General features: G+C 34.4%; 3 protein-coding genes and 1 pseudogene across 4 annotated transcripts; all 4 read left to right on the top strand.

Annotated features, from left to right (window-relative positions):
* The first annotated feature begins 2,660 nt into the window (after positions 1–2,660).
* LOC142639109 (cytochrome P450 76T24-like) lies at positions 2,661–4,932 on the top strand (annotated as a pseudogene).
* An 11,605-nt stretch (positions 4,933–16,537) lies between these two features.
* LOC142638395 (early nodulin-like protein 18) lies at positions 16,538–17,810 on the top strand. Its single transcript, XM_075812432.1, has 2 exons — positions 16,538–16,900; positions 17,048–17,810. Exons 1-2 carry the CDS (start codon positions 16,678–16,680, stop codon positions 17,488–17,490), a joined length of 666 nt encoding a protein of 221 aa, XP_075668547.1. The 5' UTR covers positions 16,538–16,677; the 3' UTR covers positions 17,491–17,810.
* A 1,679-nt stretch (positions 17,811–19,489) lies between these two features.
* On the top strand, positions 19,490–33,161 carry LOC142638226 (calcium-dependent lipid-binding protein). 2 transcript variants are annotated; one of them, XM_075812244.1, is made up of 14 exons: positions 19,490–19,629; positions 19,752–19,901; positions 20,021–20,164; positions 21,159–21,260; positions 21,802–21,852; positions 22,684–22,804; positions 26,407–26,528; positions 26,661–26,759; positions 27,948–28,028; positions 28,115–28,200; positions 28,506–28,731; positions 31,544–31,708; positions 31,900–32,319; positions 32,955–33,161. In XM_075812244.1, the coding sequence occupies exons 3-13, from the start codon at positions 20,060–20,062 to the stop codon at positions 32,293–32,295; spliced, it is 1,554 nt and encodes a 517-aa protein (XP_075668359.1). In that variant the 5' UTR covers positions 19,490–19,629; positions 19,752–19,901; positions 20,021–20,059; the 3' UTR covers positions 32,296–32,319; positions 32,955–33,161. The 2 variants fall into 2 exon arrangements, with proteins under 2 accessions (XP_075668359.1, XP_075668358.1); XM_075812243.1 differs by lacking the exon at positions 32,955–33,161 and having other exon boundaries at positions 31,900–32,598.
* A 6,279-nt stretch (positions 33,162–39,440) lies between these two features.
* On the top strand, positions 39,441–41,820 carry LOC142640972 (receptor-like serine/threonine-protein kinase At2g45590). The gene has a single exon (XM_075815318.1). The coding sequence runs from the start codon at positions 39,642–39,644 to the stop codon at positions 41,661–41,663; it is 2,022 nt and encodes a 673-aa protein (XP_075671433.1). The 5' UTR covers positions 39,441–39,641; the 3' UTR covers positions 41,664–41,820.
* Positions 41,821–56,634: the final 14,814 nt, after the last annotated feature.

Here is a 56,634-nt window from a genome sequence, read left to right on the forward strand (position 1 = left end):
GACACGTGCATACACACTTGCCCACACCATATTTTAATGTTTCACTATCAATGAGGGGAAAACAGTGAGAGAGTTGGACATACTTTTATTTCATAGTATTAAATATGTGAACACAACACAAATTATTTGATTTTCACGATCCTGTTAGTCTTTTGCATTTATTTTTTGTTTCATGATTTAAAAAAAAACTCAATCTTACCTTTTTTTTTTTTTAGGGTGAAAAATTAATCTCACCTTGATAAGGCTATAAATGTGTAGTGAAACAACAGTTATAAATTGCGCACACATAACCATTATAATTATTCGATTCAAGGAATGAGTAAAAAAAAAAAAATTTGGAGGAATATTGTAGAATAAAAGTTGTTACAAAATATCTTTCTCTCAGAAACCTCATGCAAGAGTGCATGAGGTTCTACCAAGTGACACTCTAATTTTGCATTTAGCCTTTTTTTACCTCTTTCATTATTTTTTTTTATTGTTACCTAAAAGTTCATATTATCTAATTTTACTGTTATCTCATTAATATCTCATTAATTGCCTAAGCTTATACCACACATTTCACTATTCTTCATGTCTTTTAGCATACCCACTATTTTAGTGTTTTAAAAACAATAAATAAATAAATAAATAAGGGCGGGCTAATAGTAATAGCTAACGAGATAAGACTCTAAAGAGAGATAAAGAGACACAAAAATGTTGTGAATTGTTAAATAAAATGCACTATTTCACTATATATTACCAAATTAAAAGACCTGAGACTAACAAAACATTTGAAAGAGAGAGAAAGAGAAATCTGAAGGGTCACCACCTCCGTTATACTGACCTCCCACCACCATCAAGATACCGAAACCCCTACGAGTAATCTTTTTTTCTTTTTAAATTAGGGGCTTAAATATGATTTAGGTTAGGTAATTTGGTTAGTTAGTTTTTGTTTTGGGTATATAAGTAGAGAGAATATTAGGTGCGCAATGTAAAGTCATATTCTACCATGGTTTAATTTTAAATCATCTATAAGACACATGCATACATACTTGCTCACACCATGTCTTAATGTCGCACTATCGATGAGTGAAAGATAATCAGAGAGTTAGGTATACTTTTATTTCATAGTATGAAATATGTAAATATAACACAAATTAGTTTATTTCATGGTCCCATTACTCTTTTGCATCTTTTTTTTTTTTTGGTTTCATGATTTTAAATAAAAAATAATCTTACCTTAAGAAGGCTATAAATATGCAATGAAGCTACTAAACCAATTTTTAATATCTCAAAATGTATATGTTTCTTTACTCTAATTTAGTTTATTTTTTCTTTATAATTTATATACAACATTATTCAAAAGTGTTTTACATAAAATATCATAAAATTATCTGTGCATCACACGCGCAACTTACTAGTTATATACAAAAGAGACGTTGTTAAAGTTATCATCATAAACCTCAAATTGTATTGAACTAGCTCTGCTTTTACCAACATGTCATTCAAGCCATGCTCCAACTAGAGCCATCATGGTACCAAGTTAATATGAAGAAATTGATTAATGGCCTTATTAGTTGGTGATTTGTTTGTGCTACCACGTACATTGCATGTTAATTTGATTAATTAATAAACTTGAGTAATTAATCAATTACTTCATCACAAGTGGTCAATACATTCTTGGCCTATTGAAAAGGAATATATTAAAAACTAAATGGCAAGCAAAATTTCAAGACATAGCCTGTTAATAGACAATCCACGGGCATCAACCTCCAAAATATTAAGAAGGTCCACAGGCGGACTAGAAAACACAACAAAATCACTCTCAAGAGAAGTGCCTAATTTAACTAAGAAGTCTATGCATCTTTTGGCTTCTCTGTAAACATGTCTAAATCTCGTTTAGGGAATCTAGATAACCAAGTGCCCACAATCATCCATAACTGAGGAAATTTCTTACTTCCGCCTGTTGGATTCCTCTACCTCTCATTGGATGATAAGGGTGTTCCTCTTAAGCATGATATGTGGTCCAATAACACTCGTTTAGGGAATCTGGATAACCAAGTGCCCATAATCATCCATAATTGAGGAAATTTCTTACTTCCACCTGTTGGATTCCTCTACCTCTCATAGGAGGATAAGGGTGTTCCTCTTAAGCATGATATGTGGTCCAATAAGACTCAAAACGTTGGCCTTCGAGAAAGTAAAAAACTATTGCTATCGAATTGTTAGTGTACGCACCAGCTCTAGGCCCACTATGGTTTATTTGTCCATCACATATGTGCTTTGCACTACACACATACAAGTGTACAACTGATATTTGCTGCCCTTATATGCCTATTTGTGTATTGCACATATAACAAACATTCATATTAATTTGTAAGAGAAATGTTATGTCTATAACATTTTACAATAAATTATAAGTGACAACTTATTACTAGCTGTTTTTTGTGGGCAAAATAAGTAATTTTAGTTATTGGTGGATAAAAAAATAATTTCAATAATAGGTTCAAATTAGAACCAGTAACAATTTACTATTGTAAAAATGTTGTGGGGCCCTTTAAAATTCCCTTTACTAGTTTTACACGTATACAAATACAATAGAATGATTTCACAGTTCTAAGCCTGATCTTTTACCCATTGCTTTCTTATATCTCACAAGGTACAAAGACAAGAAAAACAAAGCAAATTCGAGTTAATGGACTACCTAGCATTTTGTATAATACTAATTCCCTTCGTGTGGGCATGCATTGCTGTGCTCACCTCCGCTTTAGGAGGCCAGAAGTTTGGCTCATCCACACTTCCCCCAGGTCCCCGCCCTTTTCCAATCATTGGAAACATCTTGGAGCTGGGCAACAAACCCCATCAAGCTGTTGCAAAGCTCTCCAGAACCTATGGACCCCTTATGACTCTCAAGCTTGGGAGCATAACAACCATAGTCATTTCCTCTCCAGACATAGCCAAAGAAGCACTCCAAAAAAAAGACCAAGCCTTGTCTAGCAGAACTATCCCGGACACCGGCCGAGTATTTAACCACCATGAAGTTTCAATAGTGTGGTTGCCTGCATTGGCTCATTGGAGGAACCTCAGGAAAGTTTGTGCCACACAAATATTTGCTCCACAACAACTCGATGCCACACAAGCCCTTCGACAAAAAAAGGTGCAAGAATTACTTGACCATGTTAATCAATCTTGCAGCAATGGTGGGAAAGTGGTTGATATTGGTCGAGCAGCCTTCATTACAGTACTTAATGTCATATCAAACACTTTTTTTTCCATTGACTTGGCACAATATAGTTCAAATTTATCTGCTCAAGATTTCCAGGAGCTTGTATGTGTTATCGTGGAAATGGCTGGAAAGCCTAATATTGCAGACTATTTCCCAGTACTTCGTTTAGTTGACCCACAAGGTGCACGACGAAGGATGACGATTTATTATGGCAAATTGATCGAGTTTTTGACAGAATCATCGATGAACGAGTACAATTAAGAGCTTCAAAGGGTTCTAAGAAGGCAAGAAACGATTTACTAGATTCCTTCCTCAATTTTGCTAAAGATGATAATTCAGAATTAAGCCGCGGCGATTTCAAACATTTGCTTCTGGTATTGACTAACTTCCTTATAGCTTTGCTTTTGGTATTGAATTCCATGATATTTATAAGCCTTTTGAACTCATCTCTTGAGACTATTTACCAAGATATACTTTTTAGGCAGTTATAAGCCATCATGATTTTTTTTTTCTTTTAAGACGGTATAAGCCATCGGGAATATTATTTCTTTTCAACGATGTTTTGGTCATCCAAAGAAGTAAATAAGTTCTGGTATCAACAGTAAGTTCATTACGCAAGACTTGTATAACATTTTTCCTTCAAGGAATGGTGTGACTTTAAATTTTAAGAGATTTCACTTAATTCCATCTGCCTTGATGCTATAAATAATTTATCACTTATCTAAAAATCATAAACTGTTAGGAACTAATAATAAATTTAATCATTTAATCATAATTCTTAATTGCTCTTTCTAAAATCCTATTGCAAGGAGGGGGGAGAATATTTTTCAAGGAATGATGGAAAACCAATAGTTTATTCACTAGTTTTATTGTAGTCACGTACTCCTAACTCTTTGTTAGAATTAACCTTATTAAAAGCAAATGATAAGAGTATTACTTTCTGTCTTTATTAGTTTATAGGAAAATTAGTCAAGTCTTCTTAACTAGCTCTCACACTATTTTGTATCAGGATTTATTTGTTGCAGGGGTTGACACAACATCAAGCACGATTGAATGGGCAATGGCAGAGTTACTTCACAATCCTGAAAAAATGGCAAAGGCCCAAGATGAGCTAGAAAAAGTCCTGGGCAAGGATGGGCTTGTTCAAGAATTGGACATCTCTAAGTTCCCTTTTTTACAAGCAATAGTGAAAGAAACCTTTCGTTTGCACCCACCAGCACCTTTCCTAGTTCCACACAAGGCAGAAACCGTTGTAGAAATGTGTGGCTTCACTGTGCCCAAAAATGCACAAATTCTAGTAAATGTGTGGGCAATGGGGCGAGATCCAAGCATATGGACAGACCCTAATATATTTTTGCCTGAAAGGTTCTTTGAGCACACCACTGACTTTAAAGGTCAAGACTTTGAGTTGATTCCTTTTGGAGCTGGAAGAAGGATTTGTCCTGGATTACCATTAGCTAACAAGATGGTACACTTTATGTTGGCATCTCTTGTTCATTGCTTTCATTGGAGACTTGCGGATGAGATGAGGCCAGAAGATATAGACATGGGTGAAACCTTTGGAATCACCTTACACAGGTCTGAGCCTCTCCGGGCTATTCCCGCCAAGTTATAACTTCTATTATTTTTGTAGCCAAATATAATTGCTTGTGTAGAATCATTTAATATATGTTAGGATTTTCTGTAAGCAATAAGCACGACAAAGATCGCTGTATGCATGGTATCGTACAGCATTGGTAGTTTTTCTTGACGCTGTGTGACAAGAAATTTAAAGATAATATAATAATTGTTCAAAAACAAAGGGTGGATCATGCAACTATGTTTATTCTATCAAAGTCAATTTTCTTGTATGTGAATCATCAACCATGTGATCTTTTAACCCTCAATCATTCCTGGGCAATATGGACAGACAGAAACAAAGCCTTGCGTGAAATTTTAAATTAGACTCATAAGAATATGTTGACCTTATATACCTGTTTGAAAGTTTAGAGAATGAGCAGAGGAGTAGAGTAGAGTAGAGTAGAGGGGAATGGTTATCCTTCACTTGTTTGGATGTTTTTAAAATTAGGCGAAAATACGCTTTTGGTCCCTACATTTTGGGTCAATTCCCATTTTGGTCCCAAAATTGATTTTGTTACTAATGTCATCCCTAAAAAAAGAAAATCGTTTTTAAAATGGTCCTTGCCGTCAGTCAACCAACAGAAAAATCCTACGTGTCTAACGGAATGCACTGTTTGCTGACATGGTGCTGACGTGACCATTAAATTATTAAAAAAATTATTTGGCATTTTTTAAATGTCATGTCAGCATTTTAATTTTTTTTTAAAAGCCATGTCAGAAATTTTTTAAAAAATAAATTAAATTTAAAAAAAAAGCCTTAAATCTAATTTAATTTAGAGAAATGATATATCCACAACATCATTTACAACATTTTTACAACAAATCCTAAGTGGCAAGTTGTTACTGGTTGTTATTGTTGGGACAAAAAAGTAATCTTAGTGTTAAATTCAAATTTGAACCTATAACAACTAACCACCTATGATTTGTTGTAAAATTGTTGTAAAAATATTGTGGACGTAGCACCTCTCTTTAATTTAAGCCTTTAATTTTTTTTTTTTTTTTTTTTTGGTAAGAACATGGCAATTTGTTCTTCATGTTCTTTCCAAATCCCAGAAACAAACCTAGCAACTAAATCTAATCTCCAGCAATCAAATCCAATCTCCATCAATGCTAGGAAAACAAGAAATAAATCCAACAAACCAACCAATCTCCAACAAACCCATAAACTCATAAATTTCACATTCAAATTATCAAATTCCTATTCCAAATTCATCTTAATCATGAACACACAAGAACAACACAAGAACACCATTTGCTCCAAGATCCAAGATCCACATCATCGTCCAAGATCAACACAAGAACAATACAAGAACACCGACGGCATCATCGTCCAAGATCCACAACCCAAATCACTCGAAACCCACCATCTCCCTCGTCAACCCAATCATATGGGTTTGAAAGCCACTGCTTAGGGTTTTCGTCATGGCTGGGATCAGGCCTGAGAGAGGAAAGGAGAGGGTGCTTCAGCTTTCAACAAGAACAAGAAGCTTCGAATCGCCGAGGAAGACGCCGATTCGACCAACAACAACAACAGCAATCACAATCACAGTAGCCGCAGCATAGTTGTAGAACAAAAACAAGAACAAGAGCAAGGAGAAGAGATTCCAATCATGGGTTTAGGCAACACGAATTCGTAGGATATCGATGAAGATCTCCTTAGCCAGCAGCTCGCCGTGTATGGCTGCGAGACGATGAGGTGGCTTTTCGCCTCGAATGTTCTTGTCTCCAGGTTGCAGGGTCTTGCTGTTGAGATAGATATAAATTAGATCTAAGGCTTTTAAAAAAAATATTAATTTTTTTTTAATTTTCTTTTTTTTATGGGTTTTTTAAATAAAAAAATTTCTAACATGGCTTTTAAAAAACATTAAAATGCTGACGTGGCATTTAAAAAATGCCAAATAATATTTTTAATAATATTTTAATGGGCATGTTAGCGCCATGTCAGCAAACAGTGCATTCCGTTAGACACGTAGGATTTTTCCGTTAGTTGACTGACAGCAAAGACCATTTTAGAAACGATTTTTTTTTTTTAGGGATGACATTAGTAACAAAATCAATTTTGGGACCAAAATGGGAATTGACCCAAAATATAGGGACCAAATGTGTATTTTCGCCTTTAAATTAGTAAGAGAAAATGAAGTAATTAACCTTTCCTCTTGTTTAGATGTTTTAAAATTAGGATGAAAAAAAGAAAAAATTATTCAAATAGACAAATTTATCCCTATTTAAAAATATAATAATCCAACGGTACACATATCAACGTGTATTTCATGCAAAAAGTATTGCTCGTACTTATAGAATAAGACAATGGGTTACTAATAAATCATAAATGTGATAGAGCTTTCAAACACTACAACTTTGACCAAACAAATAAACAAATATGGGTAAATTACAAAGTTAGTCCCTATTCTTTACATCATATCTTAATTTGGTCCCTAACCTTTCAATTGTGTCAATTTGATCCTTAACCTTTTAGTGTTATGCCAATTTAGTCCATGTTGTTAAGTGTTAGATGAAAATTACTGATGTGTCTAACGGACTGATTAAATTATTATTTTCATGCCATGTAGGTGGACACCTGGAATGCCACATAATATTACATAAAAAAAAAAAGGGGGCTAATTCACTGACTCACGTTTGCACGTGGGTGTGTCTATTTGGGATTAAAATCCCTAAAATCTGAGGAGCAGCTAGCACTCGGTCCAGAAAGAAAGGGTGAGGCTATGAGGTTTTGGTGGCGAGGAGCAATGACAAGGTCTGACGGCAAGGTCCAGCTCTGTTCCGGTCAGTTTTTGCTCTCTCTATCTCATGATCTCTCTCTTGCGATCTCTCTCTGTCTTAGTTGAACTAAAATGGATCAAAGACTTTAATTTCATGGTTTAATTTCTTGGGTTTTGCTTGTTTTGAATGTTGGGATTTGTTGTGGGATTACTCGTTCATGTGCTTATTTTGTGTTTTGCATATTTCAGGAATGGGACTGATAGAGAAAACATAGAAAATACATTTGCGGTGGAAATTGGAAAGTAACAAAGTTCTCAAAGATCCAGTTTTTTTTTTTTTTTTAATCTATTATTCAAGTCCTACCAACTTTCTTCATTCTAGGACCATGTATAAACACCAAATCTCCCAGAAGAACCTGTCAATACAAAATCAAACTTCAATTTTATTTTATAAAAATAGCAAAGTTACATCATCAGAAAGCCACAAAAATAAATTTGTATAAATTAATTCACCAAAATAAGCAAAACCCATGAAATTAAAATCATGATTTATTTGGAAATCTGGAATTTGATCCCAAATAGACATTGACGTGCAAGAACTACATCAGCCCCTCACATTTTATAAAAAAAAAATGTAATATGACATGGCATTCCAGGTGTCCACTACATGGCATGGAAATAATAATTTAATCAGTCCATTAGACACATCAGCAATTTTCATCCAACACTTAACAACAGGGACCAAATTAGCATGGCACTAAAAGTTTAGGGACCAAATTGACACAATTGAAAGGTTAGGGACTAAATTAAGATATGATGTAAAGAATATGGACTAACTTTGTAATTTACCCAACAAATATATACCCATAAAATATATATATATATATATATATATATATATATATATATATATATATATATATATATATATATATATATATATATTAGAAAGCAAACACAAAAAGAAAAGCTCTTTCACCTGGGGCATTTCTGCAGTACCTGAAACCACCGGAGGAACTGTTGCCTCAGTCCCCGGAGCCTGCAGATTAGGTGGCAAGACAGTCACCGGAGCTGGAGAATGAGCAAAAGAAAATACTGGCTTTGCTGGTTGTGTACTTCTTTGTGAATATCTTCTTTGTAAGACTTGGTTAAGGGCTTGAAAGACTTCGAAGGACATATTAGAGTGCTCAACCCAGCACTCTAACCCCTCTACCCATCTTTCCCTTCACTCTCTCTCACATGACAAACCCAGATTTGCTGTCTTTGGGTTCAGATCTAAGCTGCTAACATGTTTTTGTATTTGTGTGTGTGTGTGATTTTCATTGTAATATGTCTATTGTGGAGTGTGATATTCATTGTTGTCTGATTGTGGAGTGGTTTGAATCGGTCAGTGAAATAGGGAGATTCAATTTTTTTTTTCATTCACCTCAAATTTTCTCAGGAAACAAATAAAGATTATTTATATAATCAGTTTGTAATTTTGTTAATTTAAAAAGGGTAAATTAGAGAATTCATTTGGTCAAAATTTATCTACTCTTCTCTCTCTCTTTAAATCTTTCCAATTTTGGGGAATTAAAAATGAAGGGTTAGAGTAGTTGAAACCCCTCCCCCTCCTTCCTAAAAAAACTTTCAAACAAGGTAATTGAATTACTCTTCCTCCCTCTACTCTACTCTCCCTCCTTTTTTAAACATCCAAACAAGCCATAAGTGCGAACCAAACGCCATGCCATCTCAATGATTGCTTGCTAACTTGGCTTCCTAGTTTAACATCAATGCCAGGATCTTGTTTCCTATATATATGCTGAGTATTAGCTTCCTTAAATCCCCTGTATCGATAATAATTAATGCGATAGTTGAAAGTTCATCAGATCTGTTAGCTACTAGCTAAACAAGAAAAAAGGTAAGTCTTTAGATATGTGAGACACTATATACTTTCAATTTTGGATTGGAAGAATCTTGTTCAAAACCTTATTCATAAAACCATTCAAGTGTATTACATAAATAAGTTAAATGGCTTATCAAATATGCTATGTAACTAAAAATATATATGGATGGTTTTATTAGTCACCACATAGTGTGTTGAAGGAATTTTCCTTCAAACCAATTTGGAGGTAAACAATTTCCAATTAAAAAAAATGGTGTAGTTGCCATCTGATATAAATAAGGAAAATTTTTCAACTTCTAACCAATTGGAACCAGATTTTGTCAAACCCATTATATGGCCAAAAAAAAAATCTTCTTTTTTGAACAAGTTACTACCTAACAACTGATGAAACCATCTACGTGTACTTTTAGTCACATAATCTATCTAATGATTCATATTATTTGTTCCAATAATACACGTTAATGTGTTTATGAATAATCACCTAATAGATTAGAGGAGATTCCTCCAATTCAGTTTAAAGGAAAACTTTGTTAGATAAAATAAAAGTATTAGCAGAGGGCTAAAGAAACAGGTATGTAATTGGTATGGTATATTATTTGTATAGCGAAGAAGAAAGAAAGTTTGCGAGAGAGTGAGAAAAGCAAATACACAAAAGTAAACTCTTGCAAAAGAGACCAATTTAGGAATAGGCATATGATTGTTACACTATCATGGGGATTTCTTCTTTTTTGGGATAATCACAAGACTCTTGACACAACATAAGAGACTTCTAAAGAAGCAAGAGTTACCATTAGCTCCAAAGCTAAGGTTATTCAGGGTAAAGACGTTAATAAAGGTAAACATAGGAGGTAAAGAAGCAAAAAGTTTTTTTTTTATTATAATAAATTGATATTTACAATGGAAATTGGAGATTTAAGCCCTAAATATCTTCATTAGAAATAATTGAAGATGCCAACCAAGTTTAGGTATAAGCCTCTTGGTCAACAATATGTGGTTTGTGTGGGGATTCTAGGGTTTTGTTTTGGGTGGGGGGGGGGGGGTTCTTGATGGTAACTCATGTAATTTGTACTTAAAAGATCAAGTGGATATCTATAAACCTAATGAGAATGGTGGGCTTGGGTAAGAAGATTGTAGTATGTGAACAAAGAGGATAAATTCAATAGTGATGTAGTGCAAAAGTCCATAATTACACTCTTTAATAAGATAATATCATTTCAAAAATGTTTAATTAAAAGTATAAATCCTGAAACACATGATTACAATCTCATTAAAAGTCATACAAATATTTGTAAAAAAAAAAAACTACCAAAACATAGGAGTCACAAGCGACATAAGCAAACAAAGGCACCAAATCATGAGTTCTTTTATAGACAAATATTTTGCTACACACTTTAATACAACTTACACATTTATCAATGTGTAATTGGATTTCATCACTTACACATGACACCACCATTGGTTCTTGTGAAAACTAATTCAATCACCACATGACATGTGTCTTAGTTTTGGCAAAGTATGTGCAATACTTACTTTTCAAAACACTCAACATCAGATTATTTATATTATACTACATTTCATTAAATTATCAATTTTTCTTGGTTTTTTTAATTGTTTTTCTTTCTTCACACAAAATAACCATCATTCACTCTCTTTTTTCATCATCGACATACGTAAAAAAAGAATAAACAATTAAATGCAAAATGAATAATGTCAGTATAAATTTACATGATTATTGTAGCAAACTTGTAAATCTATATATATATATATATATATATATATATAATAATAATAATAATAATAATAATAATAATAAAGTGAAACTGAGAGAAACTCAAATTAGAATTTCAAATTAGAGTTCCAATTTTGCGTCATGTGTGTTAAATTATTTATTCTTAAAGAGTTTTATTTCTTAATTTTAGAATAAAATGTGGGACCACATTATAAATATTCATCCAAATGAGTTATTAAGTACAAAAACCAAAGAGTCTAGAATAAATGAATCATAAAAAAAAAATGTTGCACAATAATTATAAAAAAAATGGACAATTTATATTTTATACCTAATAATATTTTTACAAAATTTCTTAAAAAGTTAATAATATATAAAAATGACTATCAATAGTATTTAAATTATATATATATATATATTATATTATATTATGCATCTTATTGTATATCTTTAAGTGTATCCATGCATAATAAACTTGTAAATTATATAAATATACACGGACTGATGTGGGTCATCTTCGGGCAAAATCGTGTAAATTTTATACCTTTTTTCTATTATACACAGACTGATGTTAATGCTAAACTTGCAGGAAAGAAACTTGATTTTATGACACTTTTTAAGTATTTTTCTTTTCATTCGGTCTTATTATCCTTCAAGTGAGACAACTTAATTTCTCAAGTTCAAGATTGAAAGGTGGTTTCTTTTAAATACAATTATTAAACCCCACCAAATTTCAGTCAATTTTAGAACCCATGCTATGGATGAAACCAATCTATTAGGGATGAATGTTATAGCATGAAACCAATCTACAAGGGATGAATGTTAACCATTAAGAAGCAACTTCAAATAACCAAGTTAACATAAGAGCATTCACATCCAATATCTTTAGATTATTCTATTTTACCATCTCGAAAGCTATTTTATCTATTATGTCGTATCATTTTTCAATACATCCAACTAGGGGTGAGCAAAAAGTCACCGGCATCGATCCAACCGACCGGCGCCGATCGTCCCACATTGCCATTGCAACCGACCGATGAAGCCGATGCCGGCGATTGGAGCGCGAAGGGAGTTCCGATGCCGGTGCGGTGCAATCACCGGAGCTGGAAATCCGAAACCGAGGGGTCACCGAACCGATACCTTCATCTCCACTTCTCAGATCCGTTTAGATACGGCGTCATTGACTCGCTGTACAGGTTCTCTTCTCAGAATCTCGTCTGAGGTTTTTTTTTTTTAATAAAATGTTGTCGTACTGGTATGGGTGTTATTAAAAAAAAAAAAAAAATGTGTCACTTTAGGCTAGGTTTTCAGATTCTACCCTAGTATAAATTCATCCTTTTGTCTCTCATAAGTCATAACCCTCTAACTCTCTCTCTCTCTCTCTCTCTCTCGCTTGATTGTGACGCCTCGCCTCATCGCTCTGGCCTCTCGCTCCCGCTCTCGCCTCGCCTCGCCTCTCACTCTTGCTCTCACTCCCGCTCTCGCCTCGCCTCGCCTCTCACTCTTGCTCTCGCTTTCGCCTCGCCTCGCTTCTTCGCTCTCACCTCTGGCCTCTCGCTCTCGCCTCGCCTGACTATGATTGTGTACTGACTGGATTACACAATATTTATTTGCCATAATATGATAATTTCATTACAAATGTCATTTATGATATGTGTTATGTCTTAAATATGAAGGCTGATTTTGCAACTAAGTACAGTGTTGTATTCTTCAAAATTTTACTGGAATGTAATATCCATAGTTGTTCTTAAACCTAATACCGTGCATGTCATTTATTGATCCTTATCAGTGTCTCTTCTTTCCTTTTTTTTTTTTTTTAAAAAAAAAAAGCTAAGTCTGCCTACCCATTTATATACATGCAATGGTTTTTGGCTTTGCCTTGATTGAAGAAAACTTGGCACAGAAATGTTTCTGTTAAACATATTTTATTTACAGGAACAGATTTTTTTTTTTTTTTTAAAGATGGTTAATGATTTAAATCAAACCGACCAAACCGATTAGACCGAGCCGATTAAACCGCACCGTTATAGGTTGGAAAACCGACCTTAATCGGTATGCATCGGTTTTAATTATTACAAAACCGAACCCTATCGGTTCGGTAACAAATTTGAAAAAAAACCAAGCCGACCGAACCGCGCACACCCCTACATCCAACATCCCAACTTTTACTTTACAATACAACAAATTAAAATAATATAAATTATACAATAAAATAATAAACAAATTATCTCTCTCTCTCTCTCTCTCTCTCTCTCTCTCTCAACAACCAAACAAACAATGACCACCACTTCACCACCATGCCCACCACTACCCTTTGACCACCAAAATCACACCGAAAAAAAAAAAAAAAAAAAAAAAAAAAAAAAAAAAACCAACCAAAAACCCTACAAACCCGTAGCAAAAACAACCAAACAAACCACTACCCACCACGCCAACCCAACCAACCAATCCAAATCCAACCCAAACCCCATCAGAATCCAAAATACCAACCCATAGGAATCCGAAATCCAACCCATCCAAACCTAAAAGACAAAAATTAATAGTAAAAAATCAAACAAACCCATCGGAATCCGTTGTGCCCACGCCGATCTCGCCGTGTTGTGACAACTTCGATCTCCTTCACACCATGACCACTCCGAATCCAACCCAGCTCCAGTGGCAAGCTTGAACAAGAGAGAGATGTGAGCGAGGGAGTGAGAAGTGAAGAAACATAGAGAATCAGAGAAAAAAAATAAATGAAAGGAAGAAGTAGCGGTTGATAGAGGGAGAGAAAAAAGAATATAAAATATTATGCCATTTGCTACAGTACCCTCATATAAGTAAGATGGTACTGTAGCACTATTGTAAAAAATTTTACAAGTACAAGATCAGGTAATGGGCTTCTTTTGTGCTTTGATACTAAAATCTCCCTACATATACCATTTGCAATGCCGAATGTGAATGCTCAATTGAATTTTCTCCAATGAGTCACATAATGCAATAATGAGGCTCGATTTTCAACAAATACAAAATTCTGAAGTAAGCTAAATTGTAAATTTTGCTTCAATATGGCATCTGAATTTGCTTTTGTTATTTAAGTAGTTATGTGAAGGGCATTGATGTATAAAACCCCCATCAAATTGTATAAATTATATGTTGTGATGTACCCATGAATTGGCTAAACCTAAAGGGTGTCCAAACTAACCTATGTTTAGGACACTAAAAATTTTGAAGGATTAAAATTTTAATTTTTAAAAAAAAAAAATACTCCCTTGAAAAAAAAATAGTCTCTTTGCACACATATGTCAAAATTTGTCACTCATCCAAATTTGAGGGTTTTACATTTGTGCAATAGTGTTACGCATTTGCCAACTATTCATATAGCCAAGATTGTGATGAGGCTAGATCAAAAAAATGAGCACCAAAATAATACTAAAACCATACATTCGTGTGTAGACGTGTTCATTTATTTTGTGCTAGCTAGCCTTGTCATGGTCCAATTGCCAAAAAAATTATCAACCAATTGGTTGATAATTTCAGTTTTGGGCCCAACTGTAGGTCCAACCCTCTGGCACAACCCATCAGCTCTTATAGCCTAGCCCAAATCCGAAACATACACTTAGCCTAGGTCCACTTTGGATATAAAGATATAAACCCAAGCACACATGTCCAGCCCACATACACATAAAAAGGGGTCCATCAGCTAGCCTTTTTACCTTTAATTGCATTATGTCATCATATTTGCATTTTAATTTAGCAAAATATGGGTTAATTTTATACTAAAGTACTAAACAAAGTTTTTTTTTTTTTTTTTTTCATATAACTCAGCACGAAGGGCAAACAAACTGACAGGATGAAAAGAGTGCATGATTAGTTGATTACCAAAAACATGAATTTATTAACAGAAAATTAAAATGGCTGATACATATTATATATCTTACTAATAAATAGGGCAAATTACATTCTTCCGCTTCTTTTTTCTTTATGGGAAATGTTAACAGTGGTCCTTGTTAAGATTTCCCTTGTGTTAATACAAAGGACAAAAAATTATTAAAAGAGTTACCAAAAAAGGTTAAGAAAAACTGTTAAAAAATTGCCAAAAATGATAAAAATCTATAAAAAGCTATTGTTAACGAGTACCTTACGGTTAGTGACGGAACTATAGTTGGACGGCCCCCCCTAAATTTTTTCAAATTTTTTTTAGCAATTTGTTTCAATAAATGTGCACTTTACCCTCTCAACAATATTATTGATATTTTTAAAGGCTATAAAAAAATTTATTGATCTAAAATTTGAAATAAATTTAACAAGCTTAACAACAAAATTTACTAATAACAAACTTAAGCCCAAACAACGCCCCAAAACACAACCCACGCAAGACACAAACAAAAAATAAAAAATAAAAAATAAAAAATTCTTAAGTCAATTCTAACTAGTCTAAGTGAACACTCACACACATTTGAGAACACATAAGACACCAAAAAAAAAGTAAAAAAAAAAAGAAATGTTAACTTTCTAAATTGAGAAGTGTTACGTCCACAACATTTTCACAACAAATCACATGTGGTAAGTTGTTATTGGTTCTAATTTGAATTCACAACTTAAATTACTTTTTTACTCATTCATAATAAGCAATAATAACCTACCACTTACGATTTATTGTGAAAATGTAGTGAAGATATTGTGGACATAGCATTTCTCTTCTAAATGAATGCTTACTTGGAGTTTCAAAAAAAAAATTGTTTATACTTTTGCCCCATAACTCTAAGTCCTAGCTCCGTCCCTACTTACAGTGTGTGTTAACACAACCCTTTCTTTATATATATAAGATACAAATTTTATTCTACTCTAATATAAACATATATATATGTGTGTGTGTGAAGCTCCCTTTTGGAGACTTGAACTCTCCCATACCCCACAATCACTTATACTTGTGAAATGATCATCGTATCAAGGGTGTATTAAAACCGACAATTGATTTCAATGTTATAATTTTTTTTCAATGTCCCTCTGTCATTTGTTGTTTCAATGTTAAGTATGACATAATTTAACATTGAAAAATCATTTATATCTTCTTTAAAAATAAACAGTTAATGGATTAGTTGATCTTTCTTTGTTAAATTTCTTTGAAGTTAATAACAAAACATATGACAGAGGTTTAATATTTTTAAAATTAGGGGTTGGTTGTGCATTTCGATAGTTAAAGAATTGAAAGTGCAATTTACTCTGATAAATAAAAATAAATTGAAGGAATAAGAGAGGTTTGAATAGGTACCTGCCTCTTTGGACTGCACGACCCACATGGTCCACACTCCACAGCCCGGAAGCACACCACCCGTCTTTCCTGTAGCATTGGGTTATTGACTTCCTGTGTGACACGTTATACAATTCTTTAAATTAACAAACCTCCATACAAAAAAAAAATGTAGCAGCAGAACTCTTTCAAGAAAGCCCATAAAGAACTCACAGCTAAACAGGCACAGCTTAACAACCCCAATTGAAGTCTCAAATCGAAAAAAAGTCATCAAACCCAGTGGCCATGGCGACATTGACCATGGCGAATCTTACGGTCATGATTGCACTACTGATCGCCGCCGCTACAGCCGCATCAAACGCTCCTGCTCCTGCTCCAGTCACCGGTTACACCAATCACACAGTGGGCGGCCCCGTCGGGTGGTTCTTCAATTCCACCACCAACACTTCCGCCACTAATTACTCCGCTTGGGCCGCCACCCAGACCTTCAATCTCGGAGACTATCTCAGTAAGACAACTAAGCATTTTATTTTCCTTTTGACGGATCAAGACTGAGCTTTCGCTGCTTTCACTTTCTGAGCATCCAATCAACATTCTCTTTTTTTTAGTTCTTAGTTAAATAATTAATCTTGTCGTTTTGTTAAAATTTCTGTAGTTTTCATTTCGATTTCGAACACGACGGTGATCCAGACCTACAACGAAACCGTATACCGCAACTGCACCATGGACGAAGCTGAGGACGGTGATACGTACCAGTACGACGGCGGCCAGAACCAGTTCGAGAAATCGTTGACCGTGGCGGTGCCGTTGACCATCGTGGGTACCAACTACTACTTCTCCGACGCCGACGACGGTGCTCAATGCCAGAGCGGCATGGCCTTCGAGATCCAAGTCAATCACGGCCTCGGTTTGCCTCCATACCTCAACCAGCCACCTCCGCCGCCGTACATCGAGCCACCTGGTCCCGACTCGGCTCAGTCTCCGCCGATCACTATCCTCAATTCACCGGCGAACTCTGGCTTCAGAGGCGGTGCTAGTCTGACCGGCGTGTTGTGTGTTAGTTTTTTTATTCTTTTTGAATTGCTGTCTGTTTTTTGAATTTAAATTATATTTTTTTTAAAGGTGGGGCCCGTTTGGGTAGAGGTTTTATTTTGATTGTTGTTTTAGGATATTTTAGTAATTGCATCACACATGTCGGCCAGCTGGAGATAGAGTTGAAAAATACTTGGGAATTTCACATTTGTTCTGTTTTGGGATGTGTTTGGGTGAGGGTATGAGCATGGCCTTTAGAATGGATTACATTCTTTCTTTCTATATGGACTATGAAACAAACTTTTGGATTATTGATTAGAATTGTATTTCTCATTTCTTGTTGATTTTAATGATAAAATACATCAAATACATTGAGATTTTTTTTTCCCTTTTTGTGAAATTTGGTTACTTGTTATATGTCACAATCACAATTTTCTTGTACATACTTTACTTGAAATCTGTGGCAAGGATTGCCTTGGTCTCAAGGCAAGTTTACAGTTGACCAGGTGGTAGGAATGGAGGTTAGAACGCCTTTGGAAGAATTGTAACATAAGATTGTGTGTTTTTTTTTTTTAAGCTGAAAAACAGAACTATAAGAACAAAGCAAAGAAGTTGAATGATAAATATATGTAACGGAAGGATCCCACAAAAGTTAAAACGCCATTTGACGAATTGCAACATCAAAATATTAATTGAAAACGTGTTGCACATCACTGTGGTTTGTGCATGATTGATTTTAAATAAATAAATTGGTTGTGTATTTAAGAGTTAAGTCATTTTAAATATATATCACTGTTATTTTCTTTAAGACATCCTCTCTTTGGGTGTGTTAGCAAACGAAGCTACATATAAGTAGATGTTGAAAATTCAGCCAAAAAGAGAGAGAAAGAAAAAAAGAAACCAAGCAAATAAGTAGCCATGTCTTGTTTATTATGCTTTCCGGAGCATTGGCAATTTGGCAACAAAGTAGGCATGCTTGTCATTGATAATTGATAGCATAAAATAAGAATGAAGAAGAGCAAACGACATGGCTCTATGCCCGGTTTCTGTGGATCCTAAAAAACGCGTAAAGAGGCACATGTGTACACATGACTAAACTTGGTCAAAGGTCAATCATAAACTTTGCTACTTCCATCTTCTTTTGGATCAAATATTGTATATTCGATTCTCACTGCTAAAAACTAAACGAAATGAGGAAAATAAGTGTGAGTTTGGATAGTGTTTTAGGACTAGCGTTGCTCTGCTTTTCAATTTGTAGGTTCTGTGTACTACTTACAAGACCTGTAAGTACAGAATTCAGCAAAATTAATTTTAAAATTAGGTCCTACAGCATAATTTACTCATTTAAAAATTATTTTACTACAGTGTTTTCAATTTTCAGTTTTCAACAATAAGCGGTATTCAAACAGACCTAATAGTAATAAAATTTAGTCAAAAAGGAATCGTTTGATCAGTTTTCATTTAACAATGCCAACGACACCCTCCCTTAAAAGTTTCCATGGCTTTTAAGGAAAATTGTAGTATACCTTTGTATTAGAACCTCTTTCCCTCTCCCTTGTGTGTGTGTTTGTTTCTAAAAAAAAAAAGAACAGTAATTGTCCCACATTACTTTAAAAAGTATATTATGTATAATATAGCTTTTCTTCTCTTTTGCTTCCAAAAAAAAAACAAAAACAAACAAAAAAACAAACAATACCAACAACCAATCTACTCACGAAATGTTAAAATTCTTTAAAAAAAAAAAAAAAATAAAAGATTCTTCCTCTAATGGAGGGCGCAGCGAATCTTATTTGGTACAAACAAAAGGGCTAAAAAGCTGTTTGGATTGCGAAATTGAGATTTCCTGTCAAGTCGGTAACACAAACACACGGGACTCACACGCACTGGAGATGAATAGTAGAAACACCCAATAAAAGAAAAGTTTGTATACTTTTATATAGTACTTATAAACTATTATCCAATTTTATCCCTCGCATATTTGGCTCGCCCTTTGGTTCTTCCGCTTAGATATTGCCACACAAAGTAAAAGAACCCAACGGACGGGCCAAAAATGTAATTGCAAATTACAAATTAATACATACCATACATTTATACATTCTAACGTGTCGGTTGAAAATACTTTCTTGTAAGTATCAAACCGAAAAGTCTGAAGGAGAAGACAGAGAGGCTCTTTCTCTTCTCTTCTCTTCTCTTCTCTTCTCTATGGTATGGCCTACAGGCTTTGAAATTGAATGCAAATGCTTCGTGATATATATAAATTTTTTTTTTTGGTTGCCATAATTGTGGAAGTAGTAATAATAATAAATGCTTACAATGAATTCCCACAGCTCTCTTAGATTGCGACGTTTAGAAGCAGCCAGCCAGTGCCAGACACTAATAAAAAAGAAAACCGATACTTTCTAGAGTGAGAAATACCTCACAATTATTTCTCTCTCTCCCTCATCCATTCCCTCTCCTTTTCGTCAGTTACTCTCTCTGTAAGTTTACGCCTCTCTCTCTCTCACTCATGTATGTGTTTGTTAATTTGTGCTTTTTCTTTTCTTTTTTTGAAATTCGGTTATGAATTTTTGGTGATTTAGTTTTTTTTTTTTGGTAGAGGAATTTGTGATTGGAATCTGAGAAAAAAAGAAGGAAAATGGGGTTGATTTCGGGGGTTTTCATGGGGATGGTGTTCGGGATTGCGTTGATGGCTGGATGGAAACACATGATGCGTTACCGAAGCACCAAGCGAATTGCTAAGGTATGTCAATTTTTACGATAATTGGGATAATCCTAAGCTTCGTTTCGTCCTAATTTGCTGTTGTCGTTGAATTCCTCTTGTTGTTAAACAATTTGCGGTGTGAGTGATTATTTGTTTAGATAGGTTAGAGATATCTTGAGGCTTGTATGAGCGAATTGGTTTTGTAAAAATTTCAAGTTAAGCATTATTCTGTGATGGTTAAATTTCGGCAAAATATGGCAATTTCTGTTAGTTCCGGTATCAAATGCATTTTCAGGTGTATACAAGAATATGTAGTGGAATAATACATTATAGAGTGACTAATGTTGGCTGTCAATTCGGGGCTGTGAACAAAATATATGACACTAAGCACGTACACTGGTGTTTGGGGTACCCTTAGTAAATGATTGCTAAAGGTTTTTAAGCCGAAGTCGGATTACTTGCATAGAAGATGTGCACAATATGGCAATTATCTTGTTAGACCTGTTTCTTGGAGCCAACTAGTTACCTATTTGGACCCTTATGTTCATCTGGGGCCTTTGTTGCTTGCTGATGCTAGTGGGCTTCTTTTCAGCAGCTTTAGCTGAGCTGACATTTCAATTAGAACCAAGAATAATTAGAAAGAAAAAAGAAGAAGAAGGAAGTGAGGAATGAGATCTGCAAACATTAGATCTTTTTACTACGGCTGAAAAGTTTTAAGTTGTTTTCAAGAGCCTTGTAATTCAATGGCATTGATTGGTCTCCTTTATGAGGGGAACTAGGGTTCAAATACCTCCTCTCTCCCGCTAGTAACAATTTATCAACAACATCAAAAAGTTGTTGTTTTACACCTTTAACTTATTAGGAAAGAAAGAGGGATAAATGCACTTAAAGAATAGCAGCAAAAAAGAATGTAATATTGTTGAAATGCAAAAAACTTAAGATTGGGCATGTATATCTAAAGATCGACTTCATATTTCTGGCGGAATTCATTCACTTGGTGCAAAATATCCAGTATGATTCTTTTCTTTTGTAGGCTGTTGATATAAAACTCCTTGGGTCCCTTGATCGAGAAGATCTGAAGAAACTTTGTGGTGAAAATTTTCCTGAATGGATATCTTTTCCTGTCTATGAACAGGTTGGTTCTTGTTTTATTTTTTTATGGTTGTTATTATTTGATTGTCTGATAAGGTTTTAATATATTTTTTCCAACCTTTTGAGCAGAACTTGCCTCTGTTTTGTAAATTATGAAAATTCTCCCCTCTCCTATGTCATGGGTTTGACCTGCCTCCCCCTCCCCTCCCAATTTTGTATTTTATGATGAACAGAAAGGAAACAATACATAATTTGATTTGCTTTTATTTGCAATGTGTTTTAAATATCTTTAGGATTTTAGAAACGTGATCATTTTTGTACTTTCAAGTTTCCAAAAACTCAACTTAGATCCTATCAACTCTAAAAAGAAAAGAGAGAGAGTGAGAGTGAAATGGCAAAAAGTTACATATTTTGCTTTGCAATACCTGTGGCAGTCTGAGTTAAGCTCTTCATTTCCAGCTTTGAGGTTTAAAGCTAATCATGCTTGGCGATGTTTCAAAAAAGTTTGTTCTTTTGTGAAATTATTTTGATGGGGCTTGATGTTGTTGGTCCACTTTATGACATAATTTGGTTGGCATTTTCAGGTGAAATGGCTGAACAAGCAACTAAGCAAAATGTGGCCATTTGTTGCAGATGTAAGCCTTTTCACTTGCTGTCCTTGTCAGATAATATGCATATTGTTGTTGTATACCAAATTGTTGTAAGATATTTTTCTCAGTTAGAATGTAACAATTATGCAGTTATTAAGTTTAGCATCCTTGCTCACTTTGGGCCCTTCATTTTTGTAAATAGTACTAATCAAGGTGGCAGTCAATTGTCTTTTAATTATTGAAGAACATATCACTAAGCTTCCAGTTATCTTGACTGAAAAATGAAAATTGTCTTTTAATTAATGTGTTGCCTATGGAACCACAGGGCCATCCATGGATGAAGAAATAAATAATCCTGTAACTGAAGAAATATTAGGGGCTGATATAGGATAAAAGAATGTGGTCGTGAAAGCTTAAGTGTGCCTCATGCATTTTTATGTGGTATCATGATGCAAAATAGAATTTCTGAGATAGCTTATTGGTTTTCAAGCAGCTTTTCTTTCAAGTGATTGTAGTGGGTACTTGTCCTTCTATTCCCTTCTACTCGTTTATTATATATGAAAGACTGTCTTCTTCTATCTATTACTTCACAGATATGAAAATATCAGTTGTAGATCCCAGGACCAAGTTTGGCTATCGTAAACATTATTGGAGTTAGGAATTAATTTTGAGATGTATATGTGTGTGTATGAGTGTTTGTTGGATAAACTAATGAAATCTGTTCATAGAGGATGAGGCAGACATGAAGGGGGAGGAGGGGGAAAATTATGTATGCTAGAAGAATAGAGACAAGAAATTTAAGCAACCATGCTGGAACCATATGTGTATTATTTATGAAATATTTAAATCGAAGTTGTTGGATGTGTTTATTCTCAGGCAGCAGAAATAGTTATAAAAGAATCTGTTGAACCTCTTCTAGAAGAATACCGACCACCTGGAATTACAGCTTTAAAATTCAACAAATTGTCCCTTGGTAATGTGGCACCCAAAATTGAAGGTATGAATCATTAATTAATTTTATATCTCTCTCTCTGTCTCACTCTCAATGTGTATGTGTGTGTACCTTTTTGTTTGACTGCTGCAGTTTTATGTCATAGAGATACCCTAGACGTTTATTAATGCTTAGTTCTTACTGAATTTTACTGCATTTCTTTAAGAATGTATTGCGAGACATCGTCACATTGATATTTGGAAGTTGGTACCTCACTGCTTGATTTGGTGCATTTGGCGAGAGAGGAATGCTAGAAGTTTTGAGGGTTGCGAACGCTCTTTGTTGGAGATTAAGTCTTATTTCTTACACACCCTCTTCGAATGGAGTGTGGTTTTTTCTCATTTTTCCTTTTCTTCCTTCTCTATTTTTCTTGACCGTTGTTCTCTTGTTTCATGATTTCTGCATCATTAGTACATCCCCTATGTACTCGGTTTGGCAATTCCTTTATTATTATTAATAATACTCTTACGTTATTTATCAAAAAAAATTTTTATGGAAGGAGGTTAATAAGTCTGTTAAGTCCTAAATTTTTTTTATAAGTAGGGTTGAAGTGGACATCACCACCGCCCTAGGAGTATGTTTGCTTGCCCCTTTTTCAGGTGAATGAAAATTTGCTTCTTTTTTGCTAATCAGCTTTTAAGGTGGTAGAGGAAAGCCAATTTCCCGTTTGCCTCTTTCTCCCACCTCTCTTGTTGTTCAGATCTTCTCTTCCATTTGTTTCCTATTTGCTTAAAGCCCATTTAGGTTGTTTGTTAACTCAGCCTCGATATGATAAAAGAAAAGGATCCAGACTTGCATATCCTTATCTCTTCTTCAACTGTATGGTAGAAAACTAAAATGATTAATGTATAACCTTTGTCCACTTTGGTGTAAGATGTATTAATTTTTTTGAACTGGAAATATTTTCAAGGAAAGTGATTTGTTTTCCTGTAATTGATTGCATCCAAATGTTCCTGAAAGTGCACATTATTGTCTCACATAGAAAACCATTAACGGCTCATGTAATTCCATATAATTATATAAAAAAATTTCATTGAATTAATGAATAGTACATAGAGCAACTAGAAAAATCAACCTAAAAATTAATTTTTAAAAACACACATATTCATTAGTTCACAAGCATAAAAAATCATCAACCTTTTGCTCCAAATAAACAAAATGATCTCAACTGTCTGATCTCTCTCTTTTTGGGAGCCATCTACTAAAATTGCATACTCTAGATTTTAGTTATATGGTTGGGAGCTGAACCTGTAATATGATAATATCCTAATTTTGGTTTATCTGGTTGGTTTTTCCGTTTTGACATTTTTAGTTGTAAGGTAGGCTGTGAGCTTTCATTAGTTGCTTATTTCTTCTTCAATTATATTGTTCATAATTCTTATTCTTCTTCTTCTTCTCTTGTTTTTTTTGTTTTTTCGTTTCCTAAGTGCAGAGCTTTCATTAGTTGCTTATTTCTTCTTCCATTATATTGCTCATAATTCTTATTCTTCTTTTTTTTTTCTTTTTTTTCTTGTTCCTAAATGCATTTTAGTAAATCCAGCTGTAGGTGTGTTGTTGTATTTAATTGTGAGGAGAATTGCAAATGCTATTTTATACCATTTGTAATACATCTATTCAAGATTGATTCCAATCGGCTTCATTTCAACTTATTATTACCAAAGTCAACTTTTCTTTCTTTTTGGTTGGATATGTTTATGGTCAACCACTATTGCTTACTTCTGCTAAGATTACTATCAGTGTAGAGAGTGGCAAGAGAGGAACCAATGATTAAGTTTAAGAAAAAATAAATTTGACCGTCAATCCAATATGCGGTATTGGAAAATTCAGGAGAAGAGAAATAATAATAATCTTGATCACGACTGATTACTCTGGCTTTGTTTCTGATTGTTGATCTGATCACATTGGCTTCATTCAATGGATGTGGGTAGATGGCAAATTGGTGGTTATGGGGTGTGTGTGTGTGAGAGAGAGAGAGAGAGAGAGAGAGAGAGAGAGAGAGAGAAGCTTACTAATGATACACAAAGCGATTTCAAAGGTGACAATGTGGGGAATGGATTAAAGAAGAACAACAACACAAAAAGATAAAACTTGGGAGTCAGCACTTAGGGTTGCTTGGAGTTAGCACCAAGTGGTGAAAAGAAAGATAAAAGTCCTAGGAATCAAATACCTAAGGTTGTCTGGAGTCAGCACTAAGCTATTGAGGAAAATTCCAATGCTAGTTTTGTTAATAAAATGAAAACTCACCAATACTAAGTTATGGGGCCTTTGAATAGAGTTACGAAGTTACACCAAGGAAAGGAAATAAATAGTAACCAATTATATTAAATACATGAATAAAATCAATAACGTTAAGTCCTAAAAATAATCCAAAATATCTTAGCATCCATTAGCACCAATCAACATTAATTAAGTCCAAAGAGTATTAGGCCTCCATCATTGAGCCATGTGATTGGGGGTTTTGCATCTAGTGTTTGCACCAATTATTACCGTTGAGACTCGATAACTTTTTAATTTAATTTTTTATCTTTTTGTTGGTAAGGGAAGTTGTGTAATATGGAGAAGCATAAATCATTTGTATCTCTTTTGGGTTATTTTCCATTGATTGCAAGTTATTTTTACTGTTAATTAAGATTTTCAGTTGCACTAACTACCAGGAAATGCAGAAAATATATATTTGGAAATATTTTATGCCAAAAAAAACATAGCGTAGATGATCTTCAAAAGTCTCTCAAAATATATAGCCAATGGTAAATGAGTATCTTTAAGGGAAATATAAATATAATTTTTTTTTTCTGTAAAAATTATCACAATCATTTTATTACAGTGTGCTTTGCTTATTTTGGTGAATATCAACTATCAAAGTGCTCTCTCTCTCTCTCTCTCTCTCTCTCTCTCTGTGTGTGTGTGTGTGTGAAAAGAGCATAGCTTCAGTTCCAATCTTGAAAACAATAGAAAAAGTTTGCAATAAGGGAGAAGTGCTTGAAGTTTGTTCTGTTATGAAGAAGTCAGATTATTTGCTAATTAAAACTGAGATCAGGCCAAATTAACAAGTGAGCCCCCTCACAAGCCAAGTGTTCTTATATAATAAAAAAAATAAAAAATAAAAAAGGAAATCATGGAGTCTGATCAACTATTTGCTCAGGGAGGTCAAAACAAGAAGGACAAAAATGTTCTACATGAAGAAAAGATTTTCTGATTAAATGAGACTTTAATAGGCAATATTTAAGGGTGCCTATTTTATTCAATTGAAGAATCAGAGTAATCCATTCTTCTCCTTAACATCTTTGATTTCCCAAGAATGCTGTACCCTGTAAGGTACACTTTAACTTCACTGTAGGCAAGTTTGCCTCAATGATCTATAGTCTTTGAAATATATTGCTCTTTAAGATACATTTACAGCTTATAGAGTCATCATGTTGTGCTTGTTTTTTCTTTCTTATGATCAATGGTGGGGCATATATATATATATATATATATTAATAAATGAATAAATTTTCATTTTACAAGTATTATCAAGTTTCTGAATTTTTTTCCCTATATATTTCCCGTTTCCCCTTAAATATGTGATGTAACTGTTATACTTTATTGTCCATTGAATATCAATGCAGGTATACGTGTTCAGAGTCTTAAGGAAGGTCAGATTATAATGGATATTGATTTCAGGTGGGGTGGTGATACAAGCATCATTTTAGGCGTTGAAGCTGCTCTTGTTGCTTCAATACCCATTCAGGTTGGTGCATCATCAACTTTGAAAAATATCATTTGTATTGGATATAAGTTTATGTTAATCTCTCCTCGTTAACAATTCAAGTTATGGAATGTAATATTGAATTAAATACTGTTATGGTGTCATCTGCCTCAGTTGAAGGATCTTCAAGTCTTCACTGTTGTTCGTGTTATTTTCCAACTTGCTGAAGAGATCCCTTGTATTTCTGCTGTTGTTGTTGCCCTACTTTCTGAGGTATGTCAGAGAAGATTTTTGAACTGGTTGCAAATATAGAATAAGGTTTTATTTATCTGTCCTCCATTTATTGAATAAGTTCTTTTCCAGAACTCTAGTACAGGTTGTACTACTGTTGAACCTGGTACAGCCGAACAGGTACCTGTGTCTAAAAGGAAGTGGGTTTCATGTATCTGTAGCATACATGTTATTTCCAAATTAGTGTTTATGTATAGAAATTATCATGTACCAAAAAATGTAAATAGCTTTGTCATGTAAGTGAGATTTAAGTTTGACGGAGTAGAAATTGGAAATAGAGAAGATGTGATGCGTGCATAGATTTAATAAACTCTTAAGAGTGATAAATCAATTTTTTTTTTCATTTCCCTCTTTTTTCTCCCTAAGGAACGGTTTGGTAGAATACTTTTTAGGGAGGATTGAAATTGAAAAGTGGAAAAGGGGGAGGAGATTTTTCTACTGCATGGTAGATATGAGTAAAGAAGGATGGAAAAAGGGGTGACAAATTCATTTTACCTCTATCCTCTCGCTTTCCAACATTGTATTTCCAATTTTCCTCCGATTTTCAAATTTTCTTTTCTTATTTCACCTTTTTTTGCTAATACTTCAACTTTTATCAAATGTGAAAACACAATTTGCATGTTTTTTTTTTGTTATTTATAAAAATATTAAGTGGGATCTGAAATTAAATAAAACGACAATAATAGTGCTATACGTTACACAATGAACTACAGTAAGGCAATAATGAACTAGGATAAGGTTTTCAAATTTTATACTTAATACCATATGGTATTACATGATTAATTATTATTATTATAAAACTTCTTGTTGTAAAATAAAATTTCAAAAACTTTTATTTAATGTGTGTAATAGCAAATTAATATAAATTATTATTTCTTTCCTCCTATTCTTTTTCTCAAGCAAACAGAGGAAATTGCCATCAACATTCCATCTTCACTGTCTTCCATCCCTCCGATCAAATGCATATGTCGGAAAATTGTTATCTTATTATCCTCCCACTTTTCTTTCAAATTCAGTCTAAGCAATCAAATTATTACATCTTATGGTTTTAGTGAGATTATATCTAATAAAATGATGAGCATAGTTACTATTTTACTTCTTCTTCTTCTTCTTCTTCAAATTAGTTACTGTTGTTTTAGAATTGTCTAATGCTTATTTACATTTAATCAGCCAAAGCCTAGAATTGATTATACTCTGAAGGCTGTTGGTGGTAGCTTAACAGCCATCCCTGGAATTTCAGATATGATTGATGTAAGTTTTATTTTCATATCTAGCCCTCCTGGTTGATTTTGTATTGTTACTTAGACTCATTATGCAGTTTACACTATATTTGGTAGGATACAGTCAATACGATTGTCACAGATATGCTCCAGTGGCCCCATAGAATTATTGTTCCAATTGGCGGTATACCTGTTGATACAAGGTAACCATGAATCATATTTTTTTTGTTCCTTCCTGTCTGCTTGGGTTTTTTTTTTTTTTTTTTTTTGAGGTTTCAAATTGCTGCAAAACTACTCAAGTGGTTTATCTTAAAAGAGCCAGAGAGTTCAAAATTGGTTAATGGGGTTCTCCTGTGGATATCTCCTCCTTTTCACTCGTTTATGTTCAAATATATGCTGTCTTTAAATCGGTTGTATTTAGATGATTTTTTTTGTGTGTTCAGTTCATCACAAATGTTAAGCTAGTTAAGTGTGCCTTCTTTTCTTTTCTTTTTCCTTTTTTATGCAGTGATTTAGAGCTTAAACCACAGGGAAAGCTTACCTTGACAATCGTAAAAGCAAATGATTTGAAGAACATGGAAATGATTGGAAAATCTGATCCTTATGTTGTTGTGTATATTCGGCCACTATTCAAGGTCAAAACAAAGGTTGTCGATAACAACCTGAATCCTGTTTGGAATCAAACATTTGACTTGATTGCAGAAGACAAGGAGACACAGTCCCTTATACTTGAGGTTTTGATCCACTAATACTTCTTTTTCTGCCTTGCTATACTCTTCTGCCATTTCTCTTAGTATTGTGCTTATGCTAGAATCTAAAAATTCTTGGTTAGTAGGATTCATTTTTAGTGCACCGTGTTTATTTAATTTAACTTGTATGAAAGAGTGCAGATGTTTTTTTAAGAAATTTTCAAACTTGTAGAGTTAAATAAAAGTTAAAAAGGTTTAATAAAAGCTGCTGGAATTTTGGTAGATTATATAAAGGCTTTTATATAGGCTATTGGCATTCTTTTTCCTAGAAACTCTAAATCTCTTGAATAATCTTAAAGAACCACTAAAACAAGTAGGAAACGCTAGAAAAAAACTCTAGGCCCAACTATTATTTTGCTTCCCAAACTCTATATCAGAGTCCAATTTAGCCCCTTCCACACTCCCTTTTTAGGTTAAATTTTGTCCTTGAAGTTTTGAGAACGGTTCAATGCTACCCTTGCCTCCATTTTCTGTTAAAGTTACTTGCTGAAATGATATAAATTGTACCTCTTTTGAACTTTTGGACCTTGTATTAGTAAGGATTAAAGTTAACTATAGGATATATCAGAGTCCAATTTAGCCCCCTCCCCACTCCCTTTTTTTGTTTAATTTTTTCCTTGAAGTTTTGAGAATGGTTCAATGCTACCCTTGCCTCCATTTGCTGTTTAAGTTTAATTGCCGAAATGATATAAATTGTACCTCTTTTGAACTTTTGGGCCTTGTATTAGTAAGGATTAAAGTTAACTATAGGTTATATCACTCGATTTGTATTCTAATTTCAAGTAAATCACTTTATTCTAAATGGAAAATGAGCACAAAGGTAATATTAAACCATTTTCAGACCCTCTAAGGATTAAATTGATAATTCATGATTGAAACTGAACTGCTAATATAGTTAAGGCACTGTAATAGAGTGCCCTAAATTTAATTCAAATTGAACTAGCTGCCTTTTCATGTAAAGGCACTTGATATTTAGACTCAATAGTAACTAAAGTAGGCTAAAAAGGGTGCCAATTAGGTCCTATATCCAAACTAGATCATATTTTCAAATCACTTCAATCTTTGATCTGGTTTTTCTGAGAGTTTTGGCCAGCTGCACCTGATATTTATACTCTTTATAGAAGGAAATAAAAGATATCCATAGATTAAAACTTAAAAAAAAAAAAACATTTTAACCATGTAAGTGTTAGAAAAACAGAAAACAAATTTGTAATGAATTAGCGTTTAAATATCTATAGGATTATGATACGTAAATTGTAAAAGAAAGGGCTAGAATTGGGGTTGTAAGGAAGAAGGAAAAGAGAGAATTTTATAGTGTTTAGGGGTTGTATAAACAGTACCTATGAATAGTATCACAAGAAAGAGAAGAGGAAAAGAGAGTGGAGAAAGGGAGAAAATAGAAAATAAAGGGAAGAAAAGGTTTCGGATCTACTAGAAAATTCTAAACTCGAGTAAACTACCAAAACCCTTAATTTGCAGGGGTTTAAAATTTACAGGTTTGCCCCTTGATATAAAATTGACCATAACTTGTTAAATAAAAACCCAAATTTAAAGATTTGTCAACCCTAGGACACATATAACTAGATCTTTAAAACTACACTTCCAATTGTGTATATTTATGGGATTAAACTTAGCCGGTTCCCCAAATTTTTTTTTTTTTTTTGTGCTCAGCCATTAGCTGGGAGCTGAGGCGTCGTAGGATTTGATGGTGGGAGCTTAGTAGAGATAAAAAGAACAGGCTAGGTAAATAAATTGGACTTTTGAGCTCCTGAAATTTAGCATTTTGGATGAGGGTTGGGAGTGGATTGTGGATATCTTATAAGAACTAGGAAAGCATGGGATGGCTAAATCAAGTTTCAAGAAATGTTTGAACCTATTACAAGGATATTTATGGTACCAATGGAAATTATTTCCCTTGGAAGAATGTATGGAGGGGTTAAGTTCCCTATGAGAGTGGCTTTATTTTTTTGGACTGCAGTGTGGGGTAAAATTCTCACTATTGACAACATCAACAAGAGGGGTTTTTCATTAGTGGGCTGGTGTTGCTTATTTTGTTGTAGTGGAGAAACAGTGGACCATTTACTGCTCCATTGTGACGTTGTATTTGCATTGCAGAATGAAGTCTTTCAGATGTTTGGGGTTCAATGGGTGATGCCTCCATCAGTTTTGTCCCTTCTTTGTGGTTAGAGGAATGGATTTGGAAAACATTCTTTGGGCGTCTGGAATATGGTGCCATCATGTACTTATGTTGATGTGGCTAGTGTGGAAGGAGCAGAATTCTCGCATGTTTAATGACACTGAGAAATCTTTAGAGCAAATGAAATCCTTTTCCTAGGCACCTTTTTGGCATGTGCCTGGGGTTGCACACATTGTGCTTCCATTTTTTGAGTTTCATACCTCACTATTTCTTAATTATACTTATCACTTATCCCCCCCCCCCCCCCCCAAAAAAAAAAGTAATGTTAGAAGAGATGTAATGGACATGCAAATATAATGCACACTATATTGTGGGATCTTTTGAGCTCATGGATATAAGTTTTGGTCATATCTGGTGGAAGTTCTGTTGTTACATACACAGAGACTCATGCTTGCACAGTTACACAAATTTTAGAGGGGAAAATGCATTACCTGTTACCAGCTTACCATCATAGATACAATTTTACGCGTGCCTACTTTGAATTATAAGTGCCTAATTTGAATAATAATAGTTCCTACTAATTATCTTCTGTCTGTAACCTGTAAATCTCATGCCTTTGTTACTAGTAATGCAACTAATGTTCATGAACTCTTCCAACAGGTTTTTGATAAGGACATTGGGCAAGACAAGAGATTGGGAATAGCAAAGCTAACTTTGAATGACCTGGAAGCTGAAACCGAGAAAGAGCTTGATTTGAGACTGCAACCATCACTTGACATGCTGAAAATAAAAGATAAAAAAGATAGAGGGACTCTTACAATTAAGGTAGAAATTGCTTCTCATTTTGATTAGTGATGTGTCTTCTATTGTATGTTAAAGAAAGGCCTGCAATATAATTATAAAAAATTTCTCATTCACATTATATGTATTCTATGCAGGGGGGTCTTGTCCCTTCTTTTCATAAAATTTTATTTTTATTTTTTAATCTAAGGGTATTGTTATTTTTCTAATTTTAGGTCTTATACCACGAATTTAACAAGGAAGAGCAGTTGGCTGCTCTAGAAGAAGAGAAGATGATCCTAGAAGCAAGAAAGAAACTGAAAGAAGCGGGAATTATAGGGAGTACAATGGACGCAATTGACGGAGCTACATCACTGGTTGGGTCGGGAGTTGGATTGGTGGGTACTGGGGTTGGGTTTGTGGGAAGTGGTGTTGGTGCTGGAGTTGGGCTTGTGGGAAGTGGTGTTGGTGCTGGAGTTGGGCTTGTGGGAACTGGCCTTGGAGCTGTTGGCAGTGGACTGAGCAAAGCAGGAAAGTTCATGGGCCGAACCATTACAGGGCAATCGAGAAAAAGTGGCTCTACAACTCCAGTGAATAGTGTCCAAGAAAATGGTGATGCCAAGCTGCAGTAGGCTTCCTGCAGAATTGCTGCTGGAGTATGTGGTCTGACCTCGTGTATGCTTTAATGACTGGATAGAGATAAATTATTTTGCTTATTTTGCAATAGATTTCGATCCTGTTTTATATGCTGGTGTGGAAAATAACATAATGTTTATATTCTTGGTTTCAGCTGTCTCATCCTGTAATCATGATAGTGTTCTGCCTTCCTTACTAATTTTTCAAACGTCATACATGTCTCTATGTTTAATCGACTTTTGGCTTCCACCTTAGTTCACTTTAATTGAATTTGTCGGAATGAAATTATTAATGGATTATTCTTGATTTTTTTTTTTTGCAACATTTGCTACTTAATCCAAATAATTCAAGAATGAAAAGAAAAAAAATACAAACAAACAAACAAAGGCGTTAAGAACTGTAGGCAAAAATAAATATCCATTAGAACTTGCATTGAGATTTCTCATTTTAACCCACTGCTTATCTATTAGCTCTGGTACTTTTCAACGATTTCACTTGTTCTATTGGTTTGCTTGCAAGCCCATTGGTTCCTACTTCCTAAGCCATATATTGAGTTTGCGACTATGCTTCTTTTCAAGTTTGCAATTAGTCTCCCTCATTAAAGGCCTTGTATGTTTTCTACTGAAATTATGATGATTTTTATTTTCTCCTTTAGTATTTAAGCAGCCGGAGAGGGAGATTGAATGGCGAAAGGTGTGGCTGTTTGAAGTTCTCACTTGTACTCATGCTGAGGTAAGCTGAAGTGGACCAAAGAATATTTTGAGAGATTGTAATCAGATAATTAGTACTTCTGTTGGATGATGTGATGGAATTTCAGCAATTTAGATTAAGTAAGAGCAATGTTGTTATGGTTTCTATAAAAGTACTGCATCATCAGTAGGAAGAAGAGATTTATCTGCCTGGATGTTTTTTCGATTCTTTTTGCTACAATACACATCATAAATACAAACTCACATTGTTAGGAATATTAAAATGTGTTTTTTTGTCGAATTGAATTTAGTAGTTCAACATAGGATAAGTTTCTCTTATTGCCGTCAATATGAAAAAGTTTTTTAACAATGAAGTTGGCATAGCAAAGATAAACTTTAGGAATACCACAAAATTTTCACAAAAAGGCATATTCAGGGGATTAAAGTATTGTTGAGCTCAATTACTATTTACTACTAGGCCCAAAGATTTATACACCCTCGTGATTCTTAGTCCATTCCTATATCTCCCGTGAAATCGAGGGAGTCCACAAATGAAAAGCCTGTGACTGCCTCTGCCACCTCAAAGTTTAAATGCATAAGATATGATACCAAACCCAGTGCCTCAACCATAAAAAAATCCTAATAATCCAGCCAAATTTGTTGTCAACCATCTATAACTATAAGTACTACTAGTATTGAATATTCATAACAAAAGGCCAAAATAGATGAGAGAAATTTCCAAAACACATGAAACGTGGTACGTATCGTAGACAATCCCGCAGGGAATATTTCCATGTGATGTGTGAGTGTGTATCTGGGTGGGTGGGTGGGTCATGGGTGTGAGAAACAGGGTGGGACCTGAGAGATAATATCAATATGACAATGTATCAGATAGAAATAAGGCCACCAATAACCAAATTGTTCAACAAAGAAAATAAATATCTTAAGAGTCAGCAAATTCTTGGAGATCATCATCACAAATTAACAAAAAGGGGTTTGGAACCACCGTGGGTGTGTTGATGGTAAGAGTTTTCAAATTGCTTCATTTGATAAGCGATTCGACCAATAATCTCAACAAAACTCTAGTGGTATAAATGATATTATTTATTAGCGTAACATCACTGAAGTTGTTGAGTCCATTTGCTTCATTCGCACAAAAAAAAACAAAGCAGGTCTGGGAAATATCACTCTCACTCTCAGGTAGTCAGCCCCCGACAAGCGTGGGTTCCAACTTTTAGATAGTGAAAAAGGTTGGAGTAGTAGTAAAAATGGTAGTGGAGTGGGACTCACATGATCCGGTTTGAATTCATTACTCTTAACTCTTCTGAACTTTTTCTCTTTGTTTTTTTGCTCTCTTCTTTGACCTTTTCCTCTCGTTTAAGCTGCAAAGCTACTCTTTCTTTTTTGCTTCGTATCTACTATACTATTACTAGACTGTGTAGATTCCTTCAACGAAGCTATATACAAGTCAAAACCCACCTGACAATTACCAACTCGCCCTTCCAAAAAAAAAATTGTTAACTTTTTTAGTTTTTTATTATTCTTGGATTTGGATTACTGATGGCATTTTGTAGATTGGATTTACTTTTTGAACTAAAGGGGGCGTGTTAATATTCCTTTTAAGTCTTTTTTTTTTTTTTTTGGGAAACAAGTCTTATTTTGTTAACTGTGAATAGAAGAATCTAATCTTTCAAAGAAAAATGGTTTAATGCATGGGTTCTTATGCAGATGGTCCTTACAAATTCCACAAAGCTTTTATAACAAATTAAGATATCAATCATATCACAAAGTCACAATACAAAATAAAACAAAATAAGAGAAAAAAAAAATTATAACTCACAATACATGCTTTGTGAGAATGTTGTAAGGTTTTTTTGGTGTGTCTATAGGATTTTTGTTAATATATTATCTTTTAAATAGAAAAAGTCATGAGTTTTCCAACACCTTTTTTTTTTATAACTTTTTAAATAAAGTATCACTGTATCAATTTGCTAATAAATTAAGGAAGTTATAAATATTATATTCATTGGATTTTGAAAGATCCATATTTCTAGAACATTCTAAAATAAAATAGAGAATAAAAAAAAAAGGGATTTGAGTATTATTTTCCCATAAACAGGTGTGTACAAATTTTATTATTATTATTCAATAGTAGAGAGGGTAGATTTGAATATTAAATGTCTTTATTAGAAATACAAATACTAGAAGGTACCAACCTATTCAAATAAGATGCTCATGGAAAATAGATGTGTAAACTAAGCATGCATTTATGTCTTGCTAGACATCTTTTCATCTAGGCACTAGTTTAATTTTCTATTTTCTAATTTGTCTCCAAGAACATCTTTCACATTTTCAACTTCATAATTGGTATTAATGTTCCATTTATTTGGACATTCTGTTGGAGAAATTACCAATAAAATGATATTTTGGTTACAGTACAAATAGAAATATAAACGAACAATGTTGAGACACAAAAATCTCTCTCTCTTTAAGAAGATTCAAGCCCTCTGCGGTTAGAAAAACCTAGAAACTGATGCAGCAAAAATTCACTTTTGACTTGTCCCCTCTACGTTTCAACAACCCAACAATTTGTTGTGTAGCTCGAACCAACTTTGCATAAGTGATTAAGCTCAAAACTCCACCAAAAGAAACACCTTTCTTTGGCCCAAAATTTTGCAGGTGTTTAGGAAAATTGTTGAATTCACTCACTCTCACACACTTCTCACAATTATTATAGAAAAAGAAGAGAGAGCTTTTTGCTTTAACTTTTTCTCTTCCTTCAGTATTGAAATGAAATTAGTCCGTAGCATAGTTATATACATAGTCTTCCAATCATTTTCATAACCTACATGTTATTTATTAGTTTAGATAACTCCTCTTAATTAATTAAATTTAACTTACATACATGTTAACTCTTTCTTTAACAAATTCCACTATAACTCATCTCTTTATTAATCTTCAATTAATTTAAGTTTTAACATAATTTAATTTAAAATGTACTAACACATTCACATTCTTACTCAGACTTTTGCATTTTGCATATAACCTAAATTTCATTGTTATCTTGTTACATCTTAAAAAAACTATAGGTTATTTTATATAGAGCAAAAGTTTCAGATTAATTAATTATTATAGTTTTTTAATCGAGCTATTTTTTATATATATAGAAGTGCCTTTAGAAAAATTATATTCATAGGCTACTCATTTTACTGTTTTTTATGTCAATTCAAAATAGGATACTCTTTTATTGTCTCTATGCAAATCGTTTTGGATTACTTTCCTGAATCTCTAGGTGATGTTTGGTACATGTATTCAAATAACAGTTTTCAGTATTTAAATACTGAAATACATATTTTTACAATACTTTTTAACACACATGTACTACCATAACATTTAAATAACAATGCTAAAAATCTCTAATTAAACGGACTCTTATTTTCTAGTTTAAACTGTGTTTTTTTAAATATAAAATTTTGTAAAAAATTAAATATAAAATTTTAAAAATTTATTCTCAAAAAATTTAAAAATTTATTCTCAAAAAATTTAAAAATAAACCGTACATGTCACATGATAGTTAAAAAAAAAAAAAAAAAAAAAAAAAGCCTTTTCCCAAGATTTTGACACATACACACACACACACACATATATATATATATATATATATATATATATTTTTTTTTTTTTTCTTTCAGGCGGTGGACCAATCTTTTTTTCTAAGCCCCAAAAGTCAGACCTAATGTTGTTTTCTGTTAACCTTAACCATGGGCCTATTATTTTTTATTGGGGTTAACAATTTTTAATAGGATTGACTGTTTTCCTACAGTAAATTATTTTAAATAAATAAATAAGAGAGTTGAGAAATGAAGAATCCTAGAACGAAGCTAGTGAGAGCTACTGTGGGTATGTGTGTAGTAGTACTAGTAGTCAGTCCCATTCAAAAACACTTTACGAAAAAGGAATTAGTTAATTGTTAGCACTTTTTTTTTTTTCTTTTATCAGAATTGTTAGTACTTTTTAATATATATAAAAAAGGTCAAACTCAAACACCACAAAACTCAATATGGATGAGGGCACAACCTGGTCCTCATCCTTTCAGCTAACGTAACTGCTAATCAAACCCAAAACTAATAAGAGTTTGAATATTTAATAAACAAACAAACAAAACTGTGACAAAGACAAAATCCAAACTCAAACTCAACTCAACTCAACTCAACTCAACTCCCACGCGACCTCAAGAAGCAAGTTGGATTGGTGACTGTATAGATTTGTTTTTTATAGACTCGGTATGGACCCCACGAACGTGGCCTAACAGGTGGACTCATAATAAAACTTCAAACAATGCCTGATCCCCACGTGATTTACTTTGGCGCGTGGACTTTGGCCTTTCCCCAACTACACAGTCTACTTTGGCCTTTCTTCAAACTCACAAGGTTAAATTTGGGAAATTCATATAAAATAATAATAATCAGACTCCACTCCAATAAGAGAGCAACACGTGGCCACTAATGAAACCGCTGGCCAACACTTCCTCTGCCTTTATCTCCGCGAGTTTTACCACTTTTTCTCATAATACTAACAATTTTTGTTAATCATAGTTTATAGCTTCACAGTCGCCATTCGGTCTTAATCATCATGATTATGTTAATTATGCTATGAAGAGTCTTGTACATTAATTGAGACTTTTTAGTATTAATTATGTTATGGATTTAAATTCCCTTTTTTCAACCATCAAATTATTATAAAAAAACATTATGAAACTTTGAGATTTGAGGTATGTAGAGGTTTAAGTGAGACTAGCTTTCCCACTATTTATCTATTAAACAAAAACTTCTTTTTTAATTTTTTTTATAGATATACTAGTATAGGGGCAACACAAGAAACTTGACCCAAGTCAAATAAGAATGGGCTGAAATATAAGCCCGATGCAATTTATTCATAGAGGTGGATTGTTAAGGTTAACCATTCGAGCCTTAGTAGCCCGAGTTGGTGAATTTAAAGAAAAATAAATATATGAGTCAATAGTTTAAGAAGAGATAAATAGAAAGAAAAAGTAAGGAGTATTATTTAAGCTTTCTCCTTGGGCTATCCAAGAAACAATTGTTCTTATGATAACAAGTTTTTGGTTATACAATTCCTAATTCCTCTCTATTTTTTCGTTCTCTGTTTCTCCAATCCCCCTTTAGGAGGATTTTTCCTACTATATATAATTATTGGGATTACATCCTTGCCTTCTACTTGGAGGGTTGTTGATCTTTCATTGGATACTTGTCCCACCATTGCTTTACTGATGGTGGTAGAGTAGGATGCAAGGTGTGGAGACACTATTCAGGAGTCATTCTGCTATTAATACAGTTGGTTGAGTTGGTGTAGTGTATTAAATGTGTAGGTGATGAATGCTTTATTTGGAAGCTTCCCCCTTACATTACTTGCATGTCTATACTTTCTTCTTCACTCTTCAGTCATACGACCTTGGTAGTTCGTCTATAGTTTCCTGAGGAGTGTACCTCAAGTTCCTTATACGGGTTGACTTCCTCGGTTTCACTATATGGATTACCTTTATTGTGCTGGACTTGAGATAATGAGTAGTCAAACCCAATTGCTTTGTCGGTCCAAACCTATTTGGTAATATTCCTTCTTTAAGCCCCCTCCTTCCATGACTAGGATTTCAACCCATAGTGTCAACTTCATGATGATTGCTCTTATCATTAATGTAAAACACCAATAATTTTTTTTTTAATTTGTGTTGGTAGAGCTCAAACTTAGATATATTATATATTTGTTCTTGGAGACTATTTATACTAATTTTTTGGTCAAAATGCAAAAAAATCCTCCAAGGTTAGTTACAGTTGCAAAAACACAATTAAGGTTTCAATTCTTTTTTTGATCTCCTTTACGTTTCTATATCTGTCAAATTGACTCATAGGACTAACTTCGATTAACTCTTATACACAGAAAAATCATGTGGCCATCATATGACTACATAATAAAAACACACCAAATGATTAACTTCACTAGTCATGTGATAGTTATGTGATTTTTCTATCCATAAAAGCTAACCTAAATTAGTTTCAGGGATCAATTTGACAAATATAAAAAAACTCAAAGAGCTATAACTATAAGGAAGTGTTGAAACTCTAGGGTGGCATTTTTGGAACTTACTCAAACCGGGGTGTTTTTGTATTTAGACATTTTTGTTGTTGTTGAGTTTACTTTTTAGCAATTAATATTTTTTGTTGTTGACATCATTTAGCAATTAATTTTAAGCTCAATAAAAAAAAGGCAATTAATTAATTTTAAGCTTTTCAACTGAAAATAATAATCTTCCCATGTATAGTCGTATTAGTAATAATGAAAAAGGTAATGTTCCTCAAAAAGAAAAAAAGAAAAAAAGAAAAAAGAAAAAAAGAAAAGAGGTAATAATGAACAAAAGCGACCCTAATAAACAAAACAAAGCAAAACAAAAGTTTGAGTTACGGTGAAGAACTGAGCTGTGAGAGTTCTGATAGATAGCTATCGGTCAGTATCATTCTTCTTCTTCTTCTTCAGTTCTTCTTCCTTAGCCTTAGCCACAAATCTCTCTCTCTCTCTCTCTCACCAAATGAAACTCTCAATTCTTTAACTCCACCCCCTCCATTTCCCACATATTTACAACCATGCCATCCGTCCCATCACCACCGGAACCACCAAACAACCACCGCCACCGCCACCACCACCACCGCCACCGCCTTCCCCTCCTCCCCATACTCCTCCCTATACTCCTAACTCTAACCCTCATCCTTCTCTTCCTCCTCCTCTCTCTCTTCCTCTACCGCAAACTCTCTCGCAACCGCACCACCCCATGTGACCAACAGCGCCGCCGCTTCTCTTACTCCCTCCTCCGCCGCTCCACCTCGTCGTTCTCCCCCTCCACACTTCTCGGCCACGGTGGCTTCGGCTCTGTCTACAAGGCCACTCTGCCTTCTGGCCAAGCCTTAGCTCTCAAGCTCATGGACTCCCCTGGCTCTCTCCAAGGCGAGCGTGAGTTTCACAACGAGCTCTCCATCGCTTCCTCTCTCTCTTGCCCACACATCCTCTCTCTCCTCGGCTTCTCCTCTGACCGCCGTGGCCGGAAACTCATTCTGGTGTACGAGTACATGCCTAACCGTAGCTTGCAAGACGCTTTGCTTGACAAGAAATGTGCTGAGCTTATGGAATGGACGAAAAGATTCAACATTGTTGTCGATATCGCAAAGGGTCTCTCTTATCTTCACCATTTGTGCTCTCCACCGGTTGTTCATGGTGATATCAAGCCCAGTAATATTCTGCTAGATGCTGATTTCAAGGCCAAGATTGGAGATTTCGGTTTAGCGAGGTTGAAGACCGAGGATCTTGTGGAGAAGAAGGACGGAGTGGTCGAGGTTGCTGAGGATAACGGGTCTATTTTGGAGGAGACTGAGAGTGTGGCCACTGGGTTCGATGAAGTTATTGTCGATCGATCTCCGGACAGTTGTGTGGTTAGGATATTGGATTCTGAGGCCTCGCCGGAGAATGTGGCGGTGGTGGTTTCGCCTGAAGGTGGTGTCGATAAGGCAAGCACATCGGAGGGGTTTTTCGATAAGATTAGTCTTGATAGTGGCAAGGATTTGATTGGGAATGGAAGAAAAATTGGGGGTTCGAAGAGGGATTGGTGGTGGAAGCAAGATAATGGAGGTGGGTCTGAATCGGGTAGAGTGAAGGACTACGTGATGGAGTGGATTGGGAGTGAAATAAAGAAAGAGAGGCCTAAGAATGAATGGGTTGCATCGCCGAGCTCGGTTGAGAATGATGGGTCGGGCTTGAAAATTGAGGACAATCAGATTCAGAAGCAAAAGCAGAAACAGAGTAAGAAGAAGCAGAGGAAAAGATTGGATTGGTGGGCGTCTTTGGATGAAGAAAGGACGAGAAGGAAAGAGAAGAATAGGAAGCCGAGGGAGTGGTGGAAGGAAGAGTTTTGCGAGGAGCTTTCAAGGAAGACAAAGAAGAAGCAAAAACGAGCGCTTGGTTCAAGTAGCAATAGAGAAATGTGGTGGCAAAAGGATGATGATTATGATGAGGTTGAGGATGCGGTGGTTGTACAAGGGAGAAAGAAGAGGAAGAGTAGTAGAGGTAGCATTGATTGGTGGTTAGATGGACTAAGTGGAGAGCTTAGAAGTTGTCGAAGAAATAGCCAAGATTGGGGTAATGGAGATATACCCAAGAGTGGTGGTGTTAGTAGCACGCCGAGTATGAGAGGAACCGTGTGTTACATTGCTCCTGAATATGGTGGTGGTGGGTTGCTATCAGAGAAATGCGATGTTTATAGCTTTGGGGTTTTGCTTTTGGTTGTTGTTTCAGGGCGGAGGCCGCTACAAGTCACGGCCTCACCAATGTCAGAATTTGAGAGGGCTAATTTGATTTCGTGGGCTAGGCAATTAGCTCGCAATGGGAAGCTCTTGGACCTTATTGATTTGTCAATTCATTCATTGGATAAGGAGCAGGCGTTGCTTTGCATTACAATTGCACTGCTATGTTTGCAGAAATCGCCAGCTAAACGGCCTACAATGAAAGAAATTGTGGGTATGTTATCTGGTGAGGCTGAGCCACCCCACCTGCCATTTGAGTTTTCACCTTCACCGCCTTCAAAATTCCCATTCAAGTCCCAGAAAAAGGCCCGGTGAGTTATGTTAGTTTGCCAATTTCATTAACTGTAGAGTGTACTGTTGTAGGGCGTTTTCTAATCATCATGTTTTGTAGAAATTGATGCAAAAAGAATGGGAAAAAAATTATTGTTTATATTGATGAATTAGAGCTGTTGTTGCTTCATTAGTTGGATAACTACCCTGGCCTACAAATTTCTTTTCGTTATGAACTTTTGGAGAGCTATCATTTAGGTGCAACCCACTTTGTCCTTTGCTCCCACAAGTTGTTGAATTTTAGGAATCCCAGGTCTACAGTAAAAAGAGGTTTGGAGACGTTTCTTTTACTTTTAAAAATGGTGAGGCCACCTTAACAAAATTTTTCAGTGCCCTGAGACTAGAATCGAATGAGCAGCTTGCCTTTTATGACTTTAGGACCTATGGGGCCCTGGGAAGATTTACCCTTTCTGGTTGTCTGCTTCCTTTTGAAAGTTGGCTGATTTTAATGCCAAAAGAGCATCAATTTCAGTAGAAGGGAACAGCTCTTTGGCCCCAGTCATCTCCTTTACAAAGTGATTATGCTGTCACTGTTGAGCGAAGTGGGAATTCCACTGCCCATGTAAATGGGAAAACGATAATGTGATTGGATTGTACTCATTTCTTTGATTAATTCATGCATATTTGCTTTCAATAAAAGTAGAGGGAGAGATCTACCTATCAAAAAAGTAGAGGGAGAGATCACGGGATCAATTCTGTACAGTATGTGAGTTGCATTTACATAAATTTATTTACTTTTCCTGAAACAAATAAGATAAACAGAGTTGAGAGAAAGGTCAATGTCAATTTCGTGGGTGAAACATTATGCCTTCTGGAGTTCTAAGTTCTAACCACAAGCTTTATATGGCCTTTTCTGATTACAAATTGCTATGTTATTATGTAAAAGACCATAATCCATTGCCTTGTCATGAGGTAAACATATGGTAGTTCTATTGTGCTCACCTATTTATATGCCTAAATAATTCTCTTAAATAGTGGTGGAATTAGATGTTTAATCGTAACTCTCATGTAAGCTGCCATAACGGGCAAAACAAATTTAAACAAGACTCATGTTAGCCCCTATTATTGAGCTTCCAAATTACCTACTGCATAGTTACCCACGGGGGCAAGTATGATTTCCTTGTGTTCTCAATAGCTCAGTAGGATGCAGAAGTAAACGGCCCCCATATATCAAATCAAAGCACCTGGTTTCTCGATATATACAGCAAGCCTGTTTGAGTATTTGACTATGTTGACTCATATTAGCCTGTACTTGGTTGCTAGGATGTGTATTTTAAATTTTTAACATGGTTCTTATCCTTACAATTAGTATGAGGAAAGGTGTAACAACGAAAGTGCATATATTCTTCTTTTCAAAAGTTGAGAAGGAAGCAAGAAATTGAGATCCAGATTAATTATTGTATTCCTTACTCTAGAATGTGTTATGCCTTATGCTATATGTAATGACTTTTAAAATTTCCTTTAATGTGGAGTTTTAATGTGCTTTGTGATTTTTATTAAATTGATTGTGAGATTCTTGACAGTGATGACAGCTCTGGTTGGAATATTTCCATTTTAGAATTGAAAATGACTTCTGAACATCGCCTTTTGCGAGTTTGTGTTACAAGTTTCTGTATTGCGAGGGTGCACTGGATCACCAGATAGTACATGTGACCAATTTTGGACACTTGTGTTACATCTAATTCTCAAATAGTCAAACGCACTTGATAGAATCCAAACCCATGTTGCAATTGATGCAACGTATAGTGTAAAGACTTGTTACAAATTTCAGTACTAATTTTGTACTTGTTCTTTGAACCAAGTAGCTGATTTTGTGCGAACTACACACTGGGTTTTCCTCAATTGTTTGACGTTGAAAATTAGCACACAAAAATCTGTTGCAGAGTCTAAAATTACGAGTCTGCTTCTTGCTGTTTGCATTCAAATATCCGATTGTTGATGCTCAATGTATTCCAATTACACCTTACTATAAGAAGTTCGTACGTTTATTTTAGCTGATATGGATTAAAAGCTGATACGGATTCAATGATTGAATCTTGTAACAAATTGTGTGGATAATGGTATGGGAAGGTAGCAAGAAGAAAGATTCTCTAGGTTCTGACAGTAGGACATGACGCCTGATTTCCAGGAATGGATTCAACCACTTAATTGGCACAAAGTAATACTACTAAATAGTCACTGGTCTGATAATTGAGGTGTCATGGATCTCATGTCTCATCGTTGAGCTCTGAATACTAAGCCTGGCGTGGCATGGTTAGGCTCAAAAGGTCCTTTGCTTTATTTACTTTGGGTTTCCAACTTTCCATCATTATGAAAGGCCTTTATGGTGGAGTCGATAGTCGAGACACTAGTACAATGCACCCTTCCCATTTGTTTCCCACATGGCTATTCAAGTGTGTTGGCTTCGAGAAACACGATTGAGATCATCTCTCACAACCTAGTTAAAAATAAAAAATTTACGTAATTTTTAGTTTTTAACTCCCGGTATAGTTAAAATCAGTTTCACTTGAGTCAATTATAATTAATAATTGAGATTGAAAGTTTTAAAATTTTTTTTTTTGAATCTCAACTATTAAATTAAATAAATTAAAAGCAAGTTAAAAAGTTAAAAATGTAAAAAATTTGTGAGAAAAAGTAGAGTATTGCACTTGCACCTGATTCAATCCCTCCCGATATCTCTCTTTTCTATACCTAGTTGAGGATGTTCTCCACAAAGGAAGCAGGTATTATGTGGCCCTCTTTGAAGGGGTCAGCTAATTAAGTGGTAGTTTATGATTGTTTTAGGAGAGTTTTTTCACTCTATTTGTTGCAATGATAATATTTTCTAAAAAATGAGTTTTTTTTTTTAGAACTTAAAAAAAAAAAATGTTTGGTAGCAATTTTAAATGAGTTGAAAAACAATCTCTTAACTTTCTTTATTTAGCTTGCTGTAAGATAAAATTTTTTCAAAAAAAAAAAATGTAAAATAATCTCTAAAAATAAGTCATTTATTTAGATGGACTAAAGATAGTTTTTTTTTTTACTCATTTTTTTTTGGGTGCTATTGAACACTATAGAATAGTGAAACTATCTTTACGCAAACTTTACCTCAAAAGTTCTTTACCTTTTGGAATGTTTGATAAACTACAGTGATAAATGTTTTTTAATTTGTTATATCCCTTAGGTAATCAAATTGATAATAGAATTTAGATATGAAAAATGACAAAAAGAAAACAAAATAAGTGTTTTGTTATTTAATACTTAAATCTAATTAATCCAACTAATACTTTATGTTTTATCATTATTATTATTATTGAAGATGATAGTCAAGATACATTACTGCACCCACCTAATGTACACCTCACTAAAGCTCAGGCATATGAAAACAGCAAGTATAAAACTTCATTATGTGTCTTTTGCATACCAATCTTCATCCCGACCGTCCTTATTTTTGCTTTCTTATTAAAACTATGAATAATTTATTGGACAATCACCACATTAAAGGCTATCCAGCTTTCCGGCTAAGAATTCGATTTGAGTTGGTGAGATCATTTTGTTTAAGAGGGGTCTCATTCTTGCTACTAGGAATTTTGTAATCACCTTATAGCTGACTTAATAACATTGCACAAACTTATTAGCCTAAACTGGCCACCTTTACGGACTTGAGAATTAAGTGTCCGTTTGACAAAAATTATTTTTGCCAACTTATTTTACTATTCAGCTTATTTTTATTACTATTTATGGGTTTCACTGCGCTTTTTGGTACTATTCATAGGTCCTACTGTACTATTTTAGATAATTTTTATTTTTATTTATAGTACTTTCAATAAAATGCTTTCAGTTTTAGGCTTTTAGCAAAATAAGTGGATTCCAAACAGATCCTAAGCTTTAATTGGCAAGATAGCTACCTTCACAAACTTGGAAGTTAAGGCAATGAACGTGAGATTAAACTCCCTAAGAGCCCTGTTTGATGTTGGTGTGGGTGAGTGTGTTTCAAACACTTTTGCTCTTTGTTATTTGTCCCACATTAGTTAGGAGTGAGTTCTCTGATGTGTTTATAACTTATAATTCATTGGAAAACTTAAGAAATATCATAAGATAGTGAGCCTAATGTTGGATTTGGGTTTGTCCATAATGCATGGTCATGTAAGACCCAAAAGTTTGGCTTTGAGCCTTCATTTTTTTTTTCTCTCCCTTTTGGCCCGTTGAAAGCTCACTAATCTATTTTCTTCCGCTTATTTATAACCCTAACATACCTCATTTTTCTCTCAACCTCTCCTCTCCATTTTTCATTCTGTTGGGCTTGGGCATTAAATGACTAGCCCATTGGGCATTTAGTATGCATAATGACCATTGACCTTTTAGCCCATTGAAAGCCCATTAGTCTATTTTCTTAGCTTATTTATAACCATAACATACTTTATTTTTCTCTCAAATAGGGTGGCAATTTGTGTTTGCTTGTCAGATTCATGTCGTGTCGAGTCATGAGTATTAGATTATATGGGTCAACCCTAATCTAACATGTTTATTAAACAGGCCAGAATTCATCAACCCTAACATAACCCATTTATTAAATGAGTTAGTTGTGTCGACCTGTTTATAAGATTTTATAATAATAATAATAATAATAATAATAATAATAATAATAATAAGTTTAGTATTAAACAAATTGATACGAATTATTTAAAACCAAATAAATGAATATTTTAATATAATATTTAGAACTAACAAGTAACTGCATCACAAATAATAATTCAAAACTAAAGCATATCTCAATATCACATCTAATCAATCATAATATATCAAGAAAATAAACCACAACAATTAATAAGTTAATATACCTAGGGTTTGAAGGGTACATTGGAAAAATGTCATTTAATTAAACAAGTCAAACGGGTTCCATGTGATGGACACTAACCCAACCCATTTATTAAATGGATTAGTTGTGTCAACTCGAATATGACACAAACCCATCAAACCTCAACTCATAACCTATTAATTTCGTGTTGTATCATGTCGGGTTCGCGGGTCATATCCAATTTTGCCACCCCTACTCTCAAGCTCTCCTCCCTTTTCCAGCCTATTGGGCATTAAATGAGGAGTTCATTAGGCATTTATTGTGCATAGTGTTTGTTGACATTTCGGCTCGTTGAAAACCCTCTAGTCTATTTTCTTTGGCTTTTTTATAACCCTAACATACATCTTTTTTTCTCTTATGCTCTCTAGTCTACTCTCAATCTCTACCTCCCTATTATGCTTTTTTGCTATCTTCTTCTCCCGTGGATTTTTATATTTTTATTTTTGGATTTAAGAATCGGCAAATATAAGGTTGTTCTTGGTTCTTTGTTATAGGAAGTGCGTCCATCTCAAAGATCGTTGTTATAGTCTAATTGTGGAGGGTTGTTTGGTAAAAAGAGCCACTCACACCAAATTTTACTCCGAGTGATACGAATCAACCTTTAAGAACAACTTCATTGCGTGATTTTATAGCTTTGTGAAATCTTTCTAAATTTCTCTTTTAATTTTTGTTATTGCTAATTTTCTAAGGTTTGTATTGTTGAATCAAAACTTGTTTTTCATAGCTATTTTCCAACATATGGTTCCTTCAAGTACTCATTTTTTGTATCAATTTTCTGAATTTGAGAACAAAAACACCATGTACCCTATTTGCCACTTAATTCTTACATATGAAAAAAAAAAAAAACTACTTTTTTCACTAATATACTAACAATCTTTTCCCACAATCTTCAATATTTTTACAAAAATATATACTGCGGAACTCATTTTGCTAAAAATGAAAATGCCAAAAAATTGTTTTCATATTCTATTTTCATTTACACATTTTTTGAGTATTGAAAACGAAAAAAAAAAAAAAAATCCTGTGTGAATCCCAAGAAAATAGAAAATAAAAAACAAAATACGTACTGGTTTTCAAAGTTACCAAAATATGGTCATCCACATGGACGAAACCAGGATTCATACTCGAGGGGAGCCAAAGCTTAAAAAAAAAAAAATTATGAAAATAAAAACTAACATATATTTCATATTCAACAAAATATTACATACAAAATAAGTTTTTCTTAAACATTTCATATTATAAAATACATCAACAAAGTATAACATACAAAATAAATGTTTCTTATTTTGTGCATGATTTTTGTTTAGTCTATATTTATTGTTTTTTAATTTATTTTTTTGTAGTTAAAAGGGCATGCATTTTATTTATTTATTTCTTTTCTTGTAGGTCAATATCTAAATATTTTAGAAGAGGGGAGATAAAATATATATATATATATATATACCATTTTTTTTTAAATTTTGGGGGAGGGGGGGCATGGCCCCTTCTGCCCTTATGTAGGTCCGCCCTTGGTCATCCATCCTTCTAATAAATACTGGGTCACTTCAAAAAACGGTTCACATAAAGCTGGTAGAAAATTCCTAACATGTGGTCTGGGTGGGGAGTTTTGCGAGCCAATAAAAAAAAAAGGGAAATATTAATGAATGTCTTTAGGGCATTGTTTAATAATCCATTTAAAGAAAACTTTTATGAGGAAAAAAAAAATTAATGTTTTGATAATTTTTTTTATTTTACATAAAGTAATATCAAAATTTTTTAAAAATGAATTGTTTATCAATGTCCGAGCACTCGTTAGCATGATGAATAAAAAAAAAAACTCTGACACCTTTATCTCCTGAGCTGATGGAATTTCTCCATAAATCTACATTATCTCCGTAACTCTACATTAACTCTCCATACATGCTAGGAAGCATGGCTGCTCTGTTCTCAATCGACCTCATGCCATTACGTGACGCGGGTAGATAGGCCCCACTAGAGACTTTTTTTTATTCAGAGAAAAAAAAAAAATTCATGGCTTTCCTGTTCCTTTAACCAACCGACTTTTCAACTATGCTAGTGAGCCACTTTTTACCGGGACGGATTGTCAGCTTCGTTGGGTGAATTTGTACATTGGAACTCGGAGCTCGAAAGAGGTTGATAATGAGTAATGATGATTCCAGTTGCAATCATTATTTTCTTTATGCATCAGAGAGAGGATTCAGCATGATAGTGTCATCGTAATTGGCTCAGACAGTTCGACATATTTGGAGATACCATCATTAGGAAACACAGACATATGGAAAAATAATTAAAAGAAGAATAATGTCATATTGATTTTTATACTCATCCTACTCATTGTTTACTACATAGATACTAGCATACTGCCACTTTTTCGGAATTTGATATGACTGTGGTGCACCCTTTGTTTATTGAGCTGACTGTACTTTCTGTAGATTAAAATGGATTTCTTATTGTAAAGATCGTTGTTTTCATGGGATCCTATTACCGTACTCCTTTTCCAGAGTCTATTAAACGGGACAATTAATTTGGGGAGATTTTGAGGCCAAAGAAACCTACTAATATTCATGTTGCTCTAGACACAACAGTCTGCCCATATTTAAGAAATTTTTTGTTGGTTAATTATGAATTTAATATGCCGTTGGTAAATGCCATACAAATTAGTATGTGATCCTAAGCATACTTTTGGGAAGAATAAATTTTGATGGTCAGATAATCGAAAATTATTAACAAGATGTGTGTGACCCAATAGTTTGTATATTGAAAATGTTATTTTACCCATTGAGAGAGAGAGAGAGAGCATATTTGATCGGCGGTGTGATTGAAGGGGGACTGTGTGGAGGTGTGGAGAGTGAGTGTGATGGCGCGTGGAGGGCGATGTTTGGCCAACAGTGTGGAGGTGGTTACTGGTTGCTTCGGGTGTGTATAGCATGAGTGTGAGTGTGAGAGCTTCGGCTGAAAATGAAATGCTATAAAATAAAAGTGTAATACATTTCACAACAAAATCAGGTTTTTTTTTTTATTTATTTTTTATTTTTAATTTTTTAGTTAAAGAGAAAATGTTTTCAGGTTGATCAGATTTTCAGTCCAACCAAACACCAGTAAATGTATAAAATGTTTTTGTAAAACTTTTTCTATAAAACAAACACAACCTATATAAGTAAATCAAATGAGTGTGTCTTGATAATTCTCTCCTCAAACTTGAACATCTTAGAATTCTTTTGATAATTCTCTCCTCAATGAATTTTAGTCAAAACCAATTTTCCAAGACTAAATTATTTTTATTTTTGTCAATACTGATAGGCCAAGAATGTATTGACCATTTGTGATAAATTAATTGATTAATTAGCCAAGTTACTTAATTAATCCAATTAACATGCAAAACGCGTGGTAGCATAAACAAATCACCATAACTAAGTTAATATGCAATGGAAAATAAAGTTGACACGGTGATTTGTTTACGAATGGGGAAAACCTCTAAGGCAAAAATCCCATCGGGTGATTTTAAGGTCACCACTTCTAAGAATCTACTATTATCACAACAAGCGGTTACAAGTAAAGGAATTCCTGTACCTTATACTAACTTACAGTTGAACCCTTACCCCAATACACAATTGGACTTGTTCTGTAGTGATAATCTCTCATTTTCAATGCATGACTCCCAACATGTGACTAACCAATAGATGCGCGGATCCTAGTACGCAACTTAGAGCTTGTTTGGATAGCATGATAACTGAGTGATATCACCGTTTTCATGATCCATCATCCAAAACTTGTGGGTCCCACAAATGATGCAGTGTTTGGCTTGGTTTTGGATGTTTGTTTCCATCACTCAAAATTTTAAGTTTGAATGATGGAAAACGAAAACAAGGGTCCGTTTGGTACATGTGTTTAAACACATGTTTTCAGTTTTAGAATAATATTACACATATTTTCACACACTTTTCACCCACACATATTTCCAAAAAATACAAATAATGTTACTAAAGCAACGTTATCAAATGGCCCCACTTTTGTTGTTTTCAAAAGTTAAAAACTGAGATATCAGGTATTTTTGTAAATATTTAATGATTATGAGACTCATGGTCAGAGACTCAAGACCACACATGTGCTCAAACATCATTTTCTTCTTCACCTTTTCTCTCCACCGTACTAATATTTCTTCTCTCCCTCTCCTCTTTTCTCTTTTCTTTCTTTCTTTTCTTCTTCAAGTTGGGTTCTTGCAGCTACTTTTTTTTTTTTTTTTTCATGGCTGGGTTCTTTCATCTTATTCTCTTTTTTCTTTTTTCTTTTCTTTCTTTCTTCTTCACTCTGGTTTCTTTTCTCGGCTTCTTATTATTCTTCTTTAGTCTTTCTTTTTCTTCATGCGACGATGGCAAAGGGCTTCAATTTCAGTTGTGATTTGCGTTTTAATCGGGTTAAGGTGTGCTTTTGGGGCTTGGAGTTGTGGATTTTGTGGGGTAATTTTTCTGGTATTTCTTTTTATTTTTATTTTTATTTTCATTATATATATGTAAAAGAATTTGCTGTGATGTTGAAGGTGTTGGTGGATCTGTTATGGTGGATGGGTTTGATTTTTGGTGATTTGCACGGTGGTGGAAGCAAAACAATGGTCGTAGGTTGGGTTTTTGAAAATTGCAATTAGTGCGTTTGTGGGTTGTTGGAGGTGGTAGAGGCCGAAAATGGGAGGACAAAGGTTTCAATGTTTCAGGCTTTGTGAAAGAGGAGAGGAAAAAAATGAAAGAGATGGAGGAGAGAGACATGTTACCATTTTGATCTACACAGTACATGAGCTCCACCATTTTGTCAAAATTTTGAGTTAAGCTCACCCAGATTTGAAACCAAACAAAAATAAGATAGAGTTAAGGAAAAAGTAGAGATAGAGATATGAATTATGAAAACTAAGTTTGAGTGATGAGAAATGAGAATTGAGTTTTGAGTTAAGAGTAAACCAAACAAGCCCTTAATCACCAACTTGAGAAAAATGTTGGCTGCAAAGTTTTTCAGTTCATCAACACGATGAAGATCACGAAACTCCTTGGTCACAAAACCCAACAGTATACAAACGCAGTAGCTTCTTCAAGAAAAAGATGAACTAGGGCAAATTCTGTCTCCAGTCACAATTTGCATGAACAAAACTTTGCTTCACACTTGTGCAACTGTGCAACCTTTGATGACCCTTAAAATAATCCTTATATATGTTTAGGGTTGTGAGAAAAGAAAGTCTAAACATGTACACACGAATTGGAGTGAAATCAGATTTGAAAAACTGATTTTCATAAATCTCGATAGATAGGGTATCTATCGAACAACTGTCGAGCATCGGGCTAAAGTAGCCTTTTAAACCTCGATAGATGCTATCTGTCGAGTTTTAAAATCCAGCACTTCTTCACTTGTTTCTTGGAAAAATTTGCATGGTTTTAACACTTAGACTTGAAACCTTATTCCTTGAAGTATTAAACACATCCTAGATCTACCCAATTACAAGTAGAGTGCGTTTTGTCAAAGGATTAGCCCATTCTAAATGACATATATTCCGAACATCATTCACATATGTCCTAACAAATACCATAAAAATATGGCCACCATAAGAGGGAGCCTCAAATGGAAAAGGCGTACAGTGTACGAAAAAGGTAGATTGTGAGTAATTTTTTTTAAACCTTAGAGCATTCACATTAAAGCTCTCAAATGCAAAAAATGCTATATTTAGCAGTTTTAGCACCTCAAATGATAAAACACCTCTACATTAAAGTTGCTAAATCTTAAAATTTTTAAGATTCAGCTACAGTACAATCTCATATTTGAGACCACACTGTAGCTAGATTGTAAAAGAAAAAATGATTTGTTTAATAAAACACGTGTGTTTCCTTTTCACTTTCCCTCTCACACGCTTCCTTTTCACGTCTATCTCCTCTTGTTTTCCCTCATTTTTTTTTCTGGTTATCTCTTTCTCCCACTCCAACACCTCTGCCTCCTCTCCTTTTTTTTCTTCGTTCTCCCTCAACCCAAGCCGCGCTTCCCTTCCCTCAACCCACGCCGCCAAACCCATCTCCGCTTCACTACTCCATTTAACCGAACCACTATCACAAACACAGCCTCTGCTCTTCTTCCTCTGAGTGAACCCATAACAAACCCAAGCATTCTCTTCGCTAATCGAACCCACTCTTCTCTCCCTGACCAAACCCAAAAACCCAGTTGTGAAACCCGTATTCTTATCTCAAAACCAAAGATTCAAGGGAGGGGATTAGGGATTTTGTGGCTCTTGTATTGCTGTCACAAGTTCATCACCGATCGGGGCAACACTTCTAGCCGATTCAACTCTAAACAGGTTAGTTATATTTGTCAATCTTTCTATGATTTTAGTTTGAATCTTTAATTGTTTCTTTTTTAAATGTTTTTTTGGAATTTATCATGATGATATATTGGAAAGCATTCTTCTTCTTGTATTTTTAGAGTTGAAAGAGTCTCTGACTTCATTGATAGTTAGGAACACAAACACACTCAATTTCTGCTCAGATTTCAATTATATATAGATTCACTTGTGGCTGCTTACTTGGCCTTTGTGGTAGCAGCCTTTATAATAGTTTTGTGGCAGGTCTTCTATGCACCTGATTAGATCATATTAACTAGTTGGTTCAAGTTGCAGTATCTTGTACTTGCTTCTGTCCATAGTTATGTAACTTGATATGGTTCTATACGAGCCCATTCTTAAGCTTTCCTAGAGTTAGAAGCTGTAGTAGCAAATTGATTTGTTGGGATTTAATTGGTTAACTGAACGTGAAGGTTCTTATTATAGTGTATTATGGAGCTTTGAAATGGTATTGTAATTTAGCATTTCAATCTAGTTGTAATCTATGCATTATATCATGTTCATGTTCTTGTTATAGTTCATTGACTGTTATCACATACTTATTCACTCTAGTTGTAATTATTTACTCTTTTTATTGGTTCTAATTTTATATTGAACTTCAATTGATTGTACATTATCTACTTATGGACCCACAACAATACATGTCGATTTACACTGGTATCATCCAAGGGCGAATTGATGTTAACTCTCCTTTGTTAGGTGTACCCCAAAATAACCCAATTTCTTCCCCCTGAAGTTGAGATCACCACCTCCAATAAACCACCGAGACGGGGTACTAACTTTAGTGTAGAGGAAGATAATATCCTTGTTTCGGCATGGCTCAATACTAGTATTAATGCTGTGCATGGTAATGAGCTGAAACAAGAAAGATTCCGTGAAAAAATTTGGTAATACTTCTGCCAATACAGCCCATCCAGCACCACATGTACTGCTAGCTCCCTATCAAGTCGATGGGGAATGATTAATAGGGAGACAAGTAGATTTTGTGGGTTCATAGCTGCATTTGAAGCAACCCCTCATAGTGGTACAATCGAACAGGATAAGGTATAATTATATTGCAATAGCTTCAAAATAGATATATACTAATTATTTGCATTTTCTTTTAATTTTCTTAGATTGAAAATGCAAAGGCTATGTATAGAGAAAAAGTAAAAAAAGACTTTCCATTTGAACATTGTTGGCATGTATTAAAGCACCAACCAAAATGGAGCATGCCTAAGGAATACTCGAGAGTAGTGCTACCTCCAACTCAAGATTCAATATTTATTGCTGATGGGGATGACTTGTCCTTAGTTGATGACACTACCAACTTTGAGAGACCAATAGGTAGGAAGGCTGAAAAGGCCAATCGAAAGAAAAAGGCTAGTGGGAAAGATGTTGGAGAATACTTGGTAAAGAAAATGAAAGTTATTAAGGACTTACAAGAAAAAGAAAAAGAGAGTCTCCGCATCAACGCGGAAAGGGTTTGATTGGAAGAGTTGAGAGATAATGAAAGAATTTGATTGGAAGAGTTGAGGGATAGGGATAGAGTTTGATTTGAGGAAAAAAAAAAAAAATTCAAATGGAGGAGGAAAGACTTAGAATTGAAAGAGAAAAGTTTCGTATCAAAAGTATGATAGATGATGAGAGAATTATGAGCTTGGATACAAGTGGCATGTCGGAGCACTAAAACTTTTTTATGAACAACTCCAAGAGGGAATCCTTGCAAGACAAGTGTCAAGTAAATAGTTTGGTAGTTGAAAGTTGAAAAATGTAAATGATGTCTTGGATGGATGTATTTTGGTAGTAGTTAGATCAACCTTGTTATGTTAGAAAAATGTTTGATGTATTTTGTTGAAGCCTAGATCAACTTTGTTATGTTAGAAAATGGTTGATGTACTTTGTTATTTTATACTATATATAAAAAAGGAATGTATTAGATCATTGTGTTCTTTGATATTTACTTGCTTCTCTTTAATTGAGCAATTTATCTAGCCCTTTCTATAACTCATATATCTGGCATTGTTAATTTTTGCATATTGTTGTTCTTGGTGTTCTTCGTGCTTTCATTAGTGGTTTGATTCTTTCAAAAAAGAGTAATAGCACATATTCACCTTTTACTATTAAATTTGGGGGATTATACATACATAGGATGTTTTGGCTAAATGAGATTTTGATTTTGTGTTGGTTTTAAGTGACTGGCTACTTGATTAGCAAATTTCATTAGTGGTGTAATAACTGTTGCCAATTGCGTATTTTTGTTAACATAATTGAAAGTTGTTTAAGGTATAGTACCTAGAAAGAGTGAGACTCTAGAAATGGTGAAAGAAATATTTGGTGCCAAACAACCATGGATCTTTTATTTTAAGAACTACTCCTTACCATTCAAGTCTATCTTGTTTTTCAAAGTTGCAATATTGATAGCATTGTAACATTCATTACAAATACAATGGGGTTTGTCAGAAATCTATTTGATGTCAAACTTTTTGATAAACAGCCTGTAGACGACTAAATTCTTAGTTTAAATTCTTAGTTCGAAATAAATCAAACAAGTAAAATAGTTTCACAAATACGAATTTGTATTGATAAATGTGTGGTACAATTCTCTGTAATTACAAAAGAGTGATCCTCTGATTCGATCTCCTTGAAAGATTTATTGATTGGAATTGTGGTAATGTGATTTTGATTTGAACATAAGATATTCTTCAATTTAGCTGAGGAATGGATCGAAGATCTTTGAAACGGAATTACAATGAATCTCTGGCTATGAGCTTGTTAGAAATTTTTTGTTCTTCGTGTTTGAAGGTTTGTGGTGGAAATTCTTCGGTGCTTTAGAGGCTTGATTCCGTAGAGCTTCGTTGATTTATGGTTTGTTGAGGTTTCTGGAGGCTTTTGAGCTTGATTCCAGTGAACTTTGAGATCTGGACGAGTAGTTTGGATGATTTTGCTTCGAATGTTGTTTGTATTCGAGGTTGAAGTTCTTGAAATTCTTGGAGGCTTTGGGGTTTGATCCTGGCAGAGCTTCTGGGTTTCTGAACTCAAGATATCTTCTTCCTTCTCTCTGTGTGTCCTCCTAAATGTCTTAGGAAGGCTTCTATTTATAGGAGTTTAGGGGTAGGTGAGCGACACATGGCGGAGTCTGATTGGTGACACTTGTCACAGCTTGATTGGTCCGCTTATGTCATCGCTTACACGTGTTGGATTGCTTGTGTCATTGCTTACACGTGCAGGGCTGCTTGTGTCATCGCTTACGCATGCTGATGCAGTTTCATGCCATTATTTCAATGACACTTGGCAAATTTCTATTGGAATCTGAATAGTGATGGCAAAACCTAGCAGCAGTACGTGGCGCTTTGTAATTGGTTGTATTTTGTGGACTTGGTAGTATGATGTGTCAGCTTGTGATAGGTCGGGAATTTTCCCTCTCTATACAGCCATGAATATTTTATTAGACGTCAATCAGTGGGAAAGAGCTTCTAGATGCTTAAGGAACCAATGGAAGGCTCTTGGAGTTGGTAGAAAATTTTTTGAAACTAAGATTACTGATTACAAGAATAGATCTTTCCATGATAGGGAATTGGACACAAACTTTTCTATGGCATGAAAATTCAATCTCATGGGTCTTCTAGACATTCACTCTATGTTGTTCATTAATTTGATATACCCAGACATTCACTCAAGATAGTCTCAAATGGAGACCTTCCATGGCCTTGACTTTTGTGATCTTGCATAATAATAGTGTCAATGTAATCTTGCTATTGTGACATTTTTTT

This window comes from Castanea sativa, chromosome 6, assembly GCF_040712315.1.
Source record: "Castanea sativa cultivar Marrone di Chiusa Pesio chromosome 6, ASM4071231v1".
Taxonomy (NCBI): Eukaryota; Viridiplantae; Streptophyta; class Magnoliopsida; order Fagales; family Fagaceae; genus Castanea; species Castanea sativa.

Bases quoted from the DNA above. Each gene is read 5' to 3' on its own strand.
- LOC142638395 (XM_075812432.1), top strand. From the start codon at position 16,678: ATGGCGACATTGACCATGGCGAATCTTACGGTCATGATTGCACTACTG. The intron at 16,901-17,047 runs GTAAGACAACTA...AAATTTCTGTAG, and splicing joins CAATCTCGGAGACTATCTCA to TTTTCATTTCGATTTCGAAC.
- LOC142638226 (XM_075812244.1), top strand. From the start codon at position 20,060: ATGGGGTTGATTTCGGGGGTTTTCATGGGGATGGTGTTCGGGATTGCG. The intron at 28,732-31,543 runs GTTTTGATCCAC...CTCTTCCAACAG, and splicing joins CACAGTCCCTTATACTTGAG to GTTTTTGATAAGGACATTGG. The intron at 31,709-31,899 runs GTAGAAATTGCT...TTCTAATTTTAG, and splicing joins GAGGGACTCTTACAATTAAG to GTCTTATACCACGAATTTAA.
- LOC142640972 (XM_075815318.1), top strand. From the start codon at position 39,642: ATGCCATCCGTCCCATCACCACCGGAACCACCAAACAACCACCGCCAC.